Raw genomic sequence first — 70,075 nt, forward strand, 5'->3', positions numbered from 1 at the left:
ATTTTTTTCAGTTCTTTGTGCTCCATGTCACACGAATGCATTATTTTTCTAAAGGAGTGAGGGCAGCCGGACTGAGTTTTAGCCCAATGTCACGAGACTCCTGGTGTCTCCATGCTAGGGAAGGATCCGAAATCTAAGTGCTCTACTATAAAGCAGCCTCGCTCTTAAGAGAGCATATTTGCCTGTCTTTCACTTTTTCTTTTTAAAAAGGCCCGAAGCAGTACCCTTCACCTGGCGGAGCCCGGCCACTGCCTTCCTCCCTTTACCAGCTTTCCAGGACACCGGGTGAGCTTTGGCCTTGGCGTTCTTGCCCCTCTTGCGTGGCTTCTTGTCTTTGTGCACCTTCATGTGCTGCCGCAGGTGAGAGCTCTGGCTGAAGCACTTGTCACACTCCTCGCACTGGTAGGGCTTCTCCCCGGTGTGGGTTCTCTGGTGCTGAATGAGGTGCGAGCTCTGGCTGAAGCAGCGGCCACACTCGTCACAGCAGTAGGGCTTCTCTCCAGTGTGAACCCTCTGGTGCTGAATGAGATTGGAGCTCTGCTTAAACCTCTCTCCACACTCATCACACTTATAGGGCTTTTCCCCAGTGTGGATGCGCCGGTGCTGAATGAGGTTCGAGCTCTGGAAGAAACTCTTCCCACAATCAGCACATTTATGGGACTTCTTCCCTGTATGGATCTTCTGGTGCTGAAAAAGAGTGGAGCTCTGACCGAAACTCTTTGAACATCTATTACATTTGTAGGGCTTCTCGTCCACATTCCTTCTCCGCCGACTTAAGCCGGAGTCGAATCGAATGGTCATCCCCCATTTCTGCCGCTGGCGGCCTGTCTTACGCTTGGTCTCGTAGGTTTTGCCTTGGTTTGAGCTTCGAGAAATAGCCCCTTTAGGCTTTGCTAACCTCATGGTGAATAAGCAAATGTATTGTCGAGAGATTCTACTGTCTTCTGAACTAAGGTCTTATAGCCTAGAGGAACGGAACTCAAAATTTTCTGTATATAGAAGAAAAAGAAAAAACACAGATCAAGTGTTACTCAACCTTAACACACCTCTTCAGTCTACCAAAATTGCATCCAAATTTAAATCAAAGCACACCTAAAACAAAACAAATGCCACTTTAAGGCGCAAATACATGCCAGTTAACTCTAACTCCACAAGTTAAACTCAGTATTATCACCATCAATTTGCAATTTTACTATGCTTGGGCAGGCAAAAGAAAGGGTGAAGAGAAACATAAACGTGTTAGGGAGCAGCAACAGAGAGTATTTTGAAGGACCGAAAAGTAAAAACAAGATACAGTTTCAGTGGGAATAGAAAAATAACTGCAAAAGACCAAACTTTCTGCCACAGAGTATTTCACTTCAGTGTGGACTGCTACATTTCTCATTTAATAGCAGCTACCTAAGACGCTCAATTTTGAAAGAAATGAAAGATTACACTACTCCACCAGAGATTCCTATCTATTCTTACTTGCTTGGCTATTTCTGTTGATCATAACCTAGCAAATTGTGTTGAAGATGGAAGCTACTCTGTAAAAAGAATTAGAAGTACCAGGTGAGAAAAATCTGAAGGAATGCTTTAGTCTTCCTTCCCAAGACTGTGCTGAGCCAACAAAGAAGGCACAATTCTAAGCTTTAAATTAATTTTATTTGTTTATATTGAAGGTTGTCTGGAAGTTGTTTAAAATGTCAAAAAAAAAAACCCTCTCCATACACACACACACACACACATACACACACACACATACACACACACATACACACACACACAGACACACACACACAGACACACACACACACACACACGCACACACACACACATACACACACAGACACACACACACACACACACACACACACACACAGGTGATAATATAGGAGGAAAGAGAGCAGCACAGAAAAACCGTTATGGAGGAAGGCTTCCGGAACCTTGACAGGTGATATCCATCAACAAAGGTTGTAACTGGTTTTCCCAGGACTTGGTTATTATCTCGAATTTTCTCAGGGTCCCCATAAGATTACCAGTGTCCCCAGTCAGCAGATAGTAGCCTAGAGAACTATGCCCAAATTCCCAAAACACTGTTTATAAATGTTTGTTTTCATTTAAGAGTGGTTGTATTCCATCTCTTTCTAAAAAGAAAGGGGATATGGTATAGAAATTATGGGAAAAAGGGTAAATTATTATGATAAAAGATTGTGGAATGTACTTCAATAAAACAACTGTTAATCTAAAAAGAAAAAAGAAAAACCTTTATGGGTGTCTTGGGTTAGAAAGCCTACTTGCAAGTCAGGAATTGTCCTGAGTTTCCTTGCATATGAGCATATAAACTAAGTAAATAAAAACACAAATGACATTTTTTTTCCTCCTCTTCATTTTGTCGTATAATACCTCTGCAAGCGTTAGCAGTGCTCAGGACTTTTTCTGGGTGTTTAATAATTTTATCTGCTGTACTTATAGGAAGCAAGAGCAACCACTGCCTGTTAACTGTCTCAGTTATGACAGACCACCTAATACACAGCAGACACTGCGTGGGGTACATGGTACTCAATTAATAGTTATAATGGTAATCATACATTTTTAAGCACATCGTTTTAAATACCGAGGAAGCCACAACTGATTGGATACTGATGGATTATGAAATCTACCTATGGATGAAGCAATCATACTTGCAGGCTGCCTATGTGCGGTATTTTATTTTTAAGGGTTTTATTCAGTTTTATGCCATCATCTCCGTGTGTGGGTTTGTAAACAAAGACACAAAGCTAGTTAGCACGCCCATCCCAACCCAGGAACCAGCCGCCTCCGGGGCCCGATTTCTCACTGGCCAGAACTGGGGGCCCATCGCCCCCCTCCTCCAACACCAAGTCCGGTGTTCTGAGTTCCTCAGTAGAAGAGAGGCTCGGTAAAGCTGGGGGGAGGGGGGGATGGAGCCCCGGTGCCGGGAACCCGTCTTGTCGGCGTGCACCTGCTTCCTCACCCATTTACGAGAGCAACAAAGCGTCCACCGGCTCCCAGTAAGTCGCTCACAATGGCCCGGTGCAGCCTAAGCATTCCTACAAAGGCGTCCTTCTCCGCGACAAGCGGAGGCGCCCAGGCCGAGGACGCTCGCCCTGGCCGCTCGGGTTCGGCTCCCTGGCCAGCGCAGTCCCACCCGACACCCGGCCAGGTCGACCCGCAGCCCGGGGCGCACTCACCGCGCAGGCCGCCACTGTGCTCTCCTCGCGCCTCGCTCGCCGGAAGTGCGGGCTGTTTGCGGAACTGCCGGCCGCTCTAGGAAGAGGCGGAAAGACCCTCTATGGTCCTCGGCCCGCACCTCCGAGTTGTGCCGATTCTTCCGGTGGTCCTCTTTTTTTTTTTTTTTTTTTTTTTTTTTTTTTTGGTATTCCTCTCCTCTACTCGGAAGGCAGACTCCAGGACCGATCGCCAGGCCTGTCATCTGCTCTCTTTGTAGTCCAGTCGACCCACACAGAACCTGGCATTTGCTAATTTTTTTTTCCCAGCCCAGCCTGTCCAACTTATAAATTGCATTCTCAGTACCGAATATCTAGTATAAAGAAATAACGTCAGCCTAAGGTGTTAAAGTCGAGAATTTCTGGAAGACACTGTCTGCAGTGGCTGATTGACAGATTAACGCTGCAGTGATGAAGGCAGATTGGGATGTTGCAGGTCCAGAGCATAATTCCTGTTTATCTTGGGCTGCGTTTAGCCCCTTACACGTCCGTACCTCCCCCACCTCTGTGGACGAATGGGTTACGTCCTGACAGATAAAACACCTTTGGAATGTATTACATAAAATCCCTTTCTCCAGTCAGAAGGCTAAGAATGCTATCGGATAAGATCTACAACTGAGATGTCTATCTTGGGCTGTAAGCTATTTCTCTGAGGTTTTCCACAGATGTCTTTAAAAGTGTCTTCATGCATCACTTCAAGATATGAAGTAGGCCAGGAAGACAGTTCTAATGTCTGGTTTTGTATGTCAACTTGACACGAGCTAGAGTCATCAGAGAGGGAAGAGTGTCAGTTAAGGAAATGCCTCCATGAGATTTATCTATAGGGAAAGCATTTTCTCAATTAGTAATCAATGTGGGAGGGGCCAGCTCATGGCTGGTGGTGCCATACCTGGGCTGGTGGTCCTGGGATTTTTAAGAAAGCAGACTGAGCAAGTCATGGGAAGCAATCCAATAATCATAACTCCTCCAGCTCCTCCTCCCCCATATCAGCTCTTAACTCCAAGAGACTGCCCTATTTGAGTTCCTGTCCCTGACTTCCTTCAGTGATGAACAACAATGTGGAAGCGTCAGCCTAATAAACCCTTTCTTTCACACACACACACACACACACACACACACACACACACACACACACACTGTCTTGATGTATGAAATTCTTTGTTCTGGTATTGCAAAACCTTCAGGAAACTAGTTGCAGGTTGGACTGTGGAATTTGGGTATTCTAAATTGGTGTTCCTTGGGCCATGGTCACTCATGTTTGACTCCAGGGTAAACTGTTAGGTCTTTGAATTGAGCGATGTGGTTTTGCATGAGCCCCTCCTTTCAGAAGGAAACCAACACATACAACTTACTAGGCAGGAACCTCAGCCTGGAAAGGAAGTTTGTTCAAGTTCACGCTGTGAGTGACAGCCTAGTTTGGAAAGGCGCTGTTTACCTCCTCCCCTGAGGAGTCCTTCCCACGTAGTAAAGATGTCAGACTCATCCATGTGCTGCAGACTCCCTCACTGGCAACCTCACTTGGATCCTGTAAGGGTCCTATGGGCTCAGGATCCCCAAGACCAAATTCTCAGCACAAAAGAGATTGATTTGCCCCAGAGGGACAGAGAGCAGGCAATAAGAGACAAAGACAAAGGAGAAGGAGAAGGGAACAGAGGGAGAGGGAAAAGGGGAAAGGGGTATTTGTTCTGTAGGGGAAGGAAGGACTGCCTCTGGATAGAGGGGAGACAGATGTGCCCACAGGAAAATGGCAGTTTATAAAGGTAAAGGGGAAAACCCCATGTTAGGATGAGGTATTTAATTTTGATTGGGCATTTTAATTAGATGTGCCAAAGCTGGCCTTTGATTGCTGGACTTCAATACTTTAACAGCTGGACTTTGGTAGTCTGCCTCAGGAGGTGGAAGCAGCCAAATAAGGAATATGAAGGGACACTAGCCCACTGGAACTTGTGGCTCTGGGCGGCCTTGTTTTCTCCCCAATTTCCTCTGCTTTGCTAAAACCATTACACTACATCCTAAAGCTAGTCACCAAGGTCTCTTCCCTTATTTGGCCACTTCTTCCTCCTGAGGCTGACTACGAAAGTCCAGCAATCAGAAGCCCCTTTTGGTCCACCTAATTAACATGCCTAATTAAAGTTAAACACTCATCCTAACACAGGATTTACCCTTTACGTTTATAAATCTCCATTTGCCTATGTGCCATGTCTGTCTCCTCTCTTTGCAGAGACAGACCTTTGTCCCTCTCCCCCTTTCCCTTGTCCCCTTCCCCTTCTCCCTGTCCCTTATCTCCTTTACCACCACATCCTAGCTCATTCTAGCACAGACCTCCCCTTCCTTGCCTCTTAAAAGTTACACCTGCAACCAGATGGTGGTGGCGCACGCCTTTAATCCCAGCACTCAGGAGGCAGAGGCAGGTGGATTTCTGTGAGTTTGAGGCCAGCCTGGTCTACAAGAGCTAGCTCCAGGAGAGGCTCCAAAACTTCACAGAGAAATCCTGCCTCGACAAACTGAGGGGGGGGGGAGGAAGAAAGAAAAATTATACCTGCAGTGGGGTGTTCCCCTTCTGAATAAACCTTGGGGTCTAGCTCTCAGAATATAATCCCACAGGTTTTTTTTTTTGCAAGGCAGAGGGGATGGGGGAGAAGGGTAGGCCTGTCAGAGCCATGTTTGCCATGCTCGAGCTGGATAGAGTCCCTTCAGATCCTGTGTCTGTAAATGCAAGTTCCCACAAAGAAGTTACACCTTCCATTGCACCTGCTGTAAGGCTGGTCAGATATGTGGGTTTCAATAGTTGTGGAGAGCTGGCAATGTTGCAGGTCCAGAGCCCAGTTATAACATTTTGGGGAATATCGTCAGCCCCCTAAATAACTATTCCTCTGTTGTAAGGAGCCATTTGTTTGTTCCCAACTACTCCATAGCTCAGACCGGAAATAAACCCACAGAAACCATATTATTTAAAACACTGCTTGGCCCCTTAGCTCTAGCTCCATATTGGCTAACACTTAAATCACTTATATCTTAATTTAACCCATCTCCATCAATCTGTGTATTGCCATGTGGCTGTGGAATACTGGCTGAAGTTCTGGCATCTGTCTTTGGTGGGGCTACATGGCTTCTCTCTGACTCTGCCTCCTTTCTCTCAGCATTTTGTAGGGCCCTGGTCTCCCTTATTCCTGGGGTGCATTGGCGGGGACAGTTTGTTATTTGTTAACTAAGCTTCCTGTGTGTTTCGTGCTATCTCTGCCCCACCTGGTGATTTAGCTGCAGGCAATCTTCTCCATTGTTAATATGGTAATTTCCCACCTTCCTGGGCGGAGAGATCTTTGTGCTGCAGTTAGGTAGAAAAGGGCTTCCCCAAGTCTGAATAAACGGCATTCGCTTGATCTCCTATCGAATGACCCTGGTCTCTGTCTCTTGTGTTCAATCTCCAGGCCCTTGCCCGGACTCGCATTCGGTACAGCTGCGCGCGAACTGTACCGAGGGTGTAACACCAAAACCGGGTGTTACAGCATTTAGTTCTGTCTTCCCCACCTACCTAAGTTCTGCCCAATCAACAGGCCAAGGCAGTTTGTTTATTCACCAATGGTAGTCATAGCACACAGAGGGAAATTGTTGAAATATGAGCGGCGGGGCTGCGTCCCCAACACCCCGGCCGCTTGGCTAGCTCATGCCCGAAACAACAACACACAAACTGTGTTCATTTAAAGAACTGCTTGGCCCATGAACTCTAACCCTTACAGGCTAATTCTTGCACCTGGACTAGCTCATTTCTAATGATGTGTGTAAGCACCCCAAGGTGCGCTTACAGGGAAGATTCTAGCCTACATCCATCTTCATCTCGTGTGCCTCAGAGAGCAGAGCTATCGCGTCTACCCGGGAGAGCTGAGCATGGCGTCTCTGCTCCAGCAGAGCTGTCGGGTCTCTCTGGGAGCAAAGCAGAGTCTGACCTCACTTCCTCTTCCGCCCAGAATTCTATTCTGTTTACTCCTCCCATCTATGTTCCAAGCCATGAGGCCAAGCAGCTGGTTTATTATAACTTAACCAATGAAATCAACAGATTGATATATGACACTCCCACATCAGGAAATCCCACATGACTCCTCTGCCCACCTCTGTCAGAGTAACATCTTGTGACTAATAGGTAAAATGTTTTGGGATATGTTAATTTAACAAAATCATATTTTCAACAACCAAAAATCCAAGAGTCTTCAATGGCTCTGAGGCCTGCAGGTGAGGTTTCTCCACATTCCTGTAACTCTCACCCCCTGTTTCCACCAGTTTGTTTCAAAGTGCCTTGAGTTACGACTTTCTTTGTTCTGTTACTACAAAAACTTCATGAAACTGCTTCCATGTTGGGACATGATATTTGGAGTAACCTTAAATCTGTGTTTCCAGGTCATGGTCATTTATATTTATCTCTAGAATAAACTCTCTTGTCCCCTTTGAGGTGAGAGCTGTGTTTTTGCATTAGCAGATGCAACAACCCAGAACTCCAGGCTCATCCTTCCAGTTGGTTAACGGCTTGGGGCCCCATTTGAATGTTTGATGGGTATGCCAGATCTAGCACACCCATCCTCAGTAGTCTTCAGCCATGCCATCGTTTCAGCTGCTTAAGCTAAAATCCTCAGTGTCATTGTTGTCACTTTTTCCCCCACTCCGAGCTTGCATACAACCCTTCTATTACCATCTAGGGGTCTTAGTTGGATTCATTTTTCTCACTAATTAAAGAATTAAAAGGCAGCAAAAAAAATTATCAGATACACAGGAACAACCAAAAATGTTAAAAAGCCATTGTGTATGTGAGTGTGTCTGTCTGTGTGTGTGTGTGAGACAGAGAGAGAGGATATATATATATATATATATATATATATATATATTCTTCACAAAGTAGAAGGGGTATTCAGAAATCAAAATCCATGGGATTTTTTTAAGTGTGTTTAAGTGTTTTGGGTTTCTTGCCCAAGCTAGAGTCATTTGCAAAGAGGGATTCTCAATTGAGAAACACCCTCCACCTTAAGATCTACAGGTAGGCAGCTCTGTGGGGCATTGTCTTGATTAATGGTTGATGTGGGTGGGTCCAGATCACTGCAGGCAATGGCACCCTGGGAAGATGGCCCTGAGGTATATAAGAGCACAGGCTGAGAGAGCTGTGGGGAGGAAGCCGGCACTGCTCCATGGCTTCCTGCCCTGCTTGAGTTCCTGTCATGACTTCCCTCGTAATGGGTGTTATCTGGAAGTATAAGATGAAATAAACCCTTTCCTTCCCAAGTTGCTTTTTATTATGGTGTTCATCACAGAAATAGCTGACAGACCCATAACTTTAGGTCAACACACTCAGGTTTGGTTTTGAACCTATCTGAACAGCCTGGACTGGTCAATGAGAAGGAGGTTCCTGCTGGTAGAAGAAAATTCCACCAGGCCTACCTCTGTCTCTGGTCAGAATGGTACAAAAGAGACTAGGAGTCCACCAGCTTTATTATTTATCTGTGACCCTATCTTAGTTAGGGTTTCTATTGCTATGAAGAGTCACTATAACCATGGCAAATCTTATAAAGGAAAAACATTTAATTGAGACTGACTTATAGTTTCAGAGGTTTAGTCTATTGTCATGGCAGAAAGCATGGTGATATGCAGGCAGACATGGTTCTGGAGAAGGAGCTGAGAGTTCTGCATCTAGATCTATAGGCAGCAGGAAGTGAACTGGCTTGAGCTTCTGAGACCTCAAAGCCCACCCCTTAGTGACATGCTTTCTCCAACAAAGCCATATCCACTCCAACAAGGCCACGCCTCCTAATGGACTAAGAATTCAAACACATGTGTCTATGGGGACCATACCTATTAAAACCATCACAGATCCTGGGCTAGTTTGGATGTAATTGGCCCCCATAAGCTCATTGGGAATGACACTGTTAGTAGGTGTGGATTTGTTGGAGTAGATCTGGCCTTGTTGGAGGAAGTGGGGGTGGGCTTTGAGGTCTTATATGCTCAAGCTATGTCCAGTATCTCAGACCACTTCTTGTTGCCCATGGGTCCAGATGCAGGACTCTCGACTCTTTTCTAGCACTTTGCCTTCCTGCCATTATGTCTGTCATACTCTGATGATAATGAACCTATGAAAATGTAAGCCACCCCAATTAAATGTTTTCCTCTATCAGAGTTGTCATGGTCATGGTGTCTCCTCACAGAAACAGCAACCCTATCTAAGACAGACCCCTTTCCCTATCTGCCTGACTGCCAGGGGTCTCTCTAGTTCTTCATTCCTCACTCCAGATCAAATTCTGTTGGGCCCATCTTCACAGTATGTTCAGAATCAAGCCCCTTTTGATGCTCCACTCCTACAGCCTCCACAGAGCCTTGTTCCCCAAGTCTAGATTACTGCATTTGCTTCCAGGCAAGTTTCCTTTCACAGCTCAGTGTGAATCTCTAAAATCCAAAGTAGATTCTGCCCTTCCTTGGCCAAAGCCCTCCAAAGTCTTCCCGTCTCAAAACAAGAGCTGCCAACTTGATTGTAGCACACACAGTTTGACTTGGTGCATAGCAATCTTCATTGTAGCCCCAGCTCTGAGACCTGTGTTCAGCAGGCAGCAGATTCTCGGTACACATTCGTCCCATGAACAAGCCAGGAAGATGCTTCTTCGCTTACAAAATGCCTTTACTTTCTTGTTTTTGTCTTTCATCATCTAGCCACAAACCTGGGATCACCATGTCAGTGCAGATAGGGAAAGGGAGGCCAGACAATCGCTTCAGTTCTTATCTCTGGTTAAAGAGTTCTGCTCAGCAGGGGGGCGCTGCCTCTGCAGATGATAGACAACTGAGCTTAATGATGTTTGCATTATGGACATCAATAAGACAGACACCATCTGGACTTTCTTAAAGATGATATGAAATAATGTATGGCTTTGTCTCCATTAGCTTTAATTGTCAAATTGACTCAGCTTAGAGTCATCTGAGAGGAAAGACTTGACTGAGGACGTTACCACATCAGACTGGCCCATGAGCACTGAAGGACTGTCTTGATTATTCACTGCTGTAGAAGACCCAGACTACGGGGAGTAGCATCATTCGCTGGGCAATGATCCTGATCTGTACAAGAAAGCTAGCAAAGAATAGGCCAGTGAGAGAGTCAGCAGCAGAATTCCTCCATGATTTCTTCTTTAAGTTCCTGCCCTGACTCCCTTCAGTGATGGACTGTGTCCTGCTGGCTGAAATAAATTCTTTTCTCCCCTAAGTTGCTTGCAGTTAGTGTTTTATCACAGCAATAGATATGAAACTGGGCCAGGAACTTTGCATAACACATGAGAAACATGATCTGTTGATCATTTTATTGCTAAGTTGCTGTTACAGGTCATTGTGCTGATGGTGAGAGGGGCAATAGCTGTGGGCGATGCTGGGGTGGGGAAACACCCAAGAGCAAAACTACACTACCAGTCACAAATGATAACTCTTTTGATGCCCCACTTAAAGGTATGTCATTCCCTTTTTCCTGTATAGAAAAACAACTGGGCCAGCTGTAGAAGGCCCAAAGATATTCAGACTGGGGAGTCAGCCAAAGGATGATGGATTTTTGAAAGGAGAAAAATGTCAGGTTAGAAAAGAGCAAACTCACTGCAAGCAGGTAGAATGGGAGGTAAGCAAGGAGAGAGGCCTAGGGCAGACACGGGAAAAGGGAAAAGAGAAAGGGCTTGAATCTCCAAGGTTCCATCCCCTCAAGTCACATGTTAGTGTAACATAGTTTATTGTGTGCTACCACATGAGGAACTGCATGAGAGGGTCACAGCATCTGGAACGTTGAGAACATAGTGAGAGGTGTGTGCATCTACAGATAAGGACTTACACTGGCCAAGAGCAAGAGTGGATGCAAGGTGCACGGTGGCCCACAAGTAGCCTTGAGATACATACCCCCACGCTTTCCCTCTTCTTCAATATTGACATGCCCCAAGGAGCCTGGGACACAGGATGAGAACATGTGTGGAGCCTTATCACACGAACACACTATGTAGTCTCACAACTTTTGAGAGAAGGTCTCTTGTGTTGCTGAGATTTCTGCTGTTGTTTGTACTGCAGTAAGCTATGACTCTCATCACCCTTGAGGTAGGAACTATGATTACCCACATTTTACTGATGAGGAAAGTAAGGCAGATAACGTTTCCAGTTTCCAGTATAGGATTCAGTCCACATGACCATAGGCAGGCTCACCAGAACCACCATGTGGCTTACCAGCTGACCTTGGCATACATTGCTAGCCCTGTAAGACAAACAAAGCTGTTAAGACGCTCGGGCATTCTGTGCTTGTGGGATAATCTTCCTGTACACTGTGAAGATGTGTCATTGCCAAGGTGTCTTCTGATTGGTTTATAAAGAGCTGAATGGCCAATAGCTAGGCAGGAAGAGGTTAGACAGGACTTCTGGGGAAAGAAAGAGAAGAGGAGAGACAAGAAGACACAGAGAGGAAACAGGAGATGCAAGATGGAAGAGAGGTAAAAAGCCATGAGACAAAATATAGATGAAAATAAACGGGTTAATTTAATTTATAAGAGCTAATGGGACAAGCCTAAACTATAGGCCAAATTTTCATAATTAATAATAAATCGTGTCGTTTTTTTGTGAGCTGGTGGCACAAAGGAAAATCCATCTTCATGTGCTGGTGCCTAACACCCAATATTTTTCTTAGCTGATACTGGCCATGTCAACAGCTTTGGAGAAAGACCTGGTCTACACTGGCTGGCTGCAGCCCAAGCTTGTTAGAGCAGTGTTTAAACTTCTTACTCCTGATTGAGATAGATTCCTTTCACCTTGCTGCTGCTAGGCCATGCAAGCCTGTAAGTCTGTGACAAGCTCCACTGTGCACTCCTGGCTTTATCTGTGCCTTTCTTTAGTTTCACGGCACTTCCTGCTGTGGCCAGCCAGTTCTCATACACAAGGAACGGATTTAATGAAAAACCCAAATGTACGCATTTACCAAAACAGACTTAAGAGCCATGTCATGTTTAACTAAATTAAATTATGAAGACCCGTCATGTGTGTAAAGAGAAGGGGACAAATGGTAATAGGAGAGGCCACAGTCCCAGCTCCCTGCAGATCTTCTTTCTAGGGAGTCTTAGGTGTGAGAAACCAGGCTCCTTCAGTGGCTGTAGGTTCTCTGGAGAGCTACACGTCAGGGGCTACTCGTCCAGAGTGGACTGGCTCTTCAAAGAGTTTATTCTAGAACAAAAAATCTAAAGTAGCAACAAGAACAACAACACAAGCAGAGAAACAGCCTCGCAAGGCAACTTCCCTTTCCTGAGGTTTTGTTCCTTAGACCACACACAAATAAGCACTGTATCAAAATGGGGGTGCTGCTGTCATTGGTGGGACAGATCCACAGTCCGGGTGCAGCGGAGCTGCTCACTTGGAAGGCCTGAGTCTAGGAACAAGTGTCCATTTATCCCAAAGCAGGCCTTTACGCATAGAACTCTAAACAATGACTGTCAGATAAGGCGGGGGAGGGAGGGAGCGTTGTTTTGTTTCCTTTGGGTTGGATGGAAAAGGAAACTCTGGGAATTCCCCACTCCCAGACCTGCAGAAAACTTCTGTTACAGCCCTGCTGGAGGGCACAGAGCCCCACCTCAGACTCTGTGAGGCTCCTAGCACGTCAGCAGCTGGCTAATACCCAAGAGCAGTTCTCGGGGTCTAAACATAGTACACGTACCTGGTTGTTTTTATGCCTGCTACAGTCCACGCTTCCTGCTTGCCCCTGATGAGGGACAGATGGACTGAGGACCTGGTAATCACACTACCCCTGACAGGGATAGCCTATGGCCTGCTCTAGCTGCAGCTGTGCCCACAGAGCACGGTTGGCATAGTTCCTGGGGACCAAGGAGCCAGATGTGTCCTGGGACAAACGCTTTGTTTTGTCACTGAGAAAGTCTAAAGGTTATCGCTTCAGAAAAACAAGTCGTTCCCCCTATCTCCACCCCCTTGTTTTTATCGGTTGGGTCATTTGTTCTGGACAAACAAATCCTGTTTATCCTGAGCTCGGGACTTTTGCAATCATGTAGTCTTGCTAATTTCATCTCCTGCTGTTTTTATTCTGAATCTAATTTGGAAGATGTACTCTCTGACTGAATCTTCACTTTCTCTCTAGATACCTCTACTGTCTGAGCTACAGAGGGATGCAGGAGAAAGGCTGCAAAGTCCATAGCAGATGACGCCCCTAATACACTGTGAAACCACAGCCTCCGCGGTCTCAAGTTCTCCTGTAGCCATGCCCTGCAAAGAGAAGCTTTCCAGCTGCCTCCGAAGAGCACGTGTGTCCCCCGTCCCTCTAACACTTGTGGCTGTTTCTCCTTTTCTTTACAACTTGCTAGAATTTTCCTTATGCTATTTAGAAATTGGTTTTGATAATATTTCAAAAGTGACACATATAAGGAAATCTTAAATAATATTTTGACAGCTGTGAAATGCCACCGGTCTGGCTGCTGCTCCCAGGGTTTCCTGTCTCCAGTGGCTCCCCCAGCACCGAGTCCCTCTCTTGCCTCAGGCATGGAAGGTGTCTCTCTAGGCTTCAGCAGCAGCACTCAGTCTTAGCTATCTGCTCACTATCTGGCCTCCTTCTCAGGTAAACTGTTTCCCCAGAGCCTGCTTCTCCGGAAGAGGAACCACCACCATGGCTCTATCTTTGTTCCTCCAGGATCCAGCCTGGCATAACACAGTCAAGTTGGTTAATTACTTATGGATGAAGGTCAGGCACCTGTCCTAGGCCCCCGAGGCTATACATCAAGGCAGCAAAACCACCTGGGACTCTTGCTACACTCCTTCTCTTGACTCCTGAGCCCCTGCTTGAAAGATGCCTGGTACACGTCTGACACGACGATTCTGCAATTCAGGGTCACTCTGTTGCTCAGGCTACCCACAGACCCACAGTGAGACCTTGCCTGTGTTCTCAGGTAGGGCAGCCTTGCCTCAGTCCATGCCCGCAGTGAAGGAGCCCTGGCAATGCTGAGGGTGGACGATTTCCCTGCCAACTGCGGCTTTTCACAGTAGTCTAGGAGCTTCGGAGAGTAGGAGCCTGGGTCAGGGCAATAAACACAAAAGGAAAAAAGCACAGGAAAGCGTGGCCCTTGCAGTTTCTGTTAAACACAGCAGATCTTTATTAAGCACCTGAGAAAGTGTGGTGCCGAAAGGAAGAGAGGAGGCGGGAGAACTTAGCCAAGCCTCCCTCGGCAGCTCCATGAAGACAGAGCTGGGTCTGGAAGATCCAGGCGTGCCCTCTTCCCTGCCCAGTGGCTGCACAGCCGTTCTCAAGCGCTACCCTTCAGGGTTCCCTGAGCACCTTCCTTCCATGTGCACCGCATTGGAGATGGAACTCCATCTCTGCAGGCCTTCATCACACTCCTCTTTAAATTCACTGGCGGCGGACCTTGGGGGAAGAGGCTAGCCTTTAGTTTGCTCTAGTTAGACAAACACTTCCGTGACGTGATGTGAGCCCTTGCATAGTTTTACAAATGAAGTTTTCTCATTCATTCCAGAAATTCCCATCAGTCAGCACAAAATTGCTCTGTATCTGGCCTGGGGAATGAGAAGCCTTCTGTTCCCAGATATTTTCCCTTATTGCCAGGCTTTGATGGGAAGTATTGAGAGCTGTCTCTACCCACTAGAGTGAAGCTCGGTTCCAAAGAAGGCAAGAGTCATCCACGAGACGGCAGGGACGGCGACAGCACTCCCTTCTGGAGCCACGGCCAGCCAGCATTGTTTCCACGCTACATGAGTCAACCCCCCAACTTTGACATAGTTCTTGAAGGCAGCTCCTTTCAAGGATTTCTTTGGATCACATTCAGAAGTTAAGGCTGATTTCTGCCAAGAGCTGACGGGATCTTGGTAGTTTTAGTCCTGATCTAACCTCTGGGCCAGGAATGTTGGCTATGAAATGAGGCTTGGAGGCCAGGACCCCATAGTATAATGGTGGTTAGAATCAGGACACGTCTCGCAGCTGTTGGAAGCTCCTTCTCCAGCAGAGTTCCTGCGTGGCAAATGAGAAGCAAGGGAAGATGGGGGTTTCAAGGTTCAAATGGGTGATAAGGGCGGGGACTTGTGGCCATGCAGAAGCTCTGGGACAGGCCCTGGGCAAGCAGGTGAAGCTCATTCTCCAGAGGCTGGGTGTGATGCTTCTCTCTCAAGCTGGAAACATGCATCATCAAGGCTGGCCATGCTATGCAACCATGCAATATGGCTGGTACCACAGTTCCAAGACTCTCTACTACCTAGACTGGCTTTGCACATAAATCCTAGCTAGCAAGTTCCTGGGTGTCCTCGTGCATGCTCACTACGGTGCCAAGACTAGAGATGCAGGATGCTATGTAGTCTATGGACAGGTTAGAAGAAGCATGGGTACTGGACTCCTTGGGCAGCAGCCAATGGTCAGCAATCAGTTAGGGCTGGGTCCCTGGAGCGCCATGCATACTTGCTCCCACAGGCAACCATCCCTAAAGGAAAGCAGCGGCTAGTTACTTGGCCTCCACCAGCTGCTCCAGGCGCTGCAGCATAGTCAGACGCAAGGCTTGGAACCTGGAGAGAGACAAAAGTTAGGGGGTCTCATGAAGGATGGAGGGCCAGGGGAGTGGGGGCAGAGAGAGCTGAAAACACGGCTCCTAACTGGCTGGTCAGAAGCTGCCATCTCTGTCCTTCATCACAGATGCGCAACAGGGCCTTAAAGACAAATGCTGGCAACTCGATGCCAGACTCTCTGCTAGGGACAGGGGTGTGCTGGGATGCCATCAGGGATATAGATTAGGTTTCAAGAAGACAGTATCCTGGCCAGGGCCATGCAGATAACCTGAGCTGCATCCTAAGCCTGGGCCTCCCCACACAAACTATTGGCCAGGTGATTCCTAGGTCCTGTTTGTATTTAAAACCCTCTAGTGACATCACCAATGGTCGTTCACTCTAGAGTCTTTACTGACTCTGAGTGAGTCCGACTGCACGGAAGGAAGCCCGTGGGTAGATGGCTTTCCAGGGATCATTAGTACAAAGTCAGAATTCAAACTGCTCCCTGCTCCCAGGCACGTCCCAGAGTAGAACACCGTGTCCTTCCCTGCCCAGCCCTCATGAATGTTCTCTACACACCCTGCCCTGTGTCACACATCTCTGAGGCACAAACAGATCGCCGGGACCCAAAGCATCATTAGTGTCCCAGCCTGTCCTGATTGATGCTAGCTTCACTGTTGACCCTTGCTCTTACAAATAGCAACCGGAGCTTCACTGTCAATAATCACTGCTTCCCACTGGGTTGAGACTTCCTGCCGGTAGAAAAACCACGGACTAGACTGAGGTTCTACCCAGCAGGCTCAATGTGGTTGCTTTTCCAGAATTTGGTCATTAGTAAACTAGAAAGTCAACCCTGGCCTCACCATACTCCTGCCTCTGCCTTTCCTTCCCAGTTTCTTAACGGCCCAAGCCCCTCGTTGGAGAAGAAGCCCAGGCTGCATGGCTGTATCCTCTAATTCAGAAGGCTACCACCCCAGAATGCTATTAGTACTGAGTAGGTGGGTAGGGAGGAAGTACTAGGGACCATCAGCAGGCCTCCCCACTGTACTTGGTGTCCACGGAAGGGAGAATCCTGCCTGCTTGGGCAGAGGTATGCCCTGCAGACATCCTCTAATGGCCAGGACCATGTCTGACTGATGAAGAGATGCTTACTTCATGGTCAGTTTGATTATCTCTCTTTCCTCCTCTTCTTTTAATTTTTCAACAAAACTGTCCAGCTCCGGCATTTCGAACTTAATGTACTGGGCCACCTAGAAAGTCCAAGAACATAAAAAACTTGCTTTAGCTGAGAAGTCTAAGATGTGTTTTTCGCAGTGGTCGAGGCCAAAGTCCAGGATCTACAGGAGCTGTCTCCCTTCCCACCCTGCTGCTGCCACTGCCCTGCTCTGTCTGGTGGGAGAATGGGCACTGCTCTTTTCACAAAGGCAACGATCGTCCATCGGAGGAAACGCCGAGCTGAATATTAGGAAAAGCATTCAGTCCCTTGGCATTGTCACACTGAGTGTTCTTGGCATGGGTGGGGAGTGGGAACGCCATTGTGTTTAACAATGGGACGAAGCTGTACCAGCCCTGGGAAGATGAGGGAGACAGCCACAAATTCTTCTTGGGGACCCATACTCCATAGGCCCTTTTGTTTAGGGACTGGACCTATGCTTATAGTTTGACCACTGGGAATTTAAAGTCTGTTGCCCTTGAGTTGGCCATGGTTAAGGAGCCCTTTTGTGGATCTTTAACTTAATAACAACAAAAGCATGCTACGATGAAGAATAGGGTTTTCCTTTTGAGGAAAAGGGCAAGGCTGGGATCTCCTAGGACCTCAGTTCTTCTGTCCCCTAAGCTGACAGGTCAGCTGTGGGAACCTAAAATACATTGCCTGGGAGAACTCTGGCCCAGAAGCTCCTTCAGGGCCCTGAGGGGTCCTCCCTTTACCTCCAGTGACTCCCCATAGAGCAGGCTTTCAGCTCTGGCCCCACTCACATCATGGGGCACTTCCTCGCTCAAGTCGGCTTCCATCAAGAAGATCTTGACGATTTTCTCACAAGGCCCATGCAGGATTCTGGATATCAGTGGGTACTCACAATCTTTTAATTTCGTCTGCTCTGAAACAGAGGGCGTTTTACAGAATTTATGGGCTGTTAGGATTACCCACCCTCTCGTTTATTTACTTTACCAGGACAAGGGTATGATAAAAAGCAGCTGTTCAGGGACTGTTTCTCAGACCTCCGCGGGTCTGCATCTTGGGAGACATGTGATCTCGCTGAAGGGCAGAAGAACCAGCCACTCTAGGTCAGCTACCTGGACTCAGGATTGTGTCCAGCTGTGGCAAGTGACAAGAACCAGATGCCTCCCCTCACTTGTCTGACAGCAAGACAAATCTGCTGAGGCTTCTCATCTACTTCCTACCAAGGACAGAAGTTAATACCAGACACAACTCTAGACCCCGTTAGCCCGGAGGCAGCAACAGAGAAATCCATGCAGTGAATGCTGAAAAAAAAAAAAAAGTAGTTCCAAATACTTGGCCTTTCTTTTGTTTACCATCCTGGCTCAAAGACCCGCCTGCCCCTCTTCATTGTCTCATTTCTCTAAAAGCTGATGTCCTTGCTATGGCAAAAAAGTAAAAGAGTTCCAGGCACTTCTTTGAGTAATTCATCTTTTCCATGGTTATGTTTTCCTCTTGTGAACCTGCATTTGGTTCGTGTACTTTATAGGCCCATCCAATGGGTATAAATACCGGGAAAAAATTCTGTGCTATAGTATCACTTAATGAAGGCTCAGCTCAGAACAAAGAGGGGCAGAGTAGACAGGGGTGACCATAGACTTGGGGATACGAGAGCTGCCCAGTGACAAGAAGCTGCCCATGGACTGCAGAGGGACCCTGAGGTTCTACAAGAGCAGATCCAGCTTGCATCCATTGGCACACAAGCCCTACCTCCCTAACCGGGCTACATAATGGTCCACTAATGGGAAGAGCCCTGAGGAGGCTCATCTACGCTGTTTTCGAGGGAGTCTCAGAATGGAACCAAGTTCGATGGTGGAGAGGCCAGTGTGGAAAGAAGATACAAGCTTGCCAAATAAACACCGGAAGGCGTCACTCACCCCCAGACTCGTGGACAATGTAGAGTGCAAACTCACTGGGGCCATCTTCTACCTACACGGGCAGGCAAAAGAATCAGAGCACAGCATTTGAATGAAAGGGAACAGACCACCCCATACCCTTCCTTGCCTAAAACTCCAGGGACGCTGGCTCATCAGAGGAAATCTTGCTCGACTTTTCCTCAAGAATCAAGGCAGCCATTCGCAGCAATCCCAATTCCCCCACCTCTCATCAAAGCACTTCCTGCTTCCCGGCAAGGCTGTTTCCCTGTGGTCACACTTACCCGGAACTTGTTTAGCAGCAGGGTGAGCACCTGCTGGGTGGTCATGGTGCTGTTAACCCGGACATTGGTCATGGACCCATAGGCAGGAGTGAACACGGAGGTCTGTGTAAAGAAGACAGGTAATTCAGGGCCGGCCCAGAAGAGACGCAGGTTGGTGTTAAAGCTCTGAAGAGACCCAAGCAATGGGTGGGGAGCTACCTCTCAGAACCCCTGTTCCTACCCATGACCATGAGGGTTGTTCCTAGATCTGGGGACTCAGGGAGCGATTACAGTGTTTGTCCTTAGAGCACTCTGAAGAAGATGCTTAACACTCTACACATCCGTCTATAGCAGCGCTCTGGATCTTGGAAACCAGGACCCTGGAAGTAGGTCACTGGGGTGGGGACCATGGGGCTTTCCTTCACTCTTCCTGCATCAGCATCAGAGTCTACCCACTCATCACCAAGGGCCGTTCCAGCAGAGGCCTCCAGGTTTGCCAGCAGGCCCCTTCCTCTCACCTTCTAGCATCTTCTCCACACTGCTGTTCATGGGGCCACCTTTTAAAATACCTCAAGTAACGAAATGTGGTCTGGCCCAGCTTCCTGCAGCCCCACCTTGATCTTCGTACATCTCTCACTCCAGAATCCCCCTTTATAAAATGTGTGAAGGCTTCCCAGGGCTTGTATAACGCCTCAAGCATCAGCTCTCACTCTTAGGCACAGATAATACCAAGACCCCCCCAGCACTCCACGCCCCAACTACACGGATCTCTTCATAGTTATTTATTTAAGTATCTGTTCATACTTTTTTTTTTTTTTCGTTTTTCGAGACAGGGTTTCTCTGTAGCTTTGGTGCCTGTCCTGGAACTAGATCTTGTAGACCAGGCTGGCCTCGAACCTGTTCATACTTTTTGAGACAGGTTCTGACCAGACATGCCAGATTGGCTTGGAACTGAAGTCTTTCTTGCTTTAGCTTCCTGAGGGACAGGATTCCAAGTGGGTATCACCATGCTAAGCAGATAACTTTTATTCTTTCGTGGTCCTGGAAATTGAACCCAGGGCCTTGCACATATTAATCATCTACAAGTACTCTGCCAACATGAAGCACACCGCCAGAATTCTTTTATTTATTTATTTATTTATTTATTTATTTATTTATTTATTTATTTATTGTTTATTCTTCGATAAGGTCTCACTATGTGGCCTTGAACCAGTGACACAGCTCAAACTGGCCTCAAAACAGGATTACAGTATTTTATCACCATGCCTGGTTATTTACAATATTTTTTGGCATGGGAGGCACGTTAGACTTTTGCCAAGTACCTTGCCTTTTCCTGTAACACATCGCACGGATAGCCCCTAGCTTATGATGGTATGACTCACAGTTTTTGACTTTAGGACAGTGCAAAAAAAAAAAAAATACGCACATTCATAAAACCGTATCTTGAAATTTAAGTGTGGATCCTTCCACCCCTCCACCAGCATTAGGGAATGCCATGCCCACTCTCGATGCCAGGCAGCAAGTGTCTGCAGCTCCCGGTTAGCCACATAAACACGTGAAAAGGAACCCAAGCTCTGCAGGGGACTGTGCTGCTTCTGAGCGGTGACCTACTGTGACTCGGGAGCTAGACACATTTTCACCTTCTGCTTTCAGCTCACGATGAACTGATCAGAGCACAGCCTGACGACAGTCCTCAGAAATACAACCTTGAACAAGCACCCCGGAAAATCAATGCTGGGAATTATTTCTCATTGTTGTCTGTAGCTTAAGGGACCTGTACCCCAGTTCCTAAGCACAATCATTGTGAATAGAGGCCAGAGGAGGTGAAAACTGTTCTTTTGGTTAAAGACTGCTGTCTGCAGTCTGCGCTTCCTTCCAATGAATCACCCTCTGAGAAGCACAACCGCTTCAGCTGGACACTTCCCTCTTCCTCCCTGGCACGGCAGGAATCGGCCTGTAAAGGTACGCTCTAGGCCTCACCCAGATGGCCACACTTTCCAATTTTAGTAACAGTCAACCTTTCCTTTTATAGCTCGTGTGTTAGCAGAGTGATGTAATTAGGGGAAGGTCAGTACAATGCCTACTTGTACAAAAGGAGAAGGGCTGGGAACTCGGAGATCCCCAGGTTCTCTGGGAAAAGACACAGCTCAGCAAGTCAGTTTGATTACCCAGGGAGGGGGACTGCTCGGTACCTGATGTTCCCGTGGAATGACCGAGTGACCCCGAGTGGCAGCCTCACAAGAACGGGCTCATTAAAGAGAAACTTGGCATTACTGTCTGCTTATGGCTTCCTCGACCCCAAATCATACAACTTAGAGAATTTAGATCGTGGCTATGTGGGGAAGCCCTGCATGCAGATGGGAGTGTTATGCTGTTGTGGCTTTGGGTGACCTTCTTGAGCTGTCAGCACAGGCCAACAGCAGTTACCTTAAAGGCTGTTGGAGGATTGGGACCAATGCCTAATTTTGTGGGGCCTGCTCTTCTGTGCTGGGGAATAATTCCTGTTCTCTCAGGTTTAGGGCCCAGGAAAGAGCAGATGGAGATATTACCTTGTGGTTATAAAAGTGCCCATTGATGGAGAACCGATGACGTCGTATCTTCTGGGCTTCGCCGGGTGCCCGGGACTTGGGCCTCCTCTGGATTATACAGCTGGCATCGCTCTTGGTCCGCATGAGCTGTGGGACCTCCTCCTCCTCTTCCAGGGGTGCTGCAGAAAGAAGTAGACGGGAAGGTGGGACAAGTGTGGCTCCAGCTGTGACACTGTCTGTTGGGTTTGGAACCTCGTGATCACAGCAGACAGCAATGCACTGTCCTGTTAATAGCGATCCTTGGTTGGCCACTGGGCAAGGGTTCTGTCTATGCCACAGTACATCTCATGGTAACTGCTGAGGTCCATGGTCACTCTGGCCCTATCCTCTGAGCACTCAGTCAGGGACAAGTCCTTCACTAGGTGCTAAGGGGACAGAGGGCACAGATGAATGATCACTGATCTTGGGCATGAGAATGAGGGCTTAGAGGCCTGGGACGAAAGGAAACAACACCGGCTATTGAGCCCCTTCCTTTTTATATCACAGCCCGTTGCAGGAGACTCAGGCCAAGAACATAGGTGACACTTCTACAGGTCCCTGTTTCCTTTTCCATAAAAGGAACGAAGAAGAGTGCGTGGCTCCTATATCCTGCTGACAGATGCTTAGCAAGGGTTTCTTATGAGATGACGTGGCAATTTTTTCCATATGGCTGTTCTTCAGAGACTGTGTGCACCCACCGAGACAGGCTTTGCTTACCTGAGCTATCCCTGGAAACCTCAGCCTTGTTTGCATGCTGAGTGCCAGGCTCCTTCACAGTGACCTTGCTGTCCTGGGGTGAAGCCTCCTTTCTGCAAAGAGAGAAGTACAGTTCCCAAGTGGCTGTGGATAGAGAAGAGCCTGCCCCGCTGCTTTTACAGGCAGAGCCCAGGTGGGGAGCAGCAAAGGCTGGGGGTGGGGATTGTATCAGGATACGTAGAAAAGAAAGCTCCCCTCAGCAACTATTGGAAGGAGCTGGAGTCAGGGCCTTAGAAATCTGAGTAACTGTTCTGGGCTGCATCACAGACCAGGTGCAAAGCCCGTGCCGAAGTGTTCCTGGGATGCAGGCTCACCAGGTTAGGGCCTGCACAGATGTATGCCGAAAGAGCTTGCTGGGTTTATTGAGGGTGTTGTGGGTCTAAAAAAGCAAGGTTAACCCTGGAGATCAAATCTCCAGGCCTCTTGCCAGAAATGATTCCAACCCCAAGCCAAAGAAGGTAGCGTCATGTCAGGGAAGGAACAGGTGTAATGAGAGGCAGGTAGCATTCAGTACAGAGGGAGTGCAAAGAATGAGAAAGGAGGACCTACCCTGGACAGCCTACGCTGTGGGTGTGACTGCTGACAGGCCGCTTTTACCTTACGTGGGGGAAGGGGGACGTGGGTCACACTCGCAGCCATTCTAAAGAGCCCTTATGTTTTACGTCTATGTGGCTCAAAATTTGTACCAGTGGCCAGAGACACCTGGTGATAAGAGCTGATGTGTCGCTGCCCCATACTCCTAGAGTGCTCATTTCCTCTGCGTGTATATCTCGTAAGGTCTATTTATTTATTTAACGTGCATGTGTATTTGGCTATGTGCTTGTGTGCACCACATGTTGCAGGAGCCCATGGAGGCCATAAAAAAGAACACTGGATCTCCTGGGGTAACAGGCAGCTCGGAACCACCACATGCACGCTGGAAACTGGACCCGGGTCCTCTGCAAGAGCAGTAAGGGCTCATAACACCTGAGCCATCTTTCCGGCTCCTTCATGTATTATTTTTTAAAGTAGTGCCTCAGTATGTAGCCTAGGCTGGGTTCAGACTCACAATCTCTCTGCCTCAGTTTGCTGAGGGCTATAATCTCAGGCACACATGTGTCACCAGGCCTATGTGACCTGCATATTTGAAAGGAACAACATTTTGAATGTTTGCCTCTGAAAAGCCATTACATGAAAAAGCAAAACTCAAACTAACTGTCTTTCTCCTGGTGGTAAAATAAATCTCAGCTTGAAGTCAGTATGTTTATCCAAACAGAACATGTCGTTGATGTAAAACAGTAGCAGCGGGAAGATGAATTTGTGTGGATACCTCCTATTCCCTTCTGTGCAGATCCCAGTGGGCTGAGGACGTAGCTCATGGGTAGAGCACTTAGCCCTGGGTTCAGTCCCCTGCACGGAAAACAGGAGGGGGCATGACTATTACAGAGAGAGAACAGTCATAGAACCGTCTCCAGGGAGGGCACCCGAAGGATTGCCTGTTGGGTGGGCAAGCTTAGAAAGGACCCAGGTAGCCACTGGATATGAGAGGGAGATTGATCTGTGCTCCCACACCTAAGCCCCATACAGCAGCGGGGCATCTAGCCCAAGGCTGAGGATGCTCCACATATAAGCTCCACTCCATGGTGCTCATGATAACGGATGTCAGGAGGCCCCGGGCTCTGCCCCACCTGCCAGGCACTCACTGGAGGTAGGTGGACCGGTCAGGCATCCAAGAGGCAGAGGGTAGGTGCACTCGCTCCCGATCATCCTGCATCTGGAGCCGGATGGGTCGTCTGAGTCCCCAGGCGATGTTGAGGAGTCCTTCGATGATGAGAGCCCCTTCTTCCTGTGGGGTCCACACGGGTCAGTCACTTCACAAACCAGCAGTTGGCCAGAGGTTGCTGTTTTTCCTCTCTGTGACCCCTCAGAACAGGAGCCCCCCCCCCAAATACACTCCTACCCAGAGAAGAGCGAGCAGTGCTCACAGGCTTTAGCGCATGAGGGCAGGAGCCTGCAGGAGGAAGAAGGGGGTGTTCTTTCCTGCTAAGCCCAGGCCTGGCTACATGCAGAGCTGGAGGCAGCACGGAGCTGCTGAGTCAGGAGTCCCCCAGGACAAGGCAAGTGTTTGGCAGGCACGTCCACACAACCTGGAGGAAGCACAGCCCGGCCACTCATACTGGGCGAGGCTCTCTGGCTCAAACTCTACCGGGACAGAAGTTTCCACGGTTATCGGGTCCTCCTGGACATCATGGCCCCTGTGTGCCCTGCGTTGTCCTTCTGGCCACATGTCCAGACAGTGGTGACACCAACTGACCTCATCCCCAGTAACATTACCCCCACTTTTTCCCCTGCTGGTGGGCGTTGGTTGGTTCAACACTTCTGGGACATTTCCATAGCCTATCACCAATCTAGTAACGGTTTTCATACTGAGACCAAGACCTGCTTTGACTCCTTAGGTCCGCAAATGAAAGGACTGCCACACAACTCCAATCCACAGTGCTCCACGCCACAGGCACCCCGCCTAACAACTGCCAGACAACCCCAATCCACAGTACTTTATGCCACAGACACCCCGCCTAACAACTGCCACACAACCCCAATCCACAGTGCTCCACGCCACAGGCACCCGCCTGACTCTGCTCAAACCCCTTTCACACTGGCTGTTTGCCTCTGTCTCCATGGATAGGACTGGCTCTCTGGCCTTCACGATCACCCCCTGAGAAACTGTGCTGACAGAGACCCACCAGCACCTCTGCAGAGCGCCAACCTCACTCTCCCAGTCATTTCACCCAGTACTTTATTTCTTTACTTACATGTTCTGTGCTAAGAACATTTAACATAAGAGTCCCTTTTCATACCCCTATTCTCCCCCTACCTCTTTTCTCTTATTCTCTCTTGTCTGCGTATTTATTCAGCGGTATTCTGTATCTCGTGACCACTTAAGCTATGATTAACCTCTTTTCATATCTATCTATTTGCAACATGGTTCCCATCTTGGATTTCGAAGTCGCCAGGGATTGGCAAACTACGATTCACGATGACCGACATGCACTGTGAACACAGAGGATGATGGTGATAATGCAGGTCCTGATGAAAGGTTCAGAGTGCTGTCGGGCTTCCTAATCCATGAGTCCTACGCAAAGTCTGGTGTTAGTTTTCTCCTCTCCTCTACAAAAGGTCCATCGAGTGATTCTAAGACACGGTGGTGAAGGGCATGGTTGGCCTGAGCGAGGGCTGAAGACTCGCATACTTCATGACTGCTTAAGTGCACAGGGCAGAACTGATTGCAATGGGCACTCATTGCCCTGTGGATCTCTCTAAGATTCGTTCAGCTTGAAGAACCGCAAGCTTTCACTCGTTTATCAACAATCCCCCCTGTCCCTATCTTCACCATTCTAGATAGCCACCATTCTTTCTGCTTCTGTGAGCTTGATTTATTTTGGATTCCACACAACACTTAAGTGAAATCATGCGACCCCCTTCCCCCAACAAATTCTGCTTCTCCCTTGATTGTCATGGAAAGACCCGGGGAGAACAACACAAAGCCATGACAACTTACGCATCAGCCATACTTAACGGTCATTTCTGGTTTCATCCAGTTTCAAATGCTCCACTGCCCACAGAGAGAAGAACTAAGGCTAGCAAACACACACACACACACACACAGCTTTCCGATATGCAGTGTTTGCCTTAACAGATGGGCAAAGGGCTGGAGAGATGGCGCAGCAGTTAAGAATACTTCTTACACTCGAAGAGAACCCAGGCTTCATTCCCAGCACCTGGGTGTTGGCTGGGCTCTCCCAGCAGCCCCTGATCTGGCTTTGGTCTCTACCTATACTGAAACTGTCTAGGTCAAGGCGAGGTGGCTGCCCCATTCCTCACCCCGCAGTGTAAACATTTCCCAGTCTCCCACAGGCACACACACAAAGGCCAGGCTGGCAGCTGGGCCAAGCCCCACCCTCCTCCCTGTTTTCCTCTGAGAACCTTCCTAAGTGTTGCTATTTTGAGCTTTCCTGACAGTAATTGATGACTGGAGGAAACATTTAAAAGCAGCAGCGGGTGTCTGGGTTTGCCAGACAGCGCAGGGGAAGAATCCACAGCACATCACTGGATTGTCCTCGAGACCGGGCTGTGACTGCCCACCTCTGGGTGTTTCCTTTGGGTTAGACAATCTTTACTCATCCAGACTCCTGCCACCCTGCCTGCCGATCCACAGGTAAGAGGAATGATTGTCTTCTGGCTTGCCGCCTTAAAACACAGGGGCTTGATTATATCTGAGGGCCTTTCTTCCTCTGGGCTTTATAGCCTGGCTACTGGTTAGAGACCAGGGTGGTGGGTGCCACTGATGGCTGTGATAATACGGTGTTCCCCAAGGCTTTCAAGTTTACAAAGAACTCAAGAGCTGTGCTATAAAAGCGATGATTTCATGCATTTCTCAGACTATTCCTGCCAACGGGCTGTTTATAATCCTGTTAGCAGATGGCTAAGCAGAGGTTTGGAGAGGGGACATTGCTAAAGGACTCCAGGTCATGAAGAGACAGAGATGGATTTAAAACCTGGGTGCCCTCGGACCCCGCATGAACACCCTCAGTTCTCTTATTTGTTCATTCTTTATTTTAAATTTTTTAATTCATTATTTGTATGAATTAATTTATTTGTATGAGTGTTTTGCCCACACAAATGTATATGTACTACATACATGCCCATTGGAGCCCCTGGGACTGGATTTATAGATGGTTTGAGCCACCACGTGTGATAAGAATTGAACTCAGGTCTTCTGTAAGAATAAGTACTCTTAACTGCTGAGCCATGTCTCCATCCCCATTATCTGGGTATCCTTAAACTACACTAGCGATGAAGAGGTAGCATGTGGATTTTGATGTTAGCAGGAAGGAGCCGGGAGATGAGCCTTGGTCTCCCATCCACAGGCTTCGTATTGCTTTCTGGGTACCCGAGTCTTGTGTGGCTTCTACAGTGATGGGAAAGAGGTAGGATGGGGGTCAGGATGGCATGGTAGGCGACTGATTTTCTCTTGGCCAACAGCTTGTTTTTGCTCTGTTAGCAGTGATGAGGTCCCGGCTTCTGCTGCCTGTTCCCCACTTGCCAACCATTCGGGAAACTTCTGAAGAGTTATCACATGGGACACCTGGGCAGGAACCCCCAACTTCCCCCAGCCTGGATGATTACGTTAGGTCTATTTGTCAGCTGGCACAGCCCACCTCAGTGCTTGACAAAGTCATAGTCCGGAATCAACCCCAGAGACCCTACCGGACAGCCTGGACTAGAGAGAAGAGATGCCAGGTCGAGTCTCAAGGGGACAGCTCTCCTTGCTTCAGCAGCCCACAGCCCCCGCTGCCCTCTCCTGGCAATGACAACCCTCTGGACTGGCTCTTCGGGAAGTCCCAGGAACAACAGACTGAGAGGAGAGACCCGCCCAATGGGACCAGCTCTTCGGATCACTGGGGTGTGCACAAACAGATGGACAAGGACATGGGGAGGCTCTGTGAGGCCAGGGTACCCGAGTGCTCTCTGGGAAGAAAATCAGGGCATAGGCAGACCTCCAACCTGAAAAGCTGGACTTCTAGAAAGTCTCACCCGGCCTTCGCCTCTGTCTCCGGCTCCCGCCCCAGAGGCATCCTCAGCACCCTGTACTTGCACCTCCCAGTGATCCATGAACTCTAACCCTCCTGGCAGGGCTGCGGGGACTGGACAATTCCTAGTGAGACCCGACATCTAAAGAATGATGACAGTCTGGTTCCCACAATGCAACCTGACTGGTACCATCTGCCTGTGAGTGGCTGGCTGGTGACCTTGAAAGAGTGACTTTGTGTCTCTGTTGCTTAGTTTTTATCATGGTTTAAATGACTGTGCAGAAGGAGAGAGAGCACGAGCAAGGAACTCAGGGCCACGAGGGGTGCACCCACACACTGAGACAATGGGGATGTTCTATCGGGAACTCACCAAGGCCAGCTGGACTGGGTCTGAAAAAGCATGGGATAAAACCGGACTCGCTGAACATAGCGGACAATGAGGATGGCTGAGAACTCAAGAACAATGGCACTGGGTTTTGATCCTACTGCACGTACTGGTTTTGTGGGAGCCTAGGCAGTTTGGATGCTCACCTTACTAGACCTGGATGGAGGTGGGAGGTCCTTGGACTCCCCACAGGGCAGGGAACCAGGTCTGCTCTTTGGGCTGATGAGAGAGGGGGAGTTGATTAGGGGAGAGGGAGGGAAATGGGAGGTGGTGGCGGGGAAGAGACAGAAATCTTTAATAAATAAATAAATTAAAAATAAATAAATAAATAAATAAATGACTGTGAGCAGTGACCAACTCCCAGATTGCTCTAATGTGGAAATGTGTACTGTACTCTGCGTGGCTGCCAAGGTCTCACGTGAAACCAAGGGTCAAGGGTCAAAGGGGGGGTCTCAACTCCCTGTGGTTTCAACCTTTCTAATGCTGTGACCCTTTAATGTAGTTCCTAATGTTGTGGTGACCCCAACCATAAAATTAATTTTGTTGCTATTGTAATTTTGCTACTGTTATGAATCTGTGTTTTCTGATGGTCTTAGGTGATCCCGTGAAAGGGTTATTTGACCCCCAGAGGGGTTGTAGCCCATAGACTGGGAACCACCTAAAGTCTCTAAGTAAGGGCCTGAGCTCCACCCTCCACCCTGGGGCACATATCTCCCGAGGTCTCAGCAGATGTACCACTGTATTTCCGAGGGACTGTCACGTAGGGAACCTAAGAAGCCCGCTGTCTCGATTCCTGTGCACAGATCTCACTGTGGTACCAGAGACATGCTCAGGACCCAAACAGAATCCTCAGCACACAGTCTGAAGGCTGCCACATACCTGGATCTGGTGACCTGGTCACTATTTGTCCTGTAGTGTGCCCACCATCTTCACCGAGTCCCTGCTACAGGAAGGGGCTCCCAGCAGGAAGTTGTTCAACCCCCTTGTTCTAGCTAAGCATGGATGGCCTAAGGCTTTGGAAATCCATCTGTGAGAATGCCAGCTCCTGGGGGTATCTACCAAGCAAAAGGGGGAAGATGGGGAGCCAGCAAAGGGAGGATTTCCTTTCTCAGAGAAGCAGGTGTGTTCTCGGAGAGCAGATATGGGGCAGGACTTACGGCCCAGCACCCCTTTCCTTTACTGGGCTGGAGCCATCTGGCCCCACTCAGGATGAAAGGGTCCAGGTGAGAAGGACCAAGCTGGGGCTGCTTCTGGATTTGCTCGATGCACTGCCAAATGTGTGTGTGTGTGTATGTGTGTCTAGGTGTGTACAGGTGCACACATGTCTGTGTGTGTGTACACGTGTGCATGTGTGTGTGTGTGCATGTATGGTTTTAACCATTTTGCTGTCCTCTTTTGTATCTATTTTCTCAGAAACAGAATGTAAACCACATACAAAAACAATGTTCCAGACAAGCAATTTCTTCAGTTTTCTTATTCATAAAATGCAGGACACCCTGGACAGGACTGGGAATGCTGGATAGGTGGACACGCATAGGAAGGCGGTTTACATCACCTGCTGTGTCTCAGTAACCTCAAACTGGACTCTTTGGGCAAATGTCCCACGTGAGATAGGAAGACTGGCCTAATGACAGACTGGGTGCCTGTCTGGAGATGAGGTTGGCAAGGCTTGCTTTATCCAGCCTCTTTATACTTCATTCTGCAAAACAGCATAAAACTGGGCGGGAGGGAGACACTTGGCAATTGTCATGGCCCTAGTGGGTGTCCCACGAGCTCAGAAGTCAAGCTGCTGCACCGACGCTCACAGAACTTACTCAAACGTTCTGTGGTGTGAAGAGGCTCAGTATTGACTTTAGAAGGCGCACTACCCCACCCTACCGCACACCACACTCTCAAGTCCACTAACCATCCTGGGAAGGCAGTGCCCTCCAAGCTACGAGACCAGGGCGGTCTCATAGGCACTTTTCAGCTACCAGGAGACAGATATGCAGAGAGTCAGCTCACTCCAGGGTTCCAAGAGAGGGGTCAGTCCAACCCTTCCAGGGAAGTTGTGAAATATTCTTTTAAGTGAAGAGTGTTTCTCACACGGTAGAGCTCACATACAGCAGAACTGGAAGCAGTGTGAAACATGGCCACCAGGGGGCGACTGTAAACTACTAAGTACCAAGGCTGGTTGGAAAAACCCGTTCAGACACCCTGTCAAACGGACATGTTTACACATCTGCTTTTCCAGAAACCCGCCAACTTCAAAAGGTACTGATTGTTCTTAGAAGTTACGCTTTTCACTGTGACAAAAGCAAAATTACAGTTTTACAATAAACTGAGTGGCCGTCTTTCAGAGAGGAATTGCTCCCCCTCGTTCTTAGTAAATGGGAGAAAGGTCATTGGGAAACGGTTGTCCTAGGGTGTGCCTAGGACATCTCTCTACAGGCATCTTACCTGCAGTGAGGGAGTTTGGCCCCAAGCTGTGCGCTCAGTCTGTGGTTGCTTCCAGAAAGGCTTATGACAACTAGGAGGGTCCCTTCCAGAGCACACCAAATGGTGAATGCTTCAGCAACTTAAAGGTCCCTTATAGCCCGGGAGCAACAAACTTCTGGGTGTCTGAGACTTAGTCAGTGACACCCAATCCACGCCTTCAAGAAATTCTAAACCTTAGTGCCAGCCACGGCATTGCTCTCCCTAACAGTGGCACTCGGTTGGGCTCTGGAGCTATGCCAACCTGCCTCATTTACTGCAAAGTCCTGTAAACTGAACTATCCCCTCCGGGAGGGAGAAGGGGAGGTGGCACAAAGATGCCGGAAGTAAACAAACTGCATGACTGGGAAAGGTGAAACTTAAGATTCACCAGGGCCTTTCCCCAGGGGTCTAGCTGCAGGAAACAGCTGCTGGGGAGGAGACCCAGCTGCCGAGGGTGCGCTTTCCCTACCTGTACGATGTGCGGAGCTTCTAAGGGTACAGCTTTCGTGAATTGTCACCCATGCTGGGGTAGGCTTTCGCTGCTTTTGAGTCCTCCCTGCTCCTGTAGGTAACCTCTCCCCCATACTCCTGTGAGTATCCCCAACATTCACCAAACTGGACACGGGCCCATTGTTCCTTTGGTCTATAGTGGGTTCCTTTTCTGGAGTGAGTGGGTGTGAGTATGTGCTGCATCTCCCCAGGAAAAGTTGCTGAAACAATACAACTAGGGACTTAACTTCGGAGAGCCTCAATTTTGGAGTGGGGGTGGGGCAGGAAAGGGTCCATGGTAATAATTAGAAGAAAGGCCAAGTGGTCAGTGTACCAGATTCCTCCTGGGATCTGCAACTTCCTCCATCTGCCTGTCCTCATAATGCCCAAGGACAGGCCATTCTGGGATTGTCCTCTAGCGAGTGCTTGGGGCATGGGATTCTGGATGGCCAGCTGCAGATTTGAGATCCTTGCACTGGGTGGTAAGCTGAGTCACAGGGACTCAGTGAAACAGAGGACAGTGGGCGTGGCACCTTAGGAACCAATTGTGCCTGTCTGCCAGAACTCTGAGAGTCTGGACCTTCGGGCTTGCTTCTGCGGTCCTTGTTACCTTGAACATGCGCACACTTTCTCAGCCTGCCCACTCCCTGAGTCTGTTAACACTGCAGAGGACTCCTGAAAGGTATTTCCTGGTTCTATGGAAGGTCAGTTTGCCCTCTGGGTTTAGAGTTAGAGGCAAATCCCCTGCCATGGTTAGCTCTCTGCCAGGAGAGGCAGTCAGGGATGGGTTTTGCCAGCTGAAAAGCTTGCCGGTTTCAGAGTGGGCTGTCCCTCACGAAAACCCAGGCATGCTCATCCCCCACAGCCACTGCCACAGAAAGGATCACCTTGGGGAATCCCAAATGACAAGATCAAGGTCTTATCATGTAGTTCAGGCTGACTTAAAATGTACTAAGTGACAAAGGCTGGCTATGAACTCATGACAAACCTGCATCAGCTTCTGAATGCCAGAATTAGAGGTGTGTGTCTATCAGAATGACCCAAAAATGTTGCCAAAACACTGGTGGGAGAAGGAAAAGTTTTTGTCGTGTGTGTGTGTGGGGGGGGCACGAATGGGCAGGCACACATGGAAGATTTCTGTTTCCAGTCAGTTCCCTAGTGATGCTGAGGATGCTGCCACAGGGCCACAGCAGAGAGCCACCCCAGCCTGAGTAGGATCAGTCTCAGAAAACCCAAAGCCAAGGACGGGAAAACCCAGCCAAGACCCACCCACCACACCCTGTGCCTGTGCCAGGGATCTGGGGTGGGCACAAATTCCTCATTTAGTGGCACAGGTCAAAGATCCAAATCTCTCTAACCCCATTTGTCTGCCTCCCTCCCTTGGTGCCTATCACACCGGAGCTTGCGACTCAGGACTCTTGCTTGCAGGACGGCTCAAGCCTACACGTGCCCAGCTGTGTACAGAGCTTGAGCTGGCATATGCAGAACCAAGTGGGGCCCGGTCCCAGCTCCCAGCAGTTTATCACCCAGGTGAGAAAAGAGCCAGTGGGGCCTAAGATGGCAGGACGATAGGACCGGAGTCAGGCCAGAGCATTAGAGCCGATGTGGAGCCCGGGGGCTGGGAGTGGGCAGAGTGGGAGAGCGCTGGAGACAGCTGCTTGAAGGGAAGAGGATGAGAAGGAACCACAAGGTACCGAAAGGAGGAGACAGAGGGGAATGAGAGATCGCACTGGTGCCAAAGCCGCAAGCTGAGGAGTCAGGAGGGTGTAAGAAGAAAAGTCAGAGCTCAGGGTTTCTGTTAGAGATGGCATAGGTGGCCCAGCTCTGTCTGGACTAGGAACCTACAGCCTCTCCCACTCTGCATGAGTGGAGGCACCAAACACCACTGTCCTGGCCCATGGTGCTGCTGGACACGACTTGGTGGGCTCTAGTCTAGTACCACGGGAGGTTATGAGCGGATGAACAAGCAAGATGAGGGAGGTTCAGGGACCCAGCAGCTGCCACCCACAAGGGGCCTCTGTGCATTTTCTCTGGCCCTTTTCAGACACTGAGAGATGGAGTACACCCAGCAGCCAGCCAGATGTCAACCATGGGAATCCTCCAAATAAAACCTTACACTGTGAGCCTCCTCATCAGACTAAAATGTACAGGTCTAGACACAACTTGGGGTACAAAGCTACAACTGAGGTGCCCATGAGAGGTTATGGATGGTGGAAGTCTAGGCATGGCTTGATTTGCTCTCAAGTAGATCCCAGCCTGGAGCCTGTTAGACACTCCCCAGGGTGTTTCAAGGTTTCATAAATTCCTCACTAAATTCCAGATAGCCAATCTTTTTTTTTTTTTTTAAATCAGTCCCCACTAGGGCCACATTTACACATTGTAGCCTTGGGTACCAATGGGTGGCTGTCACATTTAATTAGGACCCACTCCCAAATATGTCCCTTGTCCTATGAGCTTGTACCTCAAGATTAGTGAGGACACAGCTTCTCAGGAGAGAGTGCCACAGAGAACGGGCCCAGGTGGGAGGGCCCAGGACTCCTGGCTGGGTTGGACAGGCTAAACTAGAGTGTGGGGTGCTCACTGAGCTGAGCGCCAGCATGGACCCTGTGGGAACTGGTCCACTGCCGCTGGGGAAGTGCGAGAAGAGCACAGAGGGACCAAACTCCCCCATCTTCTCACTGAGCAGTGTGAAGGGCGGACGGAGAAGGGGCTGGACAGGCGCCAAGTCGTCACACGCACGAGACCAGCACTGCATGTGGGTGGAGGTGGCTTTCTTGTTAGAAACCCTCACAGGGACACCCCCAACCCCGCCTTCTGGTAACCTGGTTCCTCACCAGGAAGTTTGACAAGAGCCAGTCTGGCTCACTTGGAGAGAGGGTCTAGGCTGCACGGCTACCCTGAAAACAACAGGCGCACACCTCAGCAGTCCACATAAGCCGATCCAGAGGATGACGATGCTACAAACACAAAGGGTTAGAGGTCTTACCTCGCGGTGTCGCAGCTGGAAGCTCCTGCCCTCGTGGTAGCAGTTGTAGGTTTTGAGCAGGCTTAAGAGTTCTGACCTAAAAAGACAGACACATGTGTACACTTGGGGTGGGGGTGGGGACTTGGGCAAGGCATTGCCACCACAGATCTTATTTCTTCATCCGTAAAATAAATATAGAAGCATGCATTAGATGCCAGCCACATCTAACCAACCAAGAGACCTGACTGCCTCATCATGACACTTGCTCTTTCATCCTCCAGCAGCCTCTGCATCTGGGCCCTTGTATGAGTTGGAGGAGGAGAGCAGTCAAGGTGGGACACTGGGAAGTAAGCAAAATTCCCAGGGAGGTTCCCAGCCCACAGGCAGCACCTAGGGAAACACCTTCACCATTGCGTGCAAGCAGACCTGACGGCCTGCTTTGCTCTCCTCTGACCCGTGGCCTCAGTGGCTTAGATTAGCAGCTGCTGTGGGGTCACGGGAGAGGTGGGGGATGCCTGGTTCCTATCTTAACTGTCCAGAGGTACAATCCTGGGATGAGGATGACAGGGCCCAAGGAGGCCGCTCTGCCCAAACACTATCTCCTAGAACATAGAGACGCCATAGTGCCCTAGGAATGGTCAGGAAAAGAAAAATCAGGGTAGCGTTGGTACAGGCCAGGGCATGATGGGATGTGAGGCATGCAGGTGATTTTCAGCCTCCCAGTAGGCTGAAAGGGAAGAAAAATCAGGTTAAGACTAACATGGCATACTTACTGAACTCAGTGCCCAGAGGGCTCGCTTTTCAACATGCATCAGTGAGGGCTGGTACATCACTGTGTGTGAAGGGGTTGTTAGCTAGAGTATGTTCTGTCTTTCTGGCCATGGTCCCCTGCTGGACCCCAGGGCTCTATCACCTTTCCAAATAGTCCCCCACCACACACCACACACACACACACACACACACACACACACACACACACACAGAGCGCATCGAGAGAGCAGTGACATTCTGGGGTTCAGGTGGATGTGTGGCCTGTGTATGATGTAGAACAGGGGCAACAAAGTACAAATCAGTGACAGTGACAAGCCACTGTCCTGTGCCCACAAATATCTAAAGGTCGGACACAAAATTATTGGGAAACACTCAGGAATGTGAAAGTAATCATGCCCAGCTGTAGACACTCAGGACTCAAAATGCTAGATAAATGGGGGGGGGGGACTTTAAAAATAAAATGTATGCTTCTTGAACTGACAAGATGGCTCAGCGGGTAAAGGTACTTATTGCCAAGTCTGGTGAACTGAGTTTGATCCCCGAGACCCACATGGTGGAAGAATAGAATCATTCCCTAAAGTTGCCTTTTGGCCTCCATATAGTTCCTGTGGCAATCACCCCCCCACCTCAGAGGCAGGCAAGCAGACAGACAGACAGACAGACACACATATACACATACCACACAAACAAGTAAATAAATAAGTATTATAAAAAGATGCTTTTCTTTACTTCAGAGAAAATATTCCAAGTAGTTTTTATGAATCAGAGTAAATAAAAAAATAAAATTAAAACGTATCAATAAAGTACACCTTTTCACTAAAACCCACAACCATGTTTTTAAAGTGTTTCACACAGTAAGAGTTTTCACACAATTCTGGTCTTTACACAAATTAAATACTGTCACTGTAGAGCCCCATGGGCACCCCCTCCTTGCTCAAGCCCATATTCTGAAGAATACCTTCATCTCCAAAGAGGGATAGAACCCCAACAGACGCACCCACCACTGTCCACAGGGCATAGTGCCACATCTACAGAGTTCTAACTCGTGCTGGTCTCCATGCAGGGGATGGCCACAGGGGGTGGCAGAGCGTCCCCACACCCCGACCCTGTACACTTAGACTTACTTCAGAATGGACTTGCTGTCGCTGATGGGCACATGGGAGCTGGATGAGCAATCTTCCTTCATCTTTGACTCTTGTCTTCAGCCCCAGAAGTCACCTGTCAGAAGATAACAAAGGGTGTTGTCTTAGGGTCACTATTGCTGTGATGAAACACCATGACCAAAGGGACTTGGGGAGGAAAAGGTTCATTTGGCTTACACCTCCGTATCATTGTTTGTCATTGAAAGAAATCAGGACAGGACCCCAAGCAGGGCAGGAAACTGGAAGCAGGAGCTGATGCAGAGCCCACAGAGGAGTGCTGTTTACTGGCTTGGTCCTCTCGGCTTGCTCAGCCTGCTTTCTATCAGAACCCAGGACCACAAGCCCAGGGATGGCACCATGGACAATGGGCTGGGACCTCCCCATCAATCACTAATTGACAAAATGATCCTGGGGGAGCCAGAAGGAGCCCCAGCCAGGGTTTTCCAGTAGCCATAGCCTTGGTATTTCATTTATCCCCTGGAGGGTCATACTTGTCCAAGTTCAGGGTGGTTAACGTTGGAAGTGCTAGGTCAAGGAGCTCGCTCACCTGTCCCTCTGGAAAGTTCTACAGGGTCTCCAAGATCAGTTCCTAAGCATTTTAAGCCACGTACTCTTTTCTCTTGGATGAACACCATCCAGATGATGGCTTCTTCTTGACTTTTATAGAGTTTTCCTCTGCACCGGTTCTCCCTCTTCCTTTCCCACTGAGCTGGGGCAGAGACCCATCAATGACTTTGGGGTCTACTCCCCTGGGCCAGTTCTCCTAGTGAGGATTCATCTGTATCACACTTATTCCTGGACTACAGAGCAGTTCTAGGAATTGTCTAGTTCTTACAATACCACCACGAGGTACTAATCAACATTCACACTTTTACAGTGAGAAAAAGGTCAGAAGTGAAGCCTCAAACCAACCAATGAACAGGAGTAGGACACTCTTCAGACACAAGAGTCTGGGTTTTGACTCTGGCCTCTCGATCCTCTATTCTGTATGCTCTTGGTGAGTTCTCAACTCTATAAGCCATGTCAGCCCCGTCCAGAATTCGGTTTCTGCAGCGGACTTACCTTTGAAGCTCTCTGTCTCTCTCTACACTCAAAACCAGGAAGCCTGAGGGCCTTCAGGCCTGCCCATATTGCTTTCATGGAAGATAACGTACAAGAACCTCTCTCTATTTTTCTGGCATCTTCTAAATTATAGTTATCCCCTAGCATAGGCAGAGGTATGTGGGTTTCTGAGACTGCTAAGGGGCCACACCCTGTGATTGAAGGCCCACCCAGCTTAGCTGTGCACCCGTCTGGGCTGTGGCTACAACTTGTAGGATTTTAGGTGAAAACAAAACTCTCAGGAATTCTTTTTCTCTCAGAAAATTCATGGGCAGAAGACTTGTTTTCACTAGAGCCTAGCAGTACGACACATCGCTCTTCCTTACTGAGTGGAGAATTTGCTCCTGTTCACTTCTCTTTGGTGTGTCTGACTAGGCCGCATGACTGTCTGCGGAGCATTTAATAACCACATCAGTAAAGCAAACAAGCAAAAACAAGGGTTCCTTAGCTCAAGCCCTGATTCTTTGATCGTCAGCCTGAGGACAGTGATGGCTACAGGCCAGATCATGCATCGAGTGTGCGAGTGTGCAGATGAGGGACAGAGGGATGCTTTGTGTCCAGACCGGGAGAATTCACTGTGCTCCTCAGAATGGCATTCAATTTGAAACTTACCAGCTATTTATTTCCAGAATTTTCCACTTCATAATTTCAGACCAAAGTTACCCCCATTTACAGAAAGCAGAGATAGGCTAGAGCGACTGCTTCCTTACTGAGGCCCCTACCTGAGCAGCAAGACGAAGCCTAGTACACCCTCAGTACTGATGCAAGCTCTACTTTTCAGCCCTCTGGCCAGTCCAATGTACGTCTCTGTTCTCCTTGCCTGATACCCACAAGACAGATGTCCCCACTAGACAGGCATTCGATTATAGAAGCAGGAAAATTACTGTTGGCCGGGAGAAGTGGGAGGATGTGGGGAAGATGAGCTTAACGACAACCTTAGAAGAATCCCATCAACCCAGCGCTGCCCGCTCTAAGGCAAGACCAGTCACAGCCTGCAGAGACGCCAGGCCCCTTGAAGGGCAGACTTTGACCTAAGTAGTGACTCAGCACTGCCGCTCGGGATCAGAGCTGGGGACTCCCTATGTATTCTCATTGGCCCAGCAACAGGGTTTTCAAAATAGGGCTAGGTTCCTCCATGCTTGGCTAGTGAAAAGAATGCCTATACTCTGTGTCTTGGTAGTTCCTCAAACTTGCCAGAGCAGAAGTGCTCCGCCCAGGGGAATGCCCTGCGATGGGGTTTCTGGGATGACACTGGTTCCACAGGCATATGGCAGAACAATGTAAAATTTTGAGGAAGCTTGTTACAGGAAGTGCTGCAGTAACTCTGGAATAATGGGAAGCGGGGATTTCCCTTGCTTTCCTCTGCATCTTCAGCTTTTGCCCATTTCCTGCATGAAGCCCCAGCCTTGGCCGTGTTTGACACTCTTTCCTCTCATATGGCTTTTGCTGTGTTCCAGAGGAGCCTTCCTCCCGGCCTATCCTTAGCTAACCCAGCACACCAGGAGCAGGGCGGCCTCTACAATATCTATAATCCCACGTGATTAAGTGATGTCCTCAGGGGCACCAGGGCACAGTGAGGTGGCCGCCAATGCCTTTTTGCTTCATGCTTTGTCTCTGGGACCAAGAACAGCTCGGAACTTCCTGGGGATGATGTGAGTACAGGATTCATAGGCTCCCCCACAGGTCACTTCTTTCAGAGTTGGATACACAGCAGTGTGCAAACCAGGCCCATTCCTGTAATCACAAACTGAGACAGGAGGACTACTGAAAATTGAGGTGCAGGTTGGGCTCCAGAATAAGAGTATATCTCACACACACAAAAAAAAAGTAACCATGTTCAGGGACTAAGGAACAAGAATCGGGGGCACATTCCTCTTTTCAAAAGGTAGATCTTCTGGTTTATTCATAGGAAAACAGAAATCTGGGTTTTTATGGGTTTGTGCACCACTACTTAAAGCTGGGTGCTTCGGGCAGAAACACTAGCTACCCCCAAAACGATTAGCAATCTTTTCACCTCTCTGAATGTGGGGCCACGCTACCCGCTCCGCCTTTTCTGCTACAAAAGGACGTGTGTGGATCACCTTCCTGATGGCATCAGCAGCAAGTGTCCTGATATCATCCCACAGTCACTCCAGTGTGAGCACACACACGTGTTAAAAGTAGAATGAGGCTCTGCACACGAGAGCAAGCGTGCGGCATTTTCTCTCCGAACCTGGGCTTCCTCCTCGAATGTAACGTTTTCCAGTTCTACCCCTTGTCATGAGACTCCCTACATATTTTGGCTTTTAGAGGCTCTCATGAGTGGTAGGTATTCTTTCCTCTCTGGTTTCTCCCTTTGCAAGTCTGTTATGGTTAGATGAAAAACCACTGGCTTTTTATGCCGATGTCTTAGCCCATTACTTTGCTGAGAGTGTTTATCAGTTTTGAGAGTTTTCTGAAGAGTCTTCAGTCTCCTTCAAGGACAGAGTTGCATTGTCAGCAACTGGAACCTAATTGACATCTTCCTTTCCAATTCGTATCCCTCTTTTTCTTCTCTCTTACCTGAATGTTAGTTGGTACCCTTGTCTTGCTCCAGATCTTACTGGAAATGCTCTCAATTTCTTCCTATTTAGTACAATGTTGGGCATAGGTTGGCCGTCAAGTATTGCGCAACCCATGATTCACATTTAGTTCACAATAATTAATTCTGTGAAAATGATTATAGTATCAAATATGATGTACAGATTCAACACAATCTTCACTCAAATTTCAATGACATTCTTCACAAAATTAGAAAAAAATTAACATTGATATAGACCAAAATAGCCAAAGCAATCTTCAGCAGAAAGAGCAAAGCTGGCAATGTAACTGCCCCTGCTGACAGTACACCACACAGCCACTGCCCTGATCACAGTATATCACACGGCCACTGCCCCTGTTCACAGTACATCACACGGCCGCTGCCCCTGTTCACAGTATATCACACGGCCACTGCCCTGATCACAGTATATCACAGGACCACTGCCCCTGTTCACAGTATGTCACAGTCATCGAAAAAAAATAGCAGAGCAGACATTACATCAGTGAGTGGAATAAATAACCCAGAAATAAATGACACACAGCTATGGTCACCTGAATTTTGACAAAGGTGTCTGTCAAAACCAAAATGCAGAAAAGACCGCCTGACTCACAAATGTGCTGGTAAAACTGAATTCTCACGTGTGGAAGAATGAAACTAGACTTAAAAGAGAGCCTGAAACTGAACTGCTAGAGGAAAACGAGAAAACACCCAAGTCCCAGGCATAAGCAAGGGCTTCCTGAAAAGTCTTTCCAATCGCCTATGAAACAATCCGAAGAACTGAGAGATGCGATGTGTAAAAGGTTCAGATGGTAGCGTGAAGGTACCACCTACAGGATGTGTGAAAACCTGTCCAGCTACACATCATAGACTGATACATAGGATACACAAAGCACCAAAAAACAACTAGATAGCTACTTAAAATAAGAAATATGAATGGCCAATAAATACTTGAAAAGAATTCAATATCCTGGACCATTGGAAAAAATGAAAACTAAAACTGTTTTAGAGTTTGTTTCACCCCAGTTAGAGTGTCTGAGTCCACCTCACCCCAGTTAGAATGTCTGAGTCTGTCTCACCCCAGTTAGAATGTCTGAGTCCACCTCACCCCAGTTAGAGTGTCTGAGTCCGTCTCACCCCAGTTAGAGTGTCTGAGTCCACCTCACCCCAGTTAGAGTGTCTGAGTCCACCTCACCCCAGTTAGAGTCTGAGTCCACCTCACCCCAGTTAGAATGTCTGAGTCCATCTCACCCCAGTTAGAGTGTCTGAGTCTGTCTCACCAGAATGTCTGTCACCAAAGAATGTCTGTCACCAAGAAAACAATGCTGGCAAGGACGTGGAGAAACACACCACTGGCGGGAATGTAAATCTGTGCAATCACAATGAAAATCGATGTGAAGATTCCTAAAAAGTAAAGTCAAAATAAAAAAGAACTAGCATATGGTGCAGCTATGCCTCTCCTGTGTATACGCCTGAAGGGTTCTAAGTCACACACCTATGAACACTGCTGTTACTGTTTTTAGAAAAAAAGGAACCAGTTCCTGTCTATTACCATGCTGGACCATGGATGCAGCAGCCCGTGCAATGGAATTTTATTCAGCTGTAAGAAAAAGATGAATCATGACATGTGCAAGACAATGTATGGAGCTGGAGACCATTGTGTAGAGCAAACGAAGCCAGACTGAAAGAATAGGGAGCCTAGATTTAAATTCTCTCTCTCTCTCTCTCTCTCTCTCTCTCTCTCTCTCTCTCTCTCTCTCTCTGTGTGTGTGTGTGTGAGTGTGTATGTGCGCGCGCGCGCGCACACACACACACACACACACACACGAGGAAGCTGGAAGCATCAAATCTTATCAAGCTGGAGTTACAAACAGTTGTGAGCTGTCCAACATGGGTTCTGGGGACTGAACTCCAATCCTCAGATTGTATAGAGCAAGAGCAGTATACATTCTTATCACCGTGGCCTCTACCCAGCCTCCCCAAGATGCTAAAAATATCTTTAACAAGTTTTTGACTTATTTACTTAACTTGATATGTATGAATGTTTTGTCTGCATGTATGTATGTGCACCACATGCCTAGTATCCATGGAGGCCAAAAGAGGGTGTCATATCCTCTGAATGAAAGTGGAGGTAACAGCTGGTTGTGAGCCACCATGTGGATGCTGGAAATCAAACCTGGGTTCCCTGGAAGAGCAGCCAGTTCTCTAAGCTACTGAGCCTTCTCTCCAGTCCCCCAGAATTCTTTTTTTTTTTTTTTAAGAAAAAGCACCAGTGCCTTATGTTGCCATAGGTAACCAGAAAGCTGTGTGTGGCAGTGATGCTGAGTGCTTCTGTGGCTCTGCGTCCTGGACCCATACACAGTGGATCTGCACTTGGAAAGAGAAGCAGACTCTCCTGGGCTAAGACACTGGGATTCAGGCATCTCTTAATGCAGCAGTCGTGGCTACTTAGTGAATTTAAAAACATAAATAAATAAAGATAAGAAGAAGAGAGGAAGCAGAGCACACACTAGCAAGACAGCCACACTTAGGTACGAGACATGTTTGTGGCTTCGGACTCAGGCCTGGCTTAGTTTACAATATCTTTATTTTCCCTCAGAATAAGAATACTCCCTTTCTTTTACTATGTAGTAGGTGCACCAATCAGTGGAATTTCCTTTAAGTCAAGGAGTAGTGGCTTACTAACAGAAAGGCCTTTCTGAGGAGCTCTGGGCTGGGAGCTACTAAGACCTGGGTGGCTGCATATGCAAGCCTTGTCTTTTGAGCCTTGATGTTCCTATCTGTGCAATAAAAATGTTGCCCTCCAATGGCTTTGACATTTCCTCAGCTGCAGAACTCTTTATTCAAGTGGGAAATTTACGCAAGCAAAATTGAAAAGGACTGCTTTGGTAGGCAGTAAAGCAGCTGGCAGCAAGCCAGTCCACTAGAGAGTCAAGTGATGTTTTAGTGAGACACTGCCTTCCCTTGTTTCCCCTCAGCCCGTCCCTGAGGACATGCCCCAGTAGCTGGTAGTGTCTCTTACAGTGAGGTAGCATTAGGTAATCAGAGGAGAAAGGGTGGAAGGGGGAGGGAGTATGCCCTTAGCATCATCCATGGGAGGGCAGGGGAGCAGTAATCATGGGGGCGTTGGTGGTTGGAGGGAGAGGGGGCCATTTCGGCCAAAGAAGCGCTTCCATTTTCCATAGGCCATAGGTCTCATGAGAGAGGAGCCTTGGTTTGTGTTTAACCGGTTTTGCAGAAATGAAGCTATTCTACAGATACTTTGTGACTTTCTATCTGACTATAGGACTATTGAAACAATGGGCCCCAAATAAATGGGAAATTTCCCAGAAATCTCACGGTGGGAGAAGGAAAAGACAAGCAGAAGGGAACTTGTCTTCAGGAAAGAGATTTCACACGGTCCTAATAACATGACACACAACCTCAGAAGATCAGACTGAAGCCCAGACTCGGTTGAGTCAAAGGTGGGCGGGCTCACACTTTATTTAACCAGTCCTGACTAGATATGCACAGCCCTGACCCTCTATTTAAGCTTCTGCTGCACTTCAGGGCCCTGGAGGTGTTGAGGAACATTATTTTAGCTAGGCAAAGACGTGTTACATTTGCTGATGCCGTGGAATAATACTTTAACTCTGTGAACGTGTGTTCCATTTGTTTCTGCTGCCTCTGTTGACGATGTAAAGATGTGCCAGGCTTGTTTCTGCTGCAAGTGTTCAAGTATGTAAACATGTGTTGCATTTCTTGCACCTTGCCTGCCTACGATACCTGATAGGTCTAATAAAAAGTTGAACAGCCCATAGCTAGGTGGGAGAGGGGTTAGGCAGGGCTGGTGGGCAGAGAGAATAAGAAGGAGGCAGACTCCAGAGAGGGAGGAGAAGGACATCCCTGGGCCAGAAGCCAGGGAGCTGCTGCCAGTCAGCTAGACAGGAGGAGCAGTGAAAATAAGATATACAGAAGGAAAAAAAGGTAAAAGTCTTGGGGGCAAAATGTAGATGAAGAGAAACGGGTTAAGTTATAAGGGCTACAAAGAAATAAGAGCGAAGCTAAGGCTGAACATTTACAGCTAAAAAGTCTCTATGCCGTGATTTGGGAGCTGGATGGTGGCCTAAAAGAAAGCCTGTTCCGCTGGAGGTAAGATGGACTTGTGTGGTTCGCTGGCTTTCTTTGTCCCTCTTTCCGGTGTGACCACATTGAAGACATCGCCTTTGTCTGTTTTCCACTTTCTTTTGCAGGGGGTGGGTTTGGAGACAGGGTTTCTCTGTGAAACAGCCCTGGCTGTCTGGCCTTGCATTGACAGAGATCTGAGTCTCTGTTTCCCTAGTGCTGGGATTAAAGGTGTGCATCACCATGCCCGGCTTCTGTTTTCCACTTTCGATTTGGCTCTTTTAATTAGCTTGCTGAAGCTAACTCAGGTGGCCAGACCTGAGTTGCGACACAGGCTGTGACTACCACATTGATTTGCCCAGTTCTCCTTTACTGGGTTGATCTGAGCCGGCTGTCACTAAGTCTCACGTTCACAGTGTCTTAGTTGTGCAGGGTACATGAGGGGTGTTCTAGCGACTGCTGACAGGGAGAGCTTGAAGAGAGAGCATATTCACCTTGTCAGGAAGCAAAGAGTGTTTCTCTATGTGGGTCGTTTTCCTCTGGCTGGTTCCCTAGTGTGAATCTCCCTGTGCCCTGGGCAGGGTATCCAAAGGCAAGCATCTTCAATGGCCTACTTTCAATCCTTTGCAATTAAAACAAAAAACAAAAAAACTATGATCATACTCTTAGCTGGCACTGAGTCTGAGGCAGAGACTCATTGTGCAGGTAGATGCCCCTTGGGAGAAATAAACGGGGAGAGAATACAGCTGTGAAACTGGCCTGGCCTACTACCTGGGCAAGTCCACAAAGCAACCCCAGATGTAACTGGACAGCCAGTGTCAGCAGGCTGCTCCTCCCACCCCAGCAGCCTTTGTCCTGGTCCTGATCCCCACCACCCAGCGCACAAAACTCAGGCCTCCAAACTCACTCCTCTGGCTGATAGATGTTTTTTCTGCTCCTCAGAGGATCTTCAGGAGATAGCACACCTGACTACCTTCCCTGGGTGAACAGACAATGAGTGAGTCGCCCCTACTTTCCACTTCAGCGACTTCTCTGTTCTGCCAGGCATGTGGAGGCAGTGACAGCTGGCACACAGCCTGCCGCGGAGTGACAAAGGCCACAGGAGCTTTTATAACCCTGGGGTCTAGGCTTTTGTCTTTTTCTGTTTGCAGAAGGCCAATTCTGGTTCTTTAGGTCACTGTAGGACCATGGATCGGTTGCAGAAGGAGCAAGGGGGGACGCCACTGTGGTGGAGTATTCAGGAAGTGAACGTGAGTGCATCCAACAGCCTTTTACTGTGAGCTTATGAGTGGCCTGCTGTTCAGTCTCAGAGGGCCCTTCCCATACTGGTGACTGAAGATGGCACTGTCCTTATTTGGCAATATGGGCAATGGGTCAACATCTAAAGTAAAATGGAAGTTGATCAGTGAGACAAAAGAGCTTGGCTGCCACTGTTTTACCCTTTCCCGGCGTGATTCACATTTAAAGTAAGAAATGGAATGGCTTGACCCGCAAGACAAAGGAGGACACAGTCAGGCACAGCCAGCAGGGCTGCCAGGCTAGAAGGGAGGCAGATGCAGGCTACGTTGCCCTGCACAACTGGCTCTTAATGCCGGGGACAGGAGCCCAGGCTCCGAAAACAATGAGCCTCTAAAAGGCCCTTCCAGCACCTGTCAGCCCTCACAGGGCAAAGCTTCCCCAGAGAGAAGCCAGCTGTCTGCTGAGGGGATCTGACTGGACACAGGCTGTCTGGTCGGCCCTCAGCAGTACAGCCACCTACATAGCCAGTTGCTTTGGCATAAACAGCAGGCAGTTACTGAGCAGCTGCTGCCCTCTCCTGCTGTCCAGTTCTAATGTTCCCTTGCTCCTCCCCTGCCATTACCCACCTGTGGCTCAGCCATATCCCTCCTACCCCAGTCTTAGGCTGCTCAGTCCCACCAGCTAGGAAGCCCTGAGAGAGTGTGTGCACTGCCAGTTGGAGGTGACGGGGTCCAAGGGAGACAGAGAGAGCTGATACACAGTCATCACCACCTTCATTCCTACCTGACCGTGGCTGACCACCCTCGCCAGGCCACCCATGTCCCCTATGATCCTGGTGATGCCATAGGAACCTGTTCTGCCTTATAGGCCTCCTTGAACACGCTCCCCTTCCTCGTAATAAACTGATCCTTGTTTTTGGTTCCTGTGTGGACTGTAGGCCAGCCATCTACCCTCCCTTGTGACTTCCTGATATAAACTGTAGCCCAGAGGCAGTGTCTCACCTGCACACCTGTAGGACAGATGCTGGTTTCTGCCCTTGCCCTCCAGTGTTCTTTCCTGTAAGCTGAGGCAACAAAATCATTTCCAACCTTTCCACTCTTCCTCATGCAATATCCTTACACCTCCTGGCTGTGTCCCCACCACTCCAGTTCAGGTTCGCTCCCTACCAATGGAATGGAGGATTCATGAAATCTATTATCTACACAGCTCTGGTTTGGGGGCCAAACAAGAACTCAGGTGGCCTGGGTCCAGTGGGGCAGCACAGCTGAGTGGCCCCCCTGACTACTTGGTGCTAGCTGCTGCCAGGTTGTCCTTGGTTTTCTAGTATCTGCTATACCCATGCTACCTTTGCCCTGGCCTGCGTGCCATGTGCAGTTGCTCGGAGAGGTTTCTCTGGAGACACGATGCTAGGTCTTACAATCCTTTGGGATGTGAGTTCTTCTGAGAACATAACACCTTCATCTCAGACCAAGAAAAATGTGTGAGTGTGGTTGTGCTCACGTGTGCATGCAAGTCCACATGTGGATTGTCATACGGCCAGTCGGGATACCCGCTGGGATCCCAGATCCCAAGCTGAGAGTATCTGCTGTATCCCAGAAAAACATTCTGGCTGAGCTTTTCTTTGACTGTTGGGTTGGTATGTGACCTCAACTGCTCTGCCATCACTATGTCTTGGGTTTGTTAGCCAGTTGTAATGGCAACTGGTGTGGAGTGTTTCTCGGGCTCTTCTCAGAACTGAAGCTAGGGGATTATTATACCACAGTCCACATCTCTGACACTAAAGGTCAGGCAAGGGGATGGGCAGGACTCCAATTTTATCTCAGGGTACGTCCCAGAGGAAGTCCCTTTAGGCAGGAAGGAGATTCGGGGAACTACTAGTTTGGGGAAACTGCTAAAGGTTTGGGCAAGCAGCCACTAGTTCTTAGGCGCTTACTTTTAAAGGGTTTCAAGGGGCAGCAAGGTGGCTCTGTGTGTAAAGGCACTTGTCAGCCGAGCCCGAGGACCCAAGTTCAATTCTCAGAACTCATGGAAAGCAGAAGGAGATAAATGACTCCACAAAGTTGTCCTCTGACCTCCAGACATGCAGCATGGCATTGGATGTGACGGACAGCAGGTGAACTAATTCACACATAACAACAACAACACCAACAACTTCAAAATATTTTCTTCAGTGTACTTTTAAGAGGTTAAACAACTCAGCCCTTCCAGGGTCTAGGCCCAAACCTTACCCTGCCCTGATTGTATGATCTTGTCAAATTCTTTCTACTTTTGAACTAGAGTTCCTCATCAGTAACGTTCATCCTTAATAAACATTGTTGCCATTGGGCTGCAGGCCCCAGGGAGATAGCAAGGTTCTAAGAAGGGAATGTGGAACTCAAAGAGGAGAAAGGGCTCCTAAGAATCAGGAGACGGGGAATTTAGCTCTGAAACCAGGACTCGGATCCCTAGCGGCACAGGCTTCCCCCTAAAGCCTGTAGTCAGGCTGTCTCCTCTGAGGCTTGCGTAGGGGCTGAACTTCTCCTTCCACAGTGTTCTTGTTCTGTTTCAGAGGCCCATAGGCTCCGACTCAGGGAGACCTGGCCTTAAATCCAGTTCTCAGTCTCACCCACAAGACTCTCCTAAGTTTCAGACAGACACTTCAAGCTGATAAAAGGTCGAACAAACATAACAACGTGCTAAACACACTCTCGTGTAATTTCCATCAAACAATATTTTGACCCAAGATGAGTTTCATCTTCTCTCTTCTCCCTTCCTCTCTCCCCCAGCCGCCCCCCCATCCCCCTCCCTTCTGTCACTCTCCCAACCTCCCACCTCCTGGGGAAGCAGGAAGCTGCAGGCAGGTCTGTCTACCTGTTCTACTGTGCCTTGCAGTTCTGTTTGTTTTCCATAGCCTCTGGCATCGAATTCTGAGTGGTACCCTAGGACCTTGCAGGCAAACTGCAGCAAGGGTAACAAGAATCTCTCCTGCCAGCTTAGCGTGTCACTTTGGTGAACAAGCTGCCTGGGTTCAATTCCTGGATCCCAGCCCTTCCTGTTTTTGACACTCTTTACCTCCCAATGAGGTGGGCTTTCTAAGCTCCCTTACAGGGTTTTTTATTGTTTATTTTATTTTATTTTTTGATTTTTCGAGACAGGGTTTCTCGGTAGCTTTGGAACCTATCCCGGAACACTGGCTCTTGTAGATCCGCCTACCTCTGTCTCCTAAGTGTTAGGATTAAAGGCGTGCACCACCACTGCCCGGCTCCTTATAGGTTTTTTGTTTGTTTGTTTTAAAGGTTTTGACTGTCTTGGCACTGACAGTCTATGAGTTGGGAACACAGACAAATTACAGTCCAAGGACTGAAGTTAAGGAGACTTGCAGGTACAGTTCCCTGCGTTCTACCCAGGGCGCCTGTTTCCGCCCCCCCCTCCCCCGGGGGGCCGCCGCCGCTTAATTTATGCAAGGCTTGGGCTGGAATACTGGCTTCATGAGTGCTACACAACCACTCTACCAGCTGAGCAGGAGCCCCAGCCTCTGTAACGCGTCTACCCTTGGTTTCACATTTGAAGGGGGTGAAGGGGGAGGGGGGTAAAGAAAGCAATACTGTGGCGCACAGTGAGGAGTGAATGTCAGATTGTGTTAAAACCCTTTGCTCACGGTCAACCGTCTCAGACAGCAACTAAGGAACAAGTGCCTTGGTGAGCTATCATCCTATCCTTGGCTTTCCATCTGTGAAATCAGATACTCCGGCTGGAAGCCCTCTTCCCGCCTCTAAGACCACGTCTCTAGGAGACTGGCTGAGTGGAGGGAAGACTGAGCACAGCTGTAGCCGGCAGTTTGATTCACGTGTCCTGCTAAGATTTAGCCCCTAAAGTGCCTTATCCTAGAAGATGTTAGGCACAGTGCCACTCTCGGCCCTAGCTGGAAGCCCGCAGTGCGCCAGGGTGGCAGGGGGAGGAGACTCGCGCACCGCGGCCGAAGGGCACAAGTGCTCAGGCTCTAGCGCGCTCTGCCTGATCGCCGCCCGAATCGAGGGTGAAGTGGACCGAGGACATCCATTACCTCTGCAGCCTGGGTGTCACTCACCGTCCAGTCATCGCGCGGTCCAGAGGCCACCAGCAAGGATGTCCCTCCGCCTGCACCAGAGTTGTGCCTGCTCCCGGCTCCAGAGCCCCGCCTCTGTTGTCGGGGGTCAGGTTCGCCCCCGTCCGCCCTAGACACACCTCTTCCCGCCCATGGACACGCCCCTCCCCGCCTGGGCACGCCCCTTCTCCCTGGTCAATAGTGCATCAGTCCATCTCCTCCCTCCTGAGTGCTTGCTACTGTTACCCCCGATTTCCATGGACACCAGCAAGCGCTCCGCAAGTCACTTAAGTTCCCAATCCTCGGGGGGCACCTTAGGAGGCAAAGAGACAGCAGCCGGATTGAGCCCTAGGGGCTAGCCAGTCTACAGGAGGAGGCCAGGGATCCTGGGTAACGCATACCCTTGGGTTTCAACAAAGGCCTCTGCGCAAGCGCTGCAATTACAACTGTGTGCATCCTGGGGAGGATGGTGTGTGTGTGTGTGTGTGTGTGTGTGTGTGTGTGTGTGTATTTGAGTGCGTGTGTGAAGCCCACATTTATTGTCTAGATGGCACCTGTAAGCAAAGACGTGGCTTCTCGGAAAGCTCCATTAAGAAATCTGAGCTGGTGAATCTAAAAAGTTACTTCCTCTCCCCTGCGCTGTCTTCTGAGCAGGGATTTGAGGGCAGGGGACTGGGGTGCAGGACTGTGGGGCCGGGGAGCTTTGTAGGCTCTGTTTTATGTCACTATTCCCGGTCCTGACCTCAGGACCTCTTGACTGCCCCTGCAACGTAAATCAGCTAAGCTCAGCCCTTGGTTTCCAATCCTCTTAGGGTCACATGGCCATTTTAGGGTACGATGTGGATCATCTAAAAGGTGTTCAAAAAGCTCGGGATTTGAGTCCTGGGACCCAGATTCAGCGGATTTTGCACGTTATGGCTGGGACTGTGAGCATAGTGCCGACACTTGGTCCTATTTTTCCTGCTCGGTGGACTCTCCCTGTCCACGCCCCTACCTCAGGAGGCTAAAGGTGACCAGCCCAAGTCTCGTTCCAGCTCAGCCTTTGTTTGTGTTCTACGAGAATGACCTGTTCTCAGCTAACTCAGGGTTCCTGTGGTTGCTGGCCTATTGGAATACACGTTTCTTTCCACAGACTGAATGCTGGGCATCATTAGAACTGAGACCAATATTTGGGTGTTTCTAAAAGCTTTTGCAAACGAAATACAAAAAATTGCACCGTAACTCCTAACTTCTCCAGTCCGTTCCCGCCCACATGAGGAAGTAAACAGCGAGCATTTACTCCCTGGGGCTCTCTAGCACGAGTCACGTGAATCACGTTCTCTGCACCAGTGCCTGCTGCTGTCTCACCTGGTTGGGGACATAGGCCTGAGGTGTCCAGAGCACTCGTTATACATTTGATGCACGGTGTGGGTCTGGTCTCCTGTGGCTCCTCAGCCCTCCGCGACATTGACCACTGCCTCTATTTCCTAGAGGAGGAGGGGCTGCCCTGCTGCCCAGTGCTGGCTGCCTCTCACTTCTGATGAGCACTGTGATTCCTGACAGTTGCCTTACTAAGTGCCCACTGTCTTGTTTGAAAAAGGGAGGGAAGAAGGGAAGGAGAAGGAGGCGAGGAGAGACAGCAGAGAGAAGCCTGATTATTAGGACCAGCTGGTCCCTAGTGTCTGATCATGGCTGCCTGTATTTTTCATGCTATGCTCACAACTCACAAGAGATGGTATGCCTAGAATTTAAATGGGTAATGGATATTATCAGTGTACAATACACATTGTAAGCTGTATTTTGTAGAACTTCTGCTTCGCTCTTTATGCTTCAGCGGTGTGTATTAGACTGAGATATAAAATGCGTAAGAGTGGGAAAAAATGAAAACAGCGCGTCTCTATCCATCTTGACAATCCTCACCATGGCTTTCTTACGGCTTTTTGAGAAGTGGCCCTCACACTCACTTCTGGGCACAGAGAGGAGAAAGAATTCGTGGAAGAAGGGATTAGAGGGGAAGGTGGAGAAACTTGAGTTTTCTTAGTGGAAAGAAGAGCTGTCTCTCTCCTTGACTCATGTGGATGTAATATACGATGTCCGGAACCCTGGCAGCCAATTTGAGATCATGACACAATACGTCCACATGCTAAAGCTAGTGGATTATAAAGGAAAAAGGAGCCTTGGTCTTTATTAAAGGTCTTGGAGTTTCTGTACTGTCTTCAATAAGGCTTGGCAGCAATGATGGTGCAATGTGTGTAACACATGGGCCAGTGTGACAATTCTTTTTCAGTCGATCTTGCTTCCTTAGTTTCCTCCTGCCCTTCCTCTGTCTGGTCTGGTCACACTGAACGTGCCTCTCCGTCTTTGCACTTGGTGTTCCTAAGTCTCTTCTCCAGACACTGCCAGGCTGACTCCTCACCGTGTCCTTTGGGTTTTTTACTTAGCTCATTGTCTTTTCCAGATCTTTCCTGCCCCAGTATGTCCCTCCCAACCCATTCATTATCCCTCTTTGTGGTCTATGTCTTCATCTTGTGCTTCTTAACTGAGGGACACTCTTCCCTCAGCTGGTAAACACTGGGCTGTCATGGTGCCCAATGTGCTATTGGGTTTGTCTCCCTTAGCCAGGTTCAGAAAGATACAGACTCTCAGAGGCCCTAGCCTCATTTCCAAGTGAGACATGAATAATAGGGGATTGGAGTTCAACTTCTGGTGGCCCTACATTAAGGGGTGCATTTGTGCCTCCAGGAATGAGGCTAGAAGGACCTCTTCCAGTCTCAGGGGCTGAGGCCTCACAGAAATCTTCAGCACCACAGCCAAGGGGACTTTGAGGTGCTCCTGTAGGGAACTGAGCCCTGTTCAGGATGGAAGGCCTATTCTTAGAACATGTGGCCATCAGGATATCTTTAGGAAGTGTGAAGATTTTCTTACCAATCCAGGATAATTTGTAGGGCCTGTGAAAAGGCAATGGCCCAGTCTTTCAGACAGGAGCCAGGAAGAAAGAACTTGATTTACAAGTGGAGCATTTAAGCCACCAGGGAAGGGTTAAAACCCACAGCATGGTATAAGGTGAGGCTGCCCCCCCCCCCTTCAGGGCCTCCCCTGCTCTAGGCTGGCTGGAGACATCTTGGCAGCAGGCTCTGTTCTAAAGTCACTGGGGAATTACTTTTGTCCTTTGTGCAGGAGTTCATATGCTGAGATAGAGTTTAGATAGACACATGGATTCTAAAACAAGCCAGTAGGTCTTTTGTAATAATAATATTTAGATGAAAACCACTTTATCTTTTCTTTTAGGCATTTAATTCCACATTTATTGCATGTGGGGGTGTGGGTGTAGGTGTTCACTCATAAAGATGCATGGTCTACCACGCACCCATGGAGGTCAGAGGACAACAGATGAGAGTTGGTTCTCTCCATCACATGGGTCTCAAAACTTAGGTCATGAGGCTCAGGGGCAGGCCCCTTCCCTTCTGAGCCTTCTTGCCCACTCATCCTCCTTTGGTAAGACAAGGTCTCATGTAGCCCAGGCTGGCCTGGAACTCATTTTGACCATGTAGCAGAGTATGGTCCTCTTGCCTCCACCTCCCACGTGTTGCGATGACAGGTGTGTACCACTGTGCTTGGCTCTGAGCACCGTTTTCAAGGCCATTCACTTAGAAAAATAAATTGGATTTTTGAATTAAAATTAGTGACTGATTTCCTAGGGCCCTCGGCATGGCTTTGTGTGACCCTCACCGTTTCATCATCCCTAACACGAGATTCCGAACAAATGCCTTTTCTGAGCAATTGCTCAAGAACTTAGTGTGATTCCAAGGAGACTTCTGTGGCTGGTGAAGGTGCCTGATCTGCTGGAGAACCAGTCTCACATCACTGGTCCTCTGCGTTTGGGTGTGGCCCCTCTGTAATGAGGGCATCGGAAGCTCTGACCATGTAGGAGGCTCTGTGAGGGCTTGCCCTTCGGTTTCAGGTAATGCTCTGAAATTCTGCACCCCCCCCCACCTTTTCTGTGACACATGGTTCTCACCAGCTCTGTTTGTTAAAGTGCGAATAACAACTCTGGGTTAATATAAGAGACTCTCGCCCCATATCAGAGCCAGGCTGGGAATGAGCATAAATATTAATGGCATCTGTTGCACAACTGTCTTCTCGTTAAATGCGCACGTGCTTGACTTGATGATACTTTTTTCCTTACCATAATGCTTTGGGAATGCCTTTGTGCCCCTAAGTGCTAGCACAGGGTTTCCCAGGAGCCTTTACTAGGGCACGTGGTCGGAAACGCTGCTGAGACTTGCTTTAGAGCAGAAAGAACCGGGTGGCTTGAGCCCTTCCCCCATGTAGTCCTGGGGGAAGGGAGCAAGTCTGGAACTCACAGCTGCTCCCAAAACCTGTGGAAGATGGGCTGGCCTGAGGTCACCTTCAGATGCCACCTTACTGCTGCTCACCTTTCTCTCTCGCCTTCTGATCTTCCTGATACTGGAAAAGCAGCACATCCAGGGAGAGAGTGGCTCCATCCAAGTGTACAAATTAGAAGGTTGAAGAAGGATGCCATAGTTTTCCCAAGGCTTCCCTGCCTTAGAAGCCCTTGCCCCAAACCATCTGAGACCTCCCCTCTTGACCACCTCCTCACACTTGGGCTACTTCACCAGGCATCCACACTTCCGCCCCTTCAGCTCCCTGACTGGGCTCCTGGATGGCTCAGGCATTGGGAAGCTACTATTATCTACATTGCTATTGCTGTGAACTGCTGTATCATAAAAAGAAAACGCAATAGCGCAGCCCTGCAGGGCTTCCCAGCATGCTGCGTTTCAGCTGAACTATCATTTGAGTGGCGGAAGAAAGAGACTTCGTGTTGTTCCGTATTTCTATTCCTTCTATAAACCACTGGGCTCAGGGAGCCGCAGGAAACAGTTCAAGGGCAGGAAGGTTTATAGAAGGATGCTGTCCCTCACAGACATCTTCAGAGAGGGCTGACCAGCACCCCACAAAGAGCCTGGTGTTGCCTGGGAGCCCTAGTTCCTGAGAACAGTGAACTGCTGCTAGAGAGACACAGGTCTTCCCTCAAATCAGGATGTGAAGCCGCCAGAGGAAGCAGAGACCTCCCAGAGGGAGAGGCACAGAGCCTCAGGGAACAGTCACACACACACACACACAAGGGCCATCTGTCCAGCTCTGAGTGTCTCTAACACAGAGCGTCCTGGGGAATTCACTAAAATTAAGAGTCATCTGCGGAATGCAAAACATTCCTGGGGCCAGGGACAGGCTGACCTCTAGTCTGTGGCCTTGACATGAGAGCCTTGTGACTAAAAGAAATAAAAGATGCTTCAGTTGAGCTGAGCTCCCCTCGCTGGTGCTGAAGCCCACCCCACAAGTTGCCTTTTGAGTCTTTGGATTCCAAGACTTGCGTGTTGGGAGAAGACGGGAGTCATAGACTTGCTAGACTTCTAATGCTTTGTCTCTGTTTTGGAACGGGCACTGGCTTTTCATCCCAGAAGTACTCTTGGCGAAAAGGATAACCCTTGTCATTACAGCTGTGAGAGCAGAACGACTGGGGTGTTCATTAGGATTCCCCAGAGAAACAGTACCGATAAGACATGTATACAGCCGGTGGCCGGTGGGTGTCTGAGTCCTCCACTGACCATCTGGAGTTCAAACATAACAGAAGAGGCATTGCAACTGTGTGTGTTGAACTCTATAGGATTTCCTCTGTTATTGGTCCCTGTGCTTTACAGTGCGAGAATTACTCATATCGTGGTCACACTGTCCTAGGGAATGAGATCACTCAAAGGATATGGAAGCATACATGTGACTTACACCACGCCATTTCATTACGGGTCTTGAGTATCCGCGTATTTGGGCATCCATAGTGGACTGGAACCAATTGCCCGAGAAAGTGGCTCAGGAGATTATGAGTTGATGTTAGGCAGGACCAACAGGTTGGAGATTAAGATAAGGGTGGATGATGCAGTCTGCAGTCTGCCCTCCAGTGAGCTGAGAATTTAGCAGACTGCGGAGCAAAACGGCTGGTGGATATGTGTTTGTGTCATAAAACCTCAGTCAGACTGAGGCCCCTCACAAACTGATCAAGTGAGGCCCCACCCACATCACAGAGGCCAGCCTCCCTATCCAAGGGTCTATTAAGTTATATGTTAATATCACTTAAAATACCTTCACTATAGCAACTAGATTGGCATTTGATCCAACAGGTGGGCCTCTAGGCCCATAGGCTAGCCAAGCTGCTACTTGAAATAAGCCATTAGCCATCATAGGCAGTGGTGATCAATGCTGGCATGTGACCAATAGTCCACATTGCCTTGTCTCCTCATGAGGACAGTCTCTATGTAGAGTGTGAGCTCATAACAGGCCTTCCAGGGCTCCAGGATGGAGCCAGCTTCTTTTCCTTGTATGCTGGCTAGAGTCTCACTATGTAGCTCAAGTTGTCCTTGAACTCACCACATGCAGCTGGGATTTCATGCTTTAATGTACCCGTGTTGCCGGTGGCAGGCAATTCAGAAGACTTTTGCTCCTCCTCGGCCTCATGAGTCTACAGTAGGGATTGCCCAATGCTTTCTGTGAAGGGGCAATAGAACTGTTCACAGTTTCAAGGAACTGCATACCTATTGCAGTCACTCAAGCATAAGTAACCATAGATTACAAGGCAATGAATGGGTGTTGCTTTGACAATAAAACTTTATAAAACTAGCAGAAAGACCGATTCCATTTTTCTTTCTGTCAACCCTTTGAAGGGACACATAAGCTGCACTGTGGCTTAAGATTCTTTTGGCATAAAGAAACAAAACAAAGAAGACTTTATTATCTCAAGTAATGAAAAGCCCAGATATTGACAATCTGGTATCTCCAAGTCATCTTTGGAGACCATAGTCTGTTGTCCGTCATCTTCAGTGTTTTGGTTCTGCGACTCCTGCTGCTTGCCAAAGGCTTCTGAACTTCTGGAAGTTGCATTTGCATTTTGGGGGGTGGGAGGGAGACAAGCAGGGGAATGCCATAACAGTGTTCCTGTTAGCTCTCAGGATATCCTTCCAGAAATTTTCTCTCATTGCCATTGGCCAGAGCCAGGGATGATGGCTCGCCAAGGCTGGGTGAAAGCCATATCTGTCCAAGGGGCAGGAAGGGACATGCGTGGTAAAACTCGAGACTCCATAGGTAGCAAAACAGTTCAAGGGAAGAAGCCCAGCTGGAGGCAAGGCTGGGAATCATGTTGTGCTGAGCAAGGAGGTGGTGAGGAGAGAAAGGAACTGGCCGGACGGACAGAAGTCTCCAAAGGTACTCCCTTTGCAGATCACCAGGCCCAAGGACTATGGCTCTAGGGAACGGAGAGACTCCTTGCTAGAGAAAGGCATTAAGACCGTGGGGCACTGAGAGCCACCCACAACCACAGCATTAGGAACTGAAAATGCCTACTGGGGAATGAGGAACAGCTACTGGGGTTAAGGGGAGGCTGTCGGGGTGGGGGTGGGGCTAACCTGCAAGCTTTGGGGCAGGAGCATGGGGTCTTGGAGACAGCTGTTTGGGCTGGTGTGTCTGTCACTTCTGTTAGAGATCTCATAGGCCTGGGGTTGAGGAAGCCTTGCCGAGGCTAGGATCTTCTCCCAGCCTTGGAGATGGCAGGAACAAGGCCTGGGGTAGTTGGTACCACACTTTCTGCCCATCAGAGATGGGGGAAGGACACTCCAAGCATGTGAGCACAAGGAGGCTCACGATGACAGCGGGTGGAGGTCTGGTCTGGTTCTGCTCATCTGGGTGTGGGCTCACAGGTCCTGAGCACGGCAGAAACACAAAGGGCTGTGAACCAAGTTCTCTAAAATGCCATGCCTATGTTGAAGATTCTACAGACTGACTAGACAGAACTCTATGACTGCAGAGTTTAGATGGGGCAGAACCAGAGCCAAAGTTATCCTGGGCTGTTCATAGTCTCCAGCTCATCTCCCACCTCTGTATCTGGCTTGCCATCACTTACTGTGAGAGCTGCCTGTGTCTATAGCCCACAGAAGTGAAAACAAGATTGAAGTTAAGACCTGTTCTGAGAACTTTTGGCACGCCTAATTCCACCCAAGCTGGCCGCCTGAACTTCTCCCTTCTCTCGTCCTCCCTATTAACCATTTCCTGTTCTCTTCTTTTTCTACTCCTTGAGAAAAATGGGGCCACGGGCAACTTAAGTAGAAGTGAAAGTGTCTACTCAGGACTGAATATCTGTGTTTTTACCCTCCAGAATTTATCTATTGAAGTCCTGGTCCCTAGTATGATGGTGTTGTGGGATGGGGGGGCATTGGAAAGTGACTGGATTAGTTGAATGGAGCCCGCATGCATGGAAAGAGTGGTGTCACAAAGGAGAGACACAAAGAGATGGTTTCTACCTCGGAAGCTGCAGGAGCTAAGAAACAGACCCTTCCCAGACCCTTCCCTTGCTGGAGTCCTGAGCAGTCGGAACAGCAAGACTCGAGTATGTGCTGCTTAAGCCTGGTCCATACTGTTGGTTTGTCTCTGCTACCCAAGCCAAGACGGGACATTGGATCAAAACTCTCCTCTCTTGGAGAGGAAGGGAGATGAGAACAAATGTCTGTCCACCCCGGGTAGGATACCAACGGCGGACCTCGGAACAGTTCCACCAAGTCTGGCCTAGTGAACCAGCAAGTTTATAGGGGTGACTTACTGGAATGTGGGCTCAAAGGCAGCCCCAAAGCCCAGGCAAGCATTGGTGATGATTCACAAAAGTTGCATTCCCCAGGCTCGTTGCACAACTTTGAGGCTGAATCTCCCACTGAGTGCCACTGCTTCCTCGGCACTGGGGAGGGGTCTGTGGTCCTGTAACTCAGGCTTTCTGGGTCTTCTACTTTTCTTCAGCCACTGGGCCTTAGGAGCCCCTAGCCTTCCCGCTAGAAAGGGATGTTTCAACACTGAGGAGACACCGTCACAGCAGGAGAGATTTCTGAGCAAGCTCTGGAGTCACAGGCAGGTGGAATCTATGGCCAGTCTTAGCCTTTGATCTCCCAGTGGTGTTAGTGCCCAGGGCCCAGTGGGGATGACACTGGGCTGTTTTCAGTGGCAGGCCAATGTGCGGGTGACTAAGTTCTTCGTGCTTTGGTCTCCTGTCCACATGATGGGATTGTCACAACCCAGGACTTCTAGGGCACAGGGACTGAAAGAGATGAAATCTTCCAAGCGGAGCACACACGGGGTTGGTTCTGCCGGTGGTGGAAGTCCTTGTGATTTGTCTTATGTTTGGTCCACTGCACAAGAAATCGTCTTTGATTTCTCTGGAAGATTAATCTGATTGCTTCAGTGTATTGCCTCTAGCCACACTTTCTGTGCCTCACGACTCATGTATCTGACCAGAATCCCCTTCTCTTACATTGGAGGGAGACCCAGGAAATCCATGAAGGGAACGAACCTTTTCTAGGTCCAGGGAAGTTAGAGCTCAGGAGATTCTTAGGGCGCCACTGCAAGGTTACACAAGCCGGGGAGAAAACAGCCCTGGCAAGCCAAACTGCCTGCATCTGTGACTGGGACCCCCTGAGATGCAGCTTTTGTTGAGTCCTCACCCAAGCATGCTAGGGTGGCTTTGGAGTGATGCAGCCCACTTCTGAATCGTCTCTGCTCCTGCAAGCAACTTCCCCTGCCTCCCCCGTAAGTAAACCCAATAAACCCACAGACTTACAAGAATAGACCTGTGTGAGGTTGCTTTGTTTGTATTGGTGTCCTAAGAGGCACGAGGTGCTTGATCACATCTCCCCCAGACAGTCACACAGTAGCTTCAGCCCAGCTCTCCTTGCCCATTTCCAAACTCTCCCCAAATTGATCACTCAATTCCGCACTTGTGACTCATTGGGAGGCCCTATCGCCTCCTGTTAGCCACACTTAGCATGCGTCTATGGGATCTGGCAGAGTGTTGTTAGACTTAGCTCTTTCGTCCCAGTGCCTCATGGGATACCCAGTTCACACAGTAAATACTGATTCCCGCAAGCTAAACTGACTCGTCTCTTTAACACTGTTCTCTGAGCTCACACCGCCAACACTGGAGGAATAAAATAAGGGAACATGCTTGTTCCACTCTGGAAAGAGGAACCAGTACTTGGGGCCTGAAAATATCTTGTCCAGTTTCCCGGAAGCCGGACACTCAAGTGATAGGGCCTGGAGGTGGAGTGTAGCCTCAAACAGAGCAGCTGCTGGGGACAAATGAATCATCTTTCACTTATCTGCTCTTTGAAGGACAGTTTGACCTGAGACTCCCGGGGGCGGGGGGGGGGGGGCTTCCATATACGTGAGCTGGTGAACATTTTCTTCCAGGGACTCCAGAGTCAGTCTTAGGACAGACTCTGTTCACACAGGATGTCGTAGGAGATTACCCAAAGTCCCAGGAGTTCTTGCTACTGAAAACAAAAATCACAGCTTATTCTAGACCTGGATGCCGCCTGGGCTTGCTCTGTTGCCCTGTCACAAGTTCCTTATTAACACCCATAGGTGGACGCCTCAAGCACTGGAGAGGCAGGACCCTTAGGGAGGGTCTCGTATGAGGAATGACCTAAGGCCTCAAATCTTAGCAGGTCTGTGCTACTCTTAGCCTTTTGCCTTTTGGGTGGCCCAATCTCCCCACAGCTGTTTCTCACTTGTCAAACCACGGAACCCAGACTATAACATCTATTTAAACGAAATCCCACTTAACTCAAACTCCGCTTCTTGTGTCCAGGGGTGTCTTAGTAATCTTCCCTCTTTTCTACAATGACAAGACATTTGGCCACTTAGGTAGCCATGAGAAACCTCATTCCAGCCATCACGACAGTCCTTTACCCTTGGGATTTCACCCTTTCATCAGCTTCCAGCCTATAAAATGCCCGACTGTCTAACAGTAGGCTAGCAGCTGGCCCAAGGCTTAGAGTGATAGGTGAAGCTGTCTACTCAGGCAACTTGCAATTCTCTGTACACAGGGTATGGGATGGAAGGTTTTTCTGGGGAGCTGAGGGTGTAGCTCAATTGATAGACTACTTGCTTAGCATGCATGAAGTTCTCCCACCTACGATGGGCAAGGTGGGAGAGAACCCAGGAAGAGAGGCCCGGCTACTCTCAGACAAACACGCCCATGGCTGGTATAAAAGCAGTACTTGGAACTTGAGAGACCTTGGAGCCTAGAGAGGTAACTATGGGCCAGAGAGCTGACTGGCCAGCTGACCAGAAGGGAGTGTATTGTCTCAGAGTAGCTACAGGCTATGTCCCAGGAAAGTGGCAGTCGGGGACAGAGGGATCCTGTAAAGATGTTACTGATGTCATTGCAGCTAAGCCTCTGCCAGTCTCAGGGAGAGATGCTACAATTGACCCCTCTTTACAACCAGGGAAGTGGAGGCTTAGAGAAGACCCACAGGCTCTGGCTACGCCCCCAGGGAAGAACAGACATAGAGCTCACGTGTAGGGCTTGTGCACATGGTGGGGAAATCCTTATCAACACGCTCCATGTTCTCACAGTCATAGAAGCGGGTGAGTGAATAGATGAATAGAGCAGTTCTCCCGGATGCAGAGGAGCTCGGAGCACCCTCTTCCCAGCAAAAATAACCGTTTAATATAATATGCTTTGATCGCGGATAAAACCTGAAATATCAATCATTTAAATCTCTGAGAAAGGCAGGGGTGCACAGCAAATGGAGAAATAGTCATCAAAGGTCAGTGACTGTTGAACCCTGACTCTCTCACGATCGGAGGGGCTTCTTTTACCCCCTCTTCTTCTTTTCTGAGACAAGGTGTCATGTGTCCCATATCCAGCTAGGTTGGAAATCATATACAGATGAGGATGACTTTGAACTCCCGGTTTCCTGCCTCTCTACTGCTATGTTATAAGTATGGAACAAAGGTCCTGATATTATGAGGCACTGGGGATTGAACCCAGAACTTCATGCATGCTAAGCAAGTAGTCTATCAATTGAGCTACACCCTCAGCTCCCCAGTCCCCTCTCTGAGCCGTGATCCCACTCTGAGAGGAACAAGATGCTGTGTCCCCCATGTCTCTTGTTTCTGTGCTTCTGAAGTTCCATTCCAGGAGGCCTAGCAGGATGGTAGAGCCTCCCTCATAACCCAGTGCAAGGGGTTCACATATTGGTGAGTATAAAGCCGGACAAACACAGCGAAGACACAAAGTGGAAAAAGATTTGCTACATTCAGCAGGAAGGAGACCATCCGAGTATTTCAAAATCAATGTCCATCTTAAACTGAGGGAGTGCAGGACCTCACCCAGGAAACATATATCCATTTACACAGTGGTGGATTCATTCCTGAGCATGCTCACTTAAGGTCATAATTTAAGAAGGAAGAATAGTAGATCTATTTTTAGGGCATGTTTAGTTCAAGGCAATGGTAAGGTGGGATAGGAAGACAGGAAAAATCTCGGTGAACATCGGAAGGGAAAGGTGGCTCTCACCTGGAGACCTAGTTGGTGTTTAAAGAAACTCCAATACAAATGATAACACTGACATAGCTTTCAGAAAGGCTGGTTTTCCAAAAGACATCTCAGACAAGAATACTATAAAGCAAGAAATAAAGCATGCTTGCTTAGGGTCAAGACATTTGTAATTTTGAGTTTGGCCCCATTAGCATCCCTCGCTCATCCCTAAACCCGAATGATACATCCCATAAATTTATCTTGTAACTTCATCTACATAAGGAAATCCTTTAACATAAGATAAATAAGTCAACAAGTTCATATGCTATTATTTAAAGTTTAACTGCTTAGTTTTTAAACTCTGCTTAACCCTTAAGCGGTGCTGTAAATGATGCTCTTTGAGGAATGTGTCTTAGAGAGTGCGGAGTCCTGCATCCAGCCATTGCCAAGACACTCAAGTGGGGGGTGCAGCTCGTCCTTATCACTTATCAGTCACACAGTGCCCTTCTCCTAAGTCTCCCCCACTCCCTCCTCCATCAGCACTTCCGTATCCACGAAGTGCGAGTGTGCGCTGTCCTTGTCTTTATTTAATGAACTTGGTTGCTTTGCTCCACTCTGATTTACCCTGAGATTCTCTACTGCAGTGGAGTCAATGTTCTGACTTTACCTGAATGGAAGCCCCCAAGAGAGGGACCTACTAGGCCACGGACTAAAGCTCTGAGTTGCAGCCTCCCCGCCTGCCGCTGGAGCACCTGCTGAAAGGGGTTAAATGACAGGAACAGAAATCCTTCAGGGTAAACTCAACTTGTATCGTAAAGTTTTAGTTGGGAATAAGGAAAAAGACCCTTTTTGTGCAGATATATCTTAATATAGGAATTTTCCTCTACTGCTGAGTGCGTCACTTAGTGTGTCAGGTCTACTGAGCCCCCAGTCATCTCTAGGAAATGCGACTGCGAGCTCAACACACTTACAATATGGCAGCCTGGATGGCTCCACCCCATCTGACTCCTACGGTAGAGGCTCCACATTGGGAAGGACAAATCAAGACTACTGGTCCTGCTTCCTCCTATGCTTACCCATCCAGGAAAGGTATCCCCCAGGGAAACAGCCAGTCAGCCATCATTCCTCTGTGTGACTGTGGAGGGGTTGCCCAGGAAGAAAGAATGAAAAGCTCAGAGCGCTGCCCGCTGCCCGGGGGAATGACCTCATTCAGAACAGGATGTGAAGAATTCCATTCACACTGAGTTCTCAGAAACATTGTAAACACATCCCGGGGAGTATAAATGCAAGGGTGTTGAGAGCTCCCTGGTTCCAGTAGCGATAAACAAAATGCTGAACTCTTACTTAATACATAACTGAAGATGAAGAGTCAAGGGGAGCCCTCTTGGGTTCAGCCTGTCTTGGGAGTTGGGGACACTGCCGTTAATATGGGATTCTGTGCGCATTCTGGAGCTGTCAGGTCAAGGGCGCGTGTAGGCTTCCATTTGCTTTATTATAAAATTATTCCACCTGTATGCAGATCCTTTTACAAAGGGTCCATGATCCTTGAGCTCCGAAAAGACTAAACACAGCCTCTGGCCAAATACTGATTAGGAACAACTAAAAATACAGACCTTAAACCCAAACCAAGCACTGCCCAACAGTTCAGCACACAAGGTCATGTCTCTTAGGAGCCAGACAGAGGCTATGGAGTTATTTGTCCCTGAGTAAAGGCAGGGGCAACCATAAACCTGATTTATTAGATAACTCCAAGCCCCCCTTGCCTCCCCATTTTCAGTGACAAAGGGCATCTAAATGGTTCAAGGATTAACCATAACTATTGACCAACAAATGACTGTTGCAGACCCAGGAGAAATGCCTAGGTAACCATGCTAAAAAAAAGGGAGAAAAATCCAAGCAGGGACATCAAAGGTTGAACACTGTGGGGGAAAAAAATAGATTGACTTCACAGAACTCGTCCAGTCAAGTTAGTAAACAAATAGATAAAGAAACCGAGTCCAGGTGGGGAGGAAGGCAGAACCAGCCCTCAGAGCAGCAGCGTGCGTGTGCGTGCGTGCGTGCGTGTGTGCGTGTGTGCGTGTGGCAGCCAAGAGGTCCAGGTGCTAACGAAGCATTTCCAGGGACACAAAGAAACAAGAAAATGTGATGCAGAATCAAAAGAAGAGGGCAAGCAACACAGCTTTTAAGAAGCCCCAGATGTTGGCTATAGTTGACCAAGACTCCAAAACTACCGTTATACATTTGTCCAAGGAACCAAAATAATCATATTTAAAGACTCAAAATAAAGGATGGTGCAGAGTGAGAAAGCCGGTGAAGACGCTGGGAAAGCAAAGCACAGTGCTGGAGGGTGTTGTGTGATGTAATTAGGAGGGTTTGGAAGGGTCAAAGTCTCAAAGACACAGGCAGATTAGTGGTCTCCTAGGGCAAATTGGGAGGTGAGCAGTGGGACTCAGTGGTTACTTTGCTGGATTTCATTGCGGGGAGGGGGACGGGTGATGAGGATATTATGAACTAAAATAGTTTAGTAGTGCGTGTAATGAACTCAGTTTATAAATATGCTAAAACCCATTTAAGTTAAATTGGTCAATTTAATGACAAAACCCATTTAAGTTAAATTGGTCAATTTAATGACAGTGAATTACATTTTAATAAAGATGTTTAAAAAGAATAAAACCAGCTAACCAAGCAAGTATCAAAAATTTTTAAAACTATATAAGAGCTGATAAAATGTCGCTCATAGGCTTATGTGTGAACATCTGTTCTTCGGATGGTGGGGCTGTTTGCGGGGAGTTATGGAATGTTTAGGAGGTGCAGCCTTGCTGGAGGAAGGGCATTACTGGCATGGGTTTTGAGGGTTCTTAGCCTCATGTGGCTTCTTCTCTCTCTCTCTCTCTCTCTCTCTCTCTCTCTCTCTCTCTCTCTCTCTCTCNTCTCTCTCTCTCTCTCTCTCTCTCTCTCTCTCTCTCTCTCTCTCTCTCTCTCACACACACACACACACACACACACACATTTCCTGTGTTTGAATGAAGTGTGACCAGTTGACCTCCAGCTCCTGCTGCTTGCCAGACCTTCTCTGTTATCACGAACTCTAGCTCTCTGGAACCATAGGCCACATCCACTATTTCTTCCTTACGTTGCTTTTGGCTGTGGTATTCTATTGCAGCAACAGAACACAACTAAAACAGAGGCACAGAAAGAGGGCACCAAGACCCGGCTCCTCCGGGTTATAGGGTTTGTTGCCTCTGGCCTCTGCCTTGTGTCAGCTGGATGATCTGTTCCTGGGACTCTAGCCCTGAAATCCAGAGTTGAGGTGGTCTCTTGGCTCTGCACTGACCTTGCCTCAGACTAACTCAGGGTGTCATGGTGTTTCCTGGTTCTTCCCTCACCATGAGGTCTCTGTAGTAAACGGACACACCCACCCATACCTATAGTCTGTGTATTTTATTCTGCCCTGACTGCACTAACTTCCCTCATTGGTGAAAGCCGAAACAGCTTTAATGCCCCTGCAGTCAGAGTCCTCCAGTAGGCATCTAGGTTTTGACTTGAGCGATGGGTTGAGTAGATTTCGCCTGCCTGCTCCAGCCCTCCTAGCTTGCTTTCTGCCTTCACAGTCCGAGCAGACACATCCTCTATTGCGAGCAGCCTTCTGCTGCCTGTCTGGAACCTGGGCCGGGCTAAGCACCAGGCTGACACCACCTCATTTCCACACACCCCTTCCCCAAAAGAATACCTCATAAGTGGTGAAAATTATGCAATGAACATGTTGCTTATCTAGATTCTAACGTGTGTGCTTCAAGGCCCACTCCTCAGAGAACCCTGATGTGAGCCCCTTCCCCAGACACAAACAGCAGGGCTCTTCCTTCCTGTTGCTTGTGCACTGTGGTCAGCTATGAGGGATAGCATGTCTCTTCTTCCGGGCAATAGTGCTGCAGACCAAACATGCTATTTAGAACTAAGAGATGTGCTGCAAATCTTTTTACTGAGAAGAATCTAACTCAAATTCACCGTCACCTCTGTAGCCCCTGGATGGAGCGCATGCCTGCTCGCTCCCCCCCCCCATGTGCCCTTCTTCCCTATTTGGAGCAAACATCTGTTAATCATTCACTCATCCTGCTCCCAGGTACCTAAGCATGGCGGAATACTTCCCTGTACTCTGTGACTCTCTGAGAGCAGCGCCCCTGAATCCTGGCCTCCAGTGAATACTTGATACTACGTCCTGTTTATTCCTGTTGCAGCCTCTCAGACTCTTTGTAGGCTACACCATCTACTTGGAATCTGAACACTGCCCATAGAGTGGGGGTGGGGTGGGGTGGGAGGAAGCCCTTAGCTATTCTTCTGGAATGAGAGATGCTCTTCTTGCCAGTTTTCCCGGCAGTCAGCACAGAGTGGCATTGTTTCCCTGGGTGATTCTGAAATGCCTGATGCCCAGCCCAGGCCCAGAGTATATGCAGAGAATGCAGCCCATTGCCAGGCTATTCTCACTTGAGATCTGAAGCGTCCTTTCCAATATCTATCCTGAGCAGTCTCGCTCAGGATTCATGGCCACTTCATCCAATACCTTCTGCTGAGGTACTTAGGCTGCTGATGTGCCCTTGGGCCTTCAGCACTGGTAGGCTGCATCACAGGCAAAAGGCAACATAGGGTCCTTGCTGAAGGCTGAAGCCTTTGCTGGATGCAAGGGAAACTGAGTTGGTATCTTTTGTTCCTTTGGGACTGAGCAAGTTGGGTCTTCCGCCTTGTGGAGAATGGAACCACGATCTATTTTCCCTCTCCTGGTCAAGAAGGAGGAGACTGTGTTGATTCCATATGGTAAAGCCCCATTTGTGCCACCCTGGAGGTCTCCACAGATCTGGCGTGGTACACTATCTCATAGTTCCGAAACCCCAGTCATCACTGAGAAGTGTAGAACAGCTGACCAGCAGATACCCTGAGTTCTCTACAGGGACCACGGCTGTTAGGAGTCCTCTGGCAGGTCCATGCATCTGTAGACCTCTAGCCGAGAAGCTCAGAACAGGTCAGTGGCCGTGACAGGAGGCAGAAAGTGTGGGGTCTGGGAGGGAGGGATGATGGGGGTTGTGTCAGAGGCAGTTTCCTCTGGCCCACTGTCACTGTCGTCACCCAGGCCTTCAGTGAGGGACGGGATGATTCTGACCACACTGTCTTCAAAGTGAACCTGCTTCTTCTTGGCCAAGGAGTCAGTTGGCTCCAGTGCCAGTTCCATTAGGGTAGCTTGGGGTTGCAGGACATGGGGCTTCTTGGTGCCCTTCAGGATGCTCTTCATGTGGATAAAGAAGGAGCCAGGCCCCTGCTTGAGAGCCCCATGGAAAGTGTAAGTTTGCTCGGTGTCCCCAGAGCCTGTGGTGCTCACAGTGCTGCTGGAGGGGTCTGTGTACTGCTCTGTGGGGGCCAGTGGGTCTGGAGAAGCTTTTCTTTTCTTCCGTTTGCTCAGCAGGAAGTAGGCCAGGCCAGTGATGATAAGCATGGAGCCTGTAAGAGATCTGAGAGGTCAAGATACGGTACAGACATGCCACAGAGGAAAACTAGAGGCCGGGGAAGCCTTTCTCTCCACAGTGCCACTGCGGTAGCGTGTTGTACAGTCATGATCAGTACCCAGTAGGTCCAGCCTTCGCACACCCACATCAGACTCAGGCTGGCATGATGACATGGTAGGGTTAAAAGGTTAAAATCGGTCCAGTGCTTTGGAGGCAGGGTACCAAAGAGGGCTCTGTCTGCCTCGTGAGGGATCCCTCTGATCTCTGTGCCCCAAGTTCCTTTCATATGGAGAGGTGGTCCTGATACTCACTGCCTGAATAACATCACTGCTCTCAGCTTCCCACTCAGAAATCAATGGGACAAGGCATGCAAAGACTTTCCTAGATACAGATGCTGGTGTGAACACTGACTCTGTTGGTTTTCTTCTCAGTCCCAGGGATGTGGAGATTCCCCAATTCCCACCCAGCAATCTTGGAGAGATGTGAATCTCTCATCTGCACGAGCACAGAGGATGCTGGCCATGGCTCACCCGTGCTACCCTGAACACTCTCTGCAGTGGTCTCCTGCAAGGAGCACAGCAGCCCACCTATGGGGATCCAGGAGCCTGACTGCCAGTGCCCACCAGTCCCCGGACCTCCTAGAACTCCTAAGTCTGCCTCTTCAGGGAGCAGGGCTTGGGGGCTCTCTCAATGTCAGGGTGAATCCTCCAACGACTTTCTTCAGGGGCCATGGCACACATGCTTAAGAGGAAGATAGTTCAGTCTCCTCTGGTTTAGTCTAGGGAGTTTTCCATATTTCAGATGGGCTGTGGGAGGGGCACAGCGCTCATATAAATAAGGAGGAACGAAGAGGAAGGTTGCAGAAAAGAAGGCAAGAGACAGGTGCAGAGGTGAGGACGCTAGGTCTGGGGTTAGAAACTGAGTCACCATGCAAGGCACTAGGAGGAGGAACAGGAGATAAGGCTGACATGCTGTCTGGGGGTCCTACAAAGAGTGCCAAGTTTGGAGTTTAGAGCTGAATGGGTCAGTACTGGGGAGATGTGGGAGGGACTGGGCCGAGGAGTAACCATCCATTCTTCGAAAGTGGTCAGTGAGAAGACAACCCAGGGTCCCATCAAGTATCCAACCTCAGATGGCTGTGTATAGGAGGGCGGAACCCCAGGATGTCCCTGCTGCTTGGTCAGCACAGTGGACATCTGATGGCTGTTCTCACATCCTGGGTCAAAGAGGATAGAGGGGCTGGTGGGGGCTCTGGGAGACAGGACCCGATCCTCCTGCTTAGATCACCTCTGTCGAGGGCCCAGCTACTTCCATTACCCTTGGTGCTCCTACCTGGAATGGTCACATGCCAGACCAGAACAGGGTGGAGGAAGCAGGCCACAGACAGCAGCGTGTAGGCTAAGAACTTCTGGAAGCAGCCCAGCCAATGGGCCTTCTCCCTTGCTCTGTGTGCCAGAGACCCCGGCTGACACCTGGGGGAGGGGATCAGGGTTAGCAGGTTAGTAGAAATTATTCTAGGAAAGTCCCAGGCTCCACACAAGGCTGTGGGAGCCTGGGGTGGGGGTGAGGGGGCATGGGTGCAGGCTGAACCCTGCAGTGTCCAGCCCCACAGAAGACTGTGAAAGCCTGGGACTGAGCCCTGCAGTGTCCAGCCCCACAGAAGGCTGTGGAAGTCTGGGGGTGGAGTGGAGGCTGAGCTTTGCAGTGTCCAGCCCCACAGAAGGTTGTAGAAGCCTGGGACTGGGGAGGGGTTGAGGGGCGGGTTGCTGAGTCCTGTAGTATCCAGCCCCACAGAAGGCTAAGGGAGCCTAGGGCCGAGCCCTGCAGTGTCTACGACCTCTATGTGGCCCCTGCCTGAGTATCTGAGGGGTTAGAGCCACAGAAGCCCAGGGTCCTCACTGTGGATTCTGTGGTTAGAGAGCTTGAGTCATTCCAGAGGGTCCATGGGGTTTCTAGAAGGCTTCCCTGACCCTTGTTTTTAGCTGCGGTTTTGGTCAAGAGGAAAGTAAAGTTGATGGAAGCCTCAGGGCTTTTCTGAAAGTCTTCAGTGGAGAGCAATGGTGTGCAGTACAATAACCACGCTCCCGGAACCACTGTGGGGACGGAACACTACACAGAGAACAGGCAGACTGGGGGTCAGCAGCACCATGCTTGCTGAACCTAGCCAGGCCCGGGACAGAACTGGCCTGGAAAAGCTTCATTTTTTCCCCTGACACTCAGGAACCACCCAGGGTGAAAGCAGAGCCCTGATAGACTGAGCAGATGTTTCAGGGGTCCTGTTCTCAGGTTTCAAAGACAATGCCTGTCTTCTCACGTGAAGGGTCTACTGCCACTAGTACCATGCCTAGAACAGCTCTTTGGTGCCCTCTGGTGTCTGTCTGTGGGTGTATGTGTCCGTGTGTTCATATACATACAAACAGGCACGTCCTTGTGTAGTGGGAGATGGTGCAGAGAGGATTCTGGGACTAAAACATGCCTGCAATGTCAAGAATCCTTTGAGGCAGAAATCAGAAGGGGGGCACTATCACCCAAGGGCTAAGCCTGGGAAGCAGCCAGTGGCTCCCCACCGCCCCCTAAGGTCCTAGGTCTCGCTAGCTCTCTCTGAGGTCTGGCTTTCACTGAATGTTTGGAGACCAGACTATGTGGGCTCTGCTACCCACAGTCCAGGTTGTGAGCCCTTACCACACTGATGCCAGTGCCACACACTGAGCACCGGCTGGACAGCAGTAGGGTCTTTGTGGTTTGAGTGACGGAAAAGCCAGTTCTTACACACTGCCCTATTCTCCAGAAGCTGGGCCTCCTGCGGGACCCTCCACCTGTAGTGGACACCATGGACACAGGCCCAGAAACGGAATGTCCTGGAGTAGGGAAAGCTGACTTGGTCAGGGAGTCTGGTGAGAGGCAGAACCTGACTGGATCCATCCAGCTGAACACAGCAGAAAGCCGGTGACTGTGGGGCTTGC

The 70,075-nt window shown here is 49.1% G+C and overlaps 4 protein-coding genes across 10 annotated transcripts in view; 1 reads left to right on the plus strand and 3 right to left on the minus strand.

Moving 5' to 3' along the window:
- The window catches only part of Znf22 (zinc finger protein 22), a 3,796-nt gene extending 133 nt beyond the window's left edge, over positions 1–3,663 (minus strand). Inside the window, exons 1-2 of one of the 2 annotated variants that reach the window (XM_050148378.1) lie at positions 3,192–3,663; positions 1–989 (exon numbers count right to left, since the gene is read on the minus strand). The exon at positions 1–989 is cut by the window's left edge and continues 133 nt beyond it. In XM_050148378.1, the coding sequence (XP_050004335.1) occupies positions 190–903 (714 nt within the window). In that variant the 5' untranslated portion in view covers positions 904–989; positions 3,192–3,663 and the 3' untranslated portion in view covers positions 1–189. The other variant, XM_050148379.1, reaches the window with a different exon arrangement.
- A 10,666-nt stretch (positions 3,664–14,329) lies between these two features.
- Rassf4 (Ras association domain family member 4) lies at positions 14,330–49,409 on the minus strand. 5 transcript variants are annotated; one of them, XM_050148370.1, is made up of 12 exons: positions 49,272–49,409; positions 36,187–36,280; positions 34,313–34,388; positions 24,108–24,250; positions 22,387–22,478; positions 21,652–21,809; positions 19,124–19,225; positions 18,843–18,894; positions 17,676–17,845; positions 16,899–16,996; positions 15,711–15,767; positions 14,330–15,222 (listed from the first exon to the last, which is right to left on the minus strand). In XM_050148370.1, the coding sequence occupies exons 2-12, from the start codon at positions 36,246–36,248 to the stop codon at positions 15,123–15,125; spliced, it is 1,110 nt and encodes a 369-aa protein (XP_050004327.1). In that variant the 5' UTR covers positions 36,249–36,280; positions 49,272–49,409; the 3' UTR covers positions 14,330–15,122. The 5 variants fall into 5 exon arrangements, with proteins under 5 accessions (XP_050004327.1, XP_050004328.1, XP_050004329.1 ...); XM_050148371.1 differs by having other exon boundaries at positions 49,248–49,350; XM_050148372.1 differs by having other exon boundaries at positions 17,724–17,845; positions 49,272–49,345.
- Depp1 (DEPP autophagy regulator 1) lies at positions 26,425–28,247 on the plus strand. 2 transcript variants are annotated; one of them, XM_050148381.1, is made up of 2 exons: positions 26,425–26,620; positions 27,470–28,247. In XM_050148381.1, the coding sequence occupies exon 2, from the start codon at positions 27,472–27,474 to the stop codon at positions 28,084–28,086; it is 615 nt and encodes a 204-aa protein (XP_050004338.1). In that variant the 5' UTR covers positions 26,425–26,620; positions 27,470–27,471; the 3' UTR covers positions 28,087–28,247. The 2 variants fall into 2 exon arrangements, with proteins under 2 accessions (XP_050004338.1, XP_050004337.1); XM_050148380.1 differs by having other exon boundaries at positions 26,427–26,620; positions 27,467–28,247.
- Positions 49,410–64,551: 15,142 nt separating the features above from the next.
- The window catches only part of Tmem72 (transmembrane protein 72), a 26,665-nt gene continuing 21,141 nt past the window's right edge, over positions 64,552–70,075 (minus strand). Inside the window, exons 4-5 of the mRNA XM_050148377.1 lie at positions 68,445–68,584; positions 64,552–67,107 (exon numbers count right to left, since the gene is read on the minus strand). Coding sequence (XP_050004334.1) covers positions 66,626–67,107; positions 68,445–68,584 — 622 coding nt within the window. The 3' untranslated portion in view covers positions 64,552–66,625. The remainder of the gene's footprint in view (positions 67,108–68,444; positions 68,585–70,075) is intronic.

This window comes from Alexandromys fortis, unplaced genomic scaffold (assembly GCF_014885135.2).
Source record: "Alexandromys fortis isolate MF-2015 unplaced genomic scaffold, M_Fortis_MF-2015_v1.1 scaffold_59, whole genome shotgun sequence".
NCBI lineage: Eukaryota > Metazoa > Chordata > Mammalia > Rodentia > Cricetidae > Alexandromys > Alexandromys fortis.

Coding starts and splice junctions, on each gene's coding strand:
- Rassf4 (XM_050148370.1), bottom strand. CDS start 36,248: ATGAAGGAAGATTGCTCATCCAGCTCCCATGTGCCCATCAGCGACAGC. Junction 21,810..22,386: donor GGTTTCCAGGGATAGCTCAG/GTAAGCAAAGCC, acceptor TTCTTTCTGCAG/CACCCCTGGAAGAGGAGGAG. Junction 18,895..19,123: donor TGCTGCTAAACAAGTTCCGG/GTAAGTGTGACC, acceptor CTGCCCGTGTAG/GTAGAAGATGGCCCCAGTGA.
- Depp1 (XM_050148381.1), top strand. CDS start 27,472: ATGAGGTCCCGGCTTCTGCTGCCTGTTCCCCACTTGCCAACCATTCGG.